This window comes from Heterodontus francisci, chromosome 6 (assembly GCF_036365525.1).
Source record: "Heterodontus francisci isolate sHetFra1 chromosome 6, sHetFra1.hap1, whole genome shotgun sequence".
Classification (NCBI taxonomy): domain Eukaryota; kingdom Metazoa; phylum Chordata; class Chondrichthyes; order Heterodontiformes; family Heterodontidae; genus Heterodontus; species Heterodontus francisci.
This window is the reverse complement of record NC_090376.1, coordinates 59,555,197-59,627,285: the sequence shown is the minus strand read 5'-3', so window position 1 is coordinate 59,627,285 and position 72,089 is coordinate 59,555,197.

The following is a 72,089-nucleotide window of genomic DNA, read 5'->3' as shown; positions in this document are numbered from 1 at the left end:
GTGGAAAATTGCCCAGGTATGTCCTGTCCACATAAAGCTGGACAAATCCAATCTGGCATATTAACGCCCCATCAGTCTATTCTTGATCATCAGCAAAGTGATGGAAGATGTAGTTGATAAGCAGCAATTACACAGCAATAACCTGCTCACTGATGCTCAGTTTAGGTTCCGCCAGGACCACTCAGTTCCAGACCTCATTACAGCCTCAGTCCAAACATGGATAAAAGAGCTGAATTCCAGAGTTGAGATGAGAATGACTGCCCTTGACATCAAGGCAGCATTTGACTGAGTGTGGCATCAAGGAGCTCTAGCAAAATTGAAATCAATGGGAATTGGGGGAAAACTCTCCGCTGGTTGGAGTCATACCTAGCACAAAGGAAGATGGTTGTGGTTGTTGGAGGCCAATCATCACAGCCCCAGAACATCACTGCAAGTGTTCCTCTTACTATCCACTATCCTAGGATAGTGTCCTAGGTCCAACCATCTTCAGCTGTTTCATCAATGATCTTTCCTTCATCATAAGTTCAGATGTGGGGATGTTCGCTGATGATTGCAAAGTGTTCAGTACCATTCGCAACTCCTCAGATCCTGAAGCAGTCCGTGCCTACATCAGCAAGACCTGGACAACATTCAGATTTGGGCTGATAGGTGGCAAGTCACATTCATGCCACATAAGTGCCAGGCAATGACCATCTCCAACAAATGAGAATCTAACCATCACCCCTTGGCATTACCATCGCTGAATCCCCCACTACCAACATCCTAGGGGCTACCATTGACCAGAAACTTAACTGGACCAGCCATATAGATACTTTGGCTACAAGAGCAGGTCAGAGGCTGGGAATTTTGCAGCGAGTAACTCATCTCTTGGGTCCCTAAAGCCTGTCCACCATCTACAAGGCACAGGTCAGGAGTTTGATGGAATACTCTCCACTTGTCTGGATGAGTGCAGTTCCAACAACACTCAAGATGCTTGACACCATCCAGGACAAAGCAGCCCACTTGACTGGCACCCCATCCACCACCTTCAACATTCACTCCCTCCACCACCAACGCACAATGGCCGCTGTGTGTAGCATCTACAAGATGCACAGCAGCAACTCACCAAGTCTCCTTCAACAGCACCTTCCAAACCCGTGACCTCTACCAGTTAGAAGGACAAGGGTAGCTGATGCATTGGAACACCACCACCTGCAAGTTCCCATCCAAGTCTCACACAATCCTGACTTAGAACTATATTGTCGTTCCTTCAAAGTCACCGGGTCAAGATCCTGGAACTCAGCTAACAGCACTGAAAGTGTTCCTACACCAGATGGACTGCAGTGGTTCAAGAAGGTGGCTCACCTCCACTTTCTCAAGGGCAATTAGGGATGGGCAATAAATGCTGGCCTTGTCAGCGATGCTCACATCCAATGAATTAATAAAAATAAATTGTGCATTAGATGGTAAAATGGATTGGTGACTTGCTCCTATAACTGCAGCATTTCAATGCTGTTCTCAAATCAACACAAATGGCACAAGGAACACCTGACATCTAATTGTCTCTTTCTCTGAGAATGCTGCTTAACTTTACCAACAGTTTTTTGAAGACTGAGAACTCACTGGGCTGGATTTTGTAGTCCTGCCACCAGGAGCAGCATCGGGTGTGAAACATGGTGGCCATCCTGCAGGTGACCCACGTGGCTGCGCCGCCGCAATTACACGGTGGGTGATTACTTAACATATTGACGGCAGCCGCCCACCCCCACTCCCCAGTCACGTGGTGGGGGCAGCACTTGCAGTGCCGTGAACAGTGTCACCTGATGCAGGACCAGGTGCTGGCGCCATCTTTAAAAGGTTGCCAGCCCTTTATTCAATTTCTCCCTGCAGTGAAGCTTTTTGGAGCAACATTTCCGGAGTGTTCCGGAAATCTAACAGTCAGCAAGCGGCACCACTGGACATCTCTGGTCATGGCAGAGATCCAAGCAAGGGTGGACCCATGGGTCAGTGATGCCTCCCTGATTATTATTCTCCAGGCTACAAGAGAAGGACAGGAGGTCCTTTTCCCCAGAGATGGCAAGAAGAGGTCCTCCCGCCTGATGAAACAAGCCTGGACAGAGATCGCAGATGAGGATAGCAGCTGTGGGGTCACCCAAAGAGGCTGGATCCAGTGTCAGAAGAGGGTCAATGACCTCCTGAGCTCAGCAAAGATAAGTGGCACGTTTCAAAATTGCTTGGTATGATCTGGTTGTCTCTGCACACTATGCCACATGGAGGGGGACATGGAAGCTCAATGTTACACTGCTAACCCCAGAGAACGTTGAGGAACTCAAAAGGGATTACAAAGATTGGAGAACCGTGAAACCCCTCTTTGAGTCTCCAGTTCAATGGTGGGAAATGATCAAGGAGAACAGCAAGAGGTTCTTTATCTTCAAAGGTGTTCAAAGGGCGAGAGAGAGACAGAAGGAAATGTCCCGACTCCAGAAAAGTATGCAAAATCTGCTCTGGCTGCAGTCGATAGGCGTCAATTTCAAGGAGGATCTCCAAGAGGTGAAGAGCCAGCAGGTCTCGTTCTTTGCCACGGAGGCCTCCAAGATCATCTTCCGGTCCAGAGTCCACTCCGTTGAGCAGGATAAGATGTGCTCACGTTTCTTCTTCCTAAGGGTACACAGAGAGAGCTTTGTGATCAGCAGCCTGAAGGAAGCGAATGGCTCGGTAACGTCTTCGCAGTCCAACATACCAAGGATCAGCAAACCTTTTTATGCTGGGCTGTACGACGTGAAGCCCATGGACAGCACGGCCTCCCAGTCCTTCCGGGCATCTATCATGGAGGTCTTAGATGACAGCATGCGGGAGAAACTGAACAAACTGCTAAAGCTCCCGGAAACGATGACTGGATCGACCCAGACTTGCTGGAAGTATACAAGAGTATGATTCTGGCCGGCAGCATGTCAGAATCCATGAGGAAAGGCACCATCACCTTCATCTACAAGCAGAAGGGGGAGAGGGCAGAAATCTGAAATTGGCGGCCCATCTCACTGCTTAATGGTGACTACAAGATTCTGTCCTAAGTCATCGCCAGTCGGGTCAAGTCTGCTCTGGAGGTGGTGATTTACCCTGACCAGATCTGTACTGTACCCAGAAGGAAGATCTCTGATAGTCTCGCGCTACTCAGGGGTACGATCGCCAATGTACGGGACAGGAGGGTGGACACCTGCCTCATCAGCTTGGACCAGGAGAAGGCTTTTGACAGGATATTGCACACCTACATGATGGATGTGCTCTTCAAAATGGGGTTTGGGGAGGGAATCTGCAATTGGATCAAACTGCTCTACACAAACATCAGTAGCGCAGTCTCAATCAATGGGTGGGAATCAGAAAGTTTCCCGATCCAATCTGGAGTCAGACAGGGCTGTCCTCTCTCCCCTGTCTTGTTTGTTTGCTGTATCGAACCTTTTTCGGAGTCCATTTTAAGGATGCGGGCATAAGAGGGGTGACAATCGCAGGTAGATGAGGCACTCAGGTTAAAACCTCCCTGTACATGGATGACGTCGCCGTCTTCTGCTCGGATCCGCTGTCCGTTCGCAGACTGATGAGCATCTGTGACCAGTTCGAAATGGCCTCGGGATCCAAAGTTAACCACAGCAAGAGTGAGACCATGTTCTTTGGGAACTGGGCTGACCGATCCTTTGTCCCCTTCACCGTCAGGTCAGACTACCTGAAGGTGCTGGGGATATGGTTCCGAAGGGCCAGGGCGTGCGCCAAAACCTGGAAGGAGCGAGTAGCCAGGGTACACCATAAACTGAGCGTGTGGGAGCAGCGATCTCTCTCTATTGTGGGTAGGAATCTGGTCATCAGGTGCGAGGCACTCACGTTGTTGCTGTATGTGGTGCAGGTCTGACCCATACCCCACTCCTGCGCCGTGATAGTCACCCGAGCCATTTTCCGCTTTATCTAGAGATCCAATAGACCGGGTCTGGAGGGACACGATGTTCAAACCTTTGGATTATGGTGGGAAAAATGTGCCCAACGTCACCCTCATCCTGATAACCACTTTCGTGTGCGGCTGCCTCAAGCTGTGCGTAGAGCCCCAGTACGCAAACAGCAAGTGTCACTACGTGCTGAGGTTCTATCTGTCCCCGATGTTGCGAAGGATGGGTCTGGTCACATTGCTGCGGAATGCTCCATCCAGTTGGACTATGCCGCACCGCCTACCTTTTGTGGAAAAGTTTCTGCGAAAAAACACCTTTGACCACCAATCCATCAGGCAGTGGCCTGCACGGAATATCCTCAAGGCCCTACGGGAAAAGGAGATGGTGGATCCTGTCGGATGATTCCCTGAGCAGACTGCCAATGTCATTTGGCAGAATGCCTCATCACCAGAACTTTCAAACAAGCACCAAGACATAGCTTGGCTGGTGGTTAGAAGCGCCCTCCCCGTCAGATCCTTCCTGCACGCCCAGAGTCTCACCCCCTCCGCACGCTGCCCTCGAAGTGGCTGTGCTGGGGAAGAGACTGTTGCCCACCTCCTTCTGGAATGTGTCTTTGCAAAGCAGGTGTGGAAAGAGATGCAGTGGTTTTTGTCGAGGTTCATCTCAAGCAGCTCTGTAACACAGGAGTCTGTGCTCTACGGGCTGTTCCCAGGGACGCACACCAAGATAAACATCAACTGCTGTTGGAGGACCATCAATTCGGTGAAAGACACTCTTTGGTCTGCCCGAAACTTGCTGGTCTTCCAGCGCAAAGAGTTGTGCATGACCGAGTGTTGCAGACTGGCTCATTTCAAGGTCCAGGGCTAAATGCTGAGGCACATGCTAAAGCTTGGGGCAGCTGTTGAAAAGGCTCAATGGGGAAAGACCACTGTGTAAGGTCCTCCTGCCATAGTGGACTGAGGGGCTGGACCCATGGGAAACCCCTCGGGCTGTATACACCAAATATGGGTTTGCTGTAAAATGTACATGGCATGTAAATTTGAATAAAAGGGTTGTGAGGCAACTCACTTCCTGTATTGAAGAAAACTGATTTCCTTTGCACTTTTTGGAATGTCAACTTGATGCTGGTCTGAACTGAGTTGTAATGTATTTTTTACAGATTTTTATGAATAAAATATATTTTTGGGAAAAAAAGTGCCAGCTTTTCAAGGACAGGAAAGTGAAGGCACCTGAGTGCTGCATATCATGCTCAAGATTGGAAACTGCTGGTAGGATCGCGACAAATTACATTCAAATGGATGCAAAGAGGTACTTACCATATTTAAAGTAGGGTCCCGTTGCAGAGAGGCAGAGGTGACGCCATGGAGCTTTGACCCCCCCCCCCCCCCCCGCCCCACCCCGTGCAGATTGGAACCAGCAATCCCAGTGTCAGGTTCCGTGGCGGCTGCTGCCGCTCTAATTCTTCGGTTCCCCACCCCCCCCACCCCCCCCCCCCCCGCCGTCACGAAACCCGCTGTCGGGAGGAGAACAATATCCAGCCCACTGTGTGGAGAAAGTAGATGAAGGTTATTTTTATGAAATTATGATGCATAATGGTCAATAGATAAAAATTTTGTTATAATTGTTATTCTTAATTTTAATGACAATGTAATCATATTGGCCGTAACATGTCAATGAATACTTAAGCAATAACTTTCATCTGATGAGTGTGTGAAATATCTTCCTCCTTCGATTGGGTAGGTGCTGTGGATATAGGCTGAAACTTTTAATCAAAGCTCAGCTTCTGGCTTTTATCAAAGAGATTCTTTATGAGTAAAATGTTAACTTTATAGTGTTTGAAAGAATATCTTTTAAATTAAAGTCTACTTGCTATTACAATGTGACAATGTAATAAGATAATTTGCCACGGCTCACTCATTGTAATTGAACAATGTTGAGCCAATGGTTGTTCCCAGGTACATCACAAATTAACGATTGATCCAGTCATTCATTCTGTGTTGCGATTGACTACCTGTGATCACATCCTGAAGTGAAATGGATTATAAGTATATAGAAGAAGGGGTGTTTTTACTGATTGTGATGTATGCTAAAACCTTTATAAAGCTGTATTATGAGATCTTTTGTCGTCTCTCCAGAGATTTTGGTACATAATCTAAGCTGGCACTTCAGTGTATTACTGTGACATGGCACTATTCAAAGAAGAGCAGTGGGTTTTCCCAGTGTCCTGGCCAATATTTATCCTTCCACCAACATCAGTAAGACAAAATATTTGGTCATTTACCTCATAGCTGATTGTGAGACAATGACCCGGATATTGCATTGAGAATAATCATGAGGTTAACACCGCCTCCTGTTATTATAGAGTAAATTGGACAGCAACTTCCGGAGTCTGCACATGTACAGTTAAATCCGAAAGTTACTGTCCAATTTGCTCTGCTGCTCCACAGGCTGTGCTCCACTGGTACCTTGCCGATGAATTTGGCATTAAAATATATCAAGGGCATGTAGTTGAGATACTTACCCACTAGTTATCTACCAAACATGCCAAAAAAAAGTTAGGGCTGGTGCATTGAGGTGTAAGTGAATTTTTAACTGTGTGTTAACTCTTAATTACTGCTAAGCAACTTCTCTGGCACTGAAAATTTAATTTTACAAGTTTGGGATTACATTCCTTCAGAATTTAGTTATTGTTGGAGATTTGAAAAAATGTATTTTTTTCTTTCTGTCTCCTTTAACTCACTTAATCCTATCTATTTTCCTCACTTTGCTTCATTTTCTGTATCTGATTTTGCAATGAATTGTATATTCTGATTCATTTCCTGTTTAGACTCTACCTGCCTCTTCAAGGATTCTTCAATCTGATTGGTTGAATTGGTTTCCCTGATCACGCATGCCACAGATCCCCTGTTCTGTAAATTGCTATGGAGAAACACGCTGGAATTTTCCGGGTCCTTTGGGGATGATCTGGGAGGTAGGCAGGCTGCAGGGGGTGCCTGATGTCTTCCCACCATGCCATTTTGCCAGTGATGGGAAAGTTGACAGATCGGCTGCCCACCGGGAGGCCAATTGAGCCACTTACGTGGTCAATTAAAGACCACTTCCTGCCTCTGTGGGAATTTTGCCCATGTCAGGGGGTTTGCCACCACATGGGGAGACCACCCAGAGAAACCTGGCTGCTACCCAGTGGGCTCTAGGGTGGGGGAAGCCCTCCTGTTCCTTATGAGTGAAATATTAACTTTACAGTGTTTGAAAGAGTATCTTTGAAATTAAAGTTTGCTGGCTATTACGATGTGACAATGTAATAAGATAATTTGTCATAACTCACTCCATGGCCCACGGGCAGGGGGGTGGGGAGCTGGTGAGCGAGGGGAGCCCTGCGACAATGACAACCCCCTCAGTAACAGCACTGCCAGTACTTAACGACTTCTACCCCCTCCCCCCAATCGCCGTGTCCTACGTACCTGGTCCCAATGTTCCCTCACCTCACTTACCCCTCTTCGAGGGTGCCCGGTCATTGAGATACCCTCTTCCTGTAGTTGCAGCCTCAACAATGGCCACTGCTAGTAGTGGCACTGCTGAGGCTGTTGGGTTGCTAGCCCTCTGATTGGACTTGGAGCTCTTGGGGGCGGGGCACCATCCTTAATTGGACAGCAACCCAAGCGGTGGCCACTTAACCGGTCACTGCTGGCAATAGATGTCCAGGGTCCTGCCACCGGCCAAAATGGGGTCACCTCCCACTTTCGGCCCTGGCAGCGGGACTTCTGCCGTCTCAATAAAATTCAGCCAAAAAACTCTGTGGGTAGCAATCAACATAGTAAAGAGTGAACGCCATTCCTTCACCACTGACCGCAAACCCTATGTAAATATGTGCAAATTGGCTGCTGTCTTTCCCGACACTACAACAGATACTACAGTTCAAAATACTTAATTGGCTGTGAAATGATTTGGGACATTCAAAGATTGTGATAGGTACTATGTAAAGGCAACTTCTTTCTTAAAACGATATGATAGAATAGTTGCTCAGTGAGCAGGGTTGCTGGTTCTGTCGTAGCTGATTGCATGACTGTATCATCCAAGGACAAAGAGCAACAACAGATTCAATGAAACCTCATATACTACATATCATTGTTGAAAAGATGATTGGTATTCTGCTTTAACTCCCTGGAAAAATTAGGGGAAACCTGGTCATACAGTCCAACAACAGTATCAGGGATTATAGCGGCATGCTACATCCTGTATAATTTTGCAGTTAGGAAGGGATTGGATCTTCTTTAAGCTATATTATATATATTATATATATATCTCAACAATGATTTAACTGTTAGTTCATCTTTAGTTTATGTTGATTTTGGTTTGAGTGTCAGTAAAATTTATAAAAGTGAAATCTTGTCTGTTTGTTTGTTCTATATTGGGATTGGTCGGTGGATTAGATTTTTTTGGTTTGTGATCTCCACGAGATCATAACATTACTCACATTGTAATATATTGCACATGATTTCAGTAAAGGACACTTACAAACCTACATAACCAAATAAAAGAAGAACCGAATGCCACAAACATACTACCTTGCAAATGATTTGTGCATTTGTTGATTCCTTCTTCATGATGTCCTAATATTATTTCTTATCATTGATCCTATCCCTTGTGCCTATAGGTTTTATTACATTTGAACCTGGGCGGCACAGTGGCGCAGTGGTTATCACCGCAGCCTCACAGCTCCAGCGACCCGGGTTCAATTCTGGGTACTGCCTGTGTGGAGTTTGCAAGTTCTCCCTGTGTCTGCGTGGGTTTCCTCCAGGTGCTCCGGTTTCCTCCCACATGCCAAAGACTTGCTGGTTGATAGGTTAATTGGCCATTATAAATTGCCCCTAGTATAGGTAGGTGGTAGGGAAATATAGGGACAGGTGGGGATGTGGTAGGAATATGGAATTAGTGTAGGATTAGTATAAATGGGTGGTTGTTGGTCGGCACAGACTCGGTGGGCCGAAGGGCCTGTTTCAGTGCTGTACCTCTAAACTAAACTAAACTAAACCTAACCTCTTACTCCTATGTGGTGCTACTGCAGAGTCAGGTGGTTGTGAGGTTCTGGCTAGGACTGGACCCTTGAGGACTGAATTGACACTCGGTTCAGCGATGCTGAAGTCTTTGCAGAACCAGCTTGCTGTGTCACGCTGTAAGCACATCCAATGCCTAGTGGGCCCAGGATAGATACATGTTCTTGTGCTGGTACTGGAACAGGCTGGAATGATAAAGTTGCACTGCCTCTGTCATGAGAACAGCAACATCTGCCTCACTGCCTATGGGCTTTGTTGGTCTAATGGTCTGTGTGAGAACAGGGCAAATAATCCCAATTAAGGCATGAAAACACTACCTTTATGAGTCTTAGACAGATAATTACTGAGCTCAGAAGTGTGAGGAAGCTAAGTAAATGTACATTTAATGGGGTACAGAGATCTGACTGGCAGAGCTTGGTTATTCCAACATATCCTGAAGACCAGCAACATAATCCTGCTGGAGATTTCACATCCTTTTCCTAATCAGCACTAGTCTAACAGTTCCATTCAAAACATACCACTTTTAAAATATAGTACTTGCACTTATATAGCACTTTATCACGTCAAAATATCTCCAAGGACTTCACATTATAATGAACTACTTTGAAAGTGCACTATCATGTGTGCAGTTTTGGCAGCCATTCTGCATGAGTTATGTCCCACAAACGGATGGATTCACAGTTAAGCTGTTTTTGGTGGTGCTACTTGTGGGAGGAATGTCAGCTGGGACAGGAGGAAAACCTCCTGCTCTTTTTGCAATCTTTTAATAACCACCTGGACCATCAAACTGGCAGATAGGACCATCTAATTGAAGGATGCACCTCAGTCAAATAAACACCCCATTCAGTATAGCACTGGAACGCCAGTCTAAATATTGTGCTCAAACTCTTCAACTGGGGCCTGAGTGCATGTTCTTCAGATCCAGAGATGAAAATGGTGCCAAATGAATTGAGAGGAAGGAAACTTTAAACCATAAAGAATCTCAGCTTCAGTTTGGATTTAAACTTGTTTATTAAACTCTTAGATCCGCACTTATGAAACCCAGAGCCCATTCAAACCACCAGGTACAGCATTCTTCTAATAAAATATGCCAGATGGAATGTTCCAGTACACAGTCATGTTTATTTAATTTTTTTTTAGAGAGATGAAAAATTTCTGAGCTGGGTGTTTGCCCCCTTTTTGGCACCCAGTGGCAGCAGGGCACACATTTCTTTTTATTTATTCATGGGATGTGAGTTTCACTGTCAAGGACAGCATTTATTGTCCATCCCTAATTGCTCTTGAGAAGGTAGTAGTGAGCTGCCTTCTTGAATTGTTGCAGTCCGTGTGGTGAAGTTGCTCCCACAGTGCTGTTAGGTAGTGCGTTCCAGAATTTTGATCCACTAATGATGAAGGAATAGTGATATATTTCCAATTCAGAATGGTGTGTGAATTGCAGGGGAACTTGGAGATGGTGATGTTCCATGCTTCTGCTGCCCTTGTCCTTCTAGACGATACAGGTTGTCGATTTGGGAGGTGCTGTCAAAGAAGCCTCGGTGTATTGCTGTAGTGCATCTTATAGATGGTATACATTGCGCCAGTGGTGGAGGGAGTGAATTGTTTTTGAGGTTGTGAATGGGGTGTCGATCAGACAGGCAACTTTCTCCTGGATGGTATGGAGCTCTTCAGTGTTGTTGGAACTGCACCCATCCTAGCAAGTGGAGAATATTCCATCATACTCCTGACTTGTGCCTTGAGGTGGTGGAAGGGATTTGGAAGTCAGGAGGTGAGTCACTCACTGCAGTATACCCAGCCTCTAACCTGCTCTTGTAGTGACAGTGTTCATGTTGCTGGCCCAGTTAATTTTCTGGTCAATGGTGACACTCAGAATGTTGATGGTGGGGTATTCAACAATGGTAATGCCATTGAATGTCCAGGGGAGGTGGTTAGATACTCTCTTGTTGGAGATGGTCATTGCATGGCACTTGTGTGGCATAAATGTTACTTGCCATTTGACAGCCCAAGCTGGGATGTTGTCCAGGTCTTGCTTCATGTGGACATGGACTGCTTCAGTATCCGGGGAGTCTTGAATGGTGCTGAACACTGTGTAATCTTCAGAGAACATTCCCACTTCTGACCTTATAATGGAGGGAAGATCATTGATGAAGCAGCTGAAGATAGTTGGGCCGAGGACACTACCCTGAGGAACTCCTGTAGCAATGTCCTGGGGCTGAGATGTTTGACCTCCAACAACCACAACCATCTTCCTTTCTGCCAGGTATGACTCCAACAAGTGGAGTGTTTTCCCCCGATTCCCATTGACATCAGTTTTGCCAGGGCTTCTTGATGCCACACTCGGTCAAATGCTGCCTTGATGCCAAGGGCAGTCACTCTCACCCCACCTCATGAATTCAGCGATTTTGTCCATGTTTGGACCAAGGCTATAATGCGGTCTGGAGCTGAGTGGTCCTGGTGAAATCCAAACTGAACATCGGTGAGTAGGTTGTTGCTGAGCAAATGCCACTTGATAGCACTGTCAATGACTCCTTCCATCACCTTGCTGATGATTGAGTGTAGACTGATAGGGTGGTAATCAGCCAAATTGGATTTGTCCTGTCTTTTTTTGGATGAGACATACCTGGACAATTTTCCTCATTGTTAGGTAGATGCCAGTGTTGTAGTTGTACTGGAACAGCTTGTCTAGGGGCGCGGCTAGTTCTGGAGCACAAGTCTTCAGTACTACTGCCAGGATGTTGACAGGGCCTAAAGCCTTTTCTGTGTCCAGTGTCTTCAGCTGTTTCTTGATATCACGTGGAGTGAATTGAATTGTCTGAAGACTGACATCTGTGATGCTGGGGACCTAAGGAGGAGGCTGAGATAGATCATCGACTCGGCACTTCTGGCTGCAGATGGTTGCAAATGCTTCAGCCTTGTCTTTTGCATTGATGCGCTGGTCTCCCCCATCATTGAAGATGGGGATATTGTGGAGATTCCTCCTCCTGTTAGTTGTTTAATTGTCCACCACCATTCATGACTGGATGTGGCAAAACTGCAGAGCTTTGATCTGATCCATTGGCTTCGGGATAGAAAAGCTCTGTCTATCACTTGCTGCTTCCACTGTTTAGCATGCATGTAGACCTGTGTTGTAGCTTCACCAGGTTGGCACCTCATTTTTCAGTATGCCTGATGCTGCTCCTGGCATGCTCTCTTGCATTCTTCATTGACCCAGTGTTGCTTCCCTGGCTTGATGATAATGGTGAAGTGAGGGATATGCTGGGCCATGAGGTTACAGATCAATACACTCCCTTTATTGTGTTGTTGATACAGGCAGTGATCTCTGTCAATAAAGCATCACCTGCACAGAGCTTCTGTGAATCTAGGGCTTTCGTCACAGCAGACACATCCAATACTGCTCCTCTTCCTGTCATTTGAATCCTCTTGGATTTTCCTTCTCTATCTATCTATCGACCAATTTTCTGTATGTCTGGGCCTGTAAACTGCAGCAGCCTTTTAACTGCTGCAGCTAAACTGCATTTCGCTTCATCCTACCATTGGAACAGGAATCCTGCTTTAAATTCACACTGTATTTAAAATTAAGATCCTTGCAGGAAGGTGCCAACCAGCTCATTGTGAGCAAACAGAAGTCCCAATCTGCCACGTTTCAAGTTGGCCAAGGAAAATACAAGCCATAATGTTGGTTTCAGCACTTGACTTTATGTGCAAGCACACGCTGGATTGTTAAGATCAATGTTGACTGCACACCTATTCATTTCTTATCAACTCTATAAATGTCATGTCAGTAGCCATTTTCTCGTGTTTTCCAATAAATTGATACCAAAATTACATGGAACTATCTTTATGCAATTGCTGCTTTACCACTTGTGGAAGCAATAGATTGAATTGCAGTGTTTACAGGGCAGAGGATTCAATACAATTGACATTTTTCAATTAGTGCACTTGGCAAGTTGTTTCAGGGGTTTACTTGCTCGTTCATATATTCATATTAATTTGTTGCAAGCCTCTGCCTTGAGTGAGCTATATCTGCTTTCAAAGGGCAGCACTTTGAAGAGAATCTTTTTAATGATGATGAGGGACAGGCCAAGAGTTATACGAACAGCCCTTTCATTATAATGTGCATGAAAACTAGAAACGGTTCTATTATGTCAACAGCAAAGAGATACAATCAGTGATTGAACTTAACTACTTCAATCCCTTCACCATTGCCAATTAAAGTAATTTGGACATGACATTGAAATGCTAACACAATTCCCAATGAGGCTAAGAGACAACAAATAGAAAGACTGTAGCAAAGAATAAGAACAATTAGGTGTTTCATTTAGATGAAAAGATGACTTGTTTACTTTTAGTCTTGAGAGGCAGATTCCAACTGTTTTTTTTAAATACTTTATTTTGTGCATGTAAAGCCATAAAAAAGCCCAATAACATTTTGGATTTTTTAAATAGAGATAATAGGATGGATTTGCAACTTGGTGCCCAAGTTTAAAACTGATGCTGTGGATTGACTGCCTGTTATAGAAATCATTCCTGATTTTCATATTTATTAGTTTCACAATCAAGCGGTTTCTAAAAGGGGCGGCCAATTCATAACGCCAATTTTACATCTGAGTGGCAAACTGCAGATCTACCCCAATGATATAGTTGTATAAATCAATGGTTAGATCACAGTTCAAATACTGTGTGTAGTTTTGGACAGCCCATTACGGAAATGGGATTCAAGCAATGGAAACTGTACAGTGTGGATTCACCAGGATGATCACAGAGATGAGAAACTATAGATATCAGAAGTGCTTTGAGTTACAAGGACTTATTTCCACTGATGTAAAGAAAACTAAATACAGACTCAATAGAGGTTTTTAAAATTATGAAAGGTTTTGATAGGGAGAATAAGGAAAAACTGTTTCCTCCAGTAGGTGAGTCGATGATCAATATGTGTTCAATTTAAATTTGTCGTTACGAGAATAAGCATCTTCTATCCCTAAACTGAGAAAGGACAAAGAGATGGAACTGAAGGGACTGAATGTTAAACCCCAAACAGAATTTTTTTTTTAACTTTGGATAACTACCTCTTTACATATCTTCAGTGAGTCTCTACCGACAAAGCCTTTACCTCTTATTGCTTGAATGAAAAGCTGATGACTGGAGAGTTTAGGTAGGTACTGAATCAATTACAGAATGTAATTTAATCAGAGCACCCTTGTGGACTGCAGAGACTGCAATTACTTTTAAACTGGCTGAAAATAAAAGGCTTCCTGTAAACTTTTACAAAGTGTTCCATTTATGGATAAGAAAATCATGGGCTAAAAATTGGATTGGACTGTTTTTCAGGCATGCTGATTCCGGTGGAGCTGGGCAGCATGCAAACTTGGTGCTGTCCCTACATCTACATGCTCATACTGTTGATGTGAGTGGCTCCCGCGCTGCTGGCTGCCTCTGTGCTTTGGCCTGTTGCCTTTGCGCTCAACAGGGAAGCTAGCAGTGTTGTGCTGATAGCATGTGGTACAGCCAGTCTTCTATTTGGAAAGGCAGTCTGTCCCTCTTATAGGGAGGCTGCAGTGAATGACAAGAAGGTGTTGCTGAATGCTATTGCTGCAATTCTAAACAAGGAAAATGAAACACCAGGGCAAAGAGGGATCTCCAGGCTTGTGAATGTAGCACTGGGAGGCCTTAGTGGTGGAGGCGGACAGGAGGAGAGCCTGAATTTTTGTTCTGGGAACATTTCCTGGTCTATACTATTTAAATGCAAACATCCTAATTGGCCAGGGGGCGAGTGTGATGCCCCATTTGTAGCGTAGGACCTGCATGGAGGTGGTACTTGGAAAACGAGGGCGATTTGAAAAGATGAACAGCAGCCATGGCTGGGCTTGCCATTTGCTGAAGAGATGGATCCGCAAGGCACTGAAAGGGCCCGTGCTGTCATGGGCAGCTATCCATGGGCGGCCCCACGCTTCTTTCATTTCTCCCTTGAGGCATTAATCGAGGCAGCTGGGAACAGGTGACATATTTTATTCCCAGCATCTGGGAAAAGGAACCCTCCAAGAGACACAAAGAGTGCCTGGAAGGGGGTGGCAATGGAGGTCACCAGCCGAGCACTGACATGAAGGATGTGGGTTCAGTGTCGCAAGAGATTCAAAGAACTTATAAGGTCTGGAAAGGTGAGTAGCAAGCGGCACCCAGGCGACAGATCACCAACTTTGAAAACAGCAGCATGCAGACGAGCTGAATTCACGGAATATCTATAGTTCTCCCCAACATTATCAGATCAAGTGTCCAGTTGCATCACTGAGATGGCAGCCACCCTCTCATATGGGGCGCTATTCAGAAGGGGGCATCACTGAGGGGTGTAACAGTTCATGTGAATGTCATGCTGAAAGAGGTGAGGGAAAGCACCCTAATCATAATCAATCTATCCTCATGCTGGAGGAAAAGAGAGCTCAAAACTCATGGGAAATGGCTCAAATGGGTGTTGGTGTGGCCAACCTCCATACTCTGACCCCAATGGAGGAGACAGCACTGGATATTGCCAGGGTGCCAACACGTCAGTCTGAGGGTGATGGTGAGGTGGGAGGCCATGAGCAGCAGGGTCATTTGATAGCTCTATTCTGAGGTGAAGGGCATAGAAGAGACTCCTGCCCAATGTGTGCTGTGGCTCTTTGACCACTGTTATCTAAAGGGATGGTTGTGCTGAGGCACTTGCTGAGTACCAAGTTCTCATTAGCTTAGAATGGGGAGCACTGAATGAACCTCACATCACACGTGAACAGGAGGAGGAGCGTGAGGCCGAGTCAGTTGTGGGCAGTCCCCTTTGGAGTATAGGGGCAGCCACAGCCTACCTGGAGTGGCTGAAGATTCAGGCAGAGAGCATAGACGGGACATTGGGAGGTGTTGAAACTCTATGAGTACGGTAGTCAATTTTCCAGGCTATCGGAGCTTTCAACTAATCTGGCAGTGGGTCAAAACATTTGAAAAGCAGTATCTGAAACCACTACTATTTTACTTTTCCCATTTTTTTTGCTTTGTGGGAAGGGTCTAAGCTGAAAAGAGAGGCATAAACTCAACAGTGCCACTGGAGGCCCACAGCATAGTGAGAAAGGCTCTGTGGCAGCTGCTGGTAATGCAAGGTGCAACTGACTGCAGAGAGCAAAGCTGTCTCACAGTTTAAAAAACAAGAACTGAGCAAATAGAAAGCCACTGTGGTGTCTCACTCTTAAAGGGGCAGCCCTGCAGAAAACAAATCTGTCTAAACAAGAAAAAAGTGTGTCTATGAAAAAGAAAACCTGCAAAAAGTCCTATATTTTATTTAAAAAGTGGGATCATTAAGACAATGGCTTTCAGATATCCAGTTATAGATTGGAAGGCATCAGACATAGTGTCTGAATTTAAACTGTTTTGACAACAAATGGAACTGTGTTTCTTGGATTAAGAAGTGAGCAAACCAGAGAAACAAGCTATTAAGATTAAGATGGCACTGGGCAATGAGGGCCTGCAATGGATCAATATATCAGGATTGTCAACTGAGGATCAGAAGGACCCGATGGACATTTCTGGAGCAACAACTCAAGGTAAAGGTCAATTTCCACATACATAGGCTTGAGCTTATGACCTACCGGCAAAGGCAAGGTGAGTCCATTAACCAGTTTGTTTGCCAAGACAAAGCTCAAGAATGTGACTTCACAGATATTGAATTGTTGGAATGGGTTATAGAGCTAGTAATCATGTCTACCCCAATAGAGGCCTTTCAAAAACATCTGCTAGAAAAGAAGAAAGGGCACACCATAGATACACTACTCAATTATGGAAGGAAATTTGGCTGTGCGCCAACAGTTACAAGCATTGGGGTCAGCTATGACAATTGATATGGTAACCAAGGGTTAGAAGTCTGCAAAGCCTTGTGGCAAATGTGGTCTGACTCATTCAATTCACAGTTGTCTGGCGTACCAGGACCAGTACAAAGATTGTGGCATACAAGGACATTGAGCAAGGCAGTGAATAAGGCCAAGCTCAGATACTGCACCCAGGAATGGTGGCAGATCACATACAGAGAGGACGTCAATAAGTCAGGATGGCAAATGCAACAAAAGTATGCAAATACACAAAAATAGCCCAAGCAGGTACATCAGGTCAGCAGAGAGACAGATTGTTAGGAGGACACAAGTGAAGAATGCACTCATGTGAACAGCGAGCAAGCATTTCACATAGTTAATTTGGATCAACATGTCAATGCTATGACACAATCTGAGGCATTTGCCATCATCAGGATTATATGTCCATAGAAGAGTGGCAAGCATAGATCAGAGTAAAAATCAACACCAGATCAAGTGCAAATATTCTACCCATCCGTATACTGAAGGACATTTATTTAAAGAAATGGCAATATATGGTACAACCCACTATGGCTAGACTGACTGCCTACAATGGCTCTCCAATCAAATGCATTGGAACGATAACCTTACAGTGCAGTTATGGGAGCTCCGAATGGCTACCACAATTGGTTTACACTGTAGATACAACCTCACCAGCTATCATAGGACTTCTAGAATGCCGAGAATTATGTTTTGTCACGAAAGATGAATTCAGTAACCCACCGAAGGTGGTAGGAAATACCCAGGTCGAGCGTATTAGGTCAGTCCATATAAAGGATGACGCGACGCAAAGGCTGGGAGTCTTGACAGGAAGAGGTGATATGACCAAGAGTCTCTCCTCGGACTTCAGTTCATTGCAGCAAGTACCCGGAGGCCAGAGGGATTGCCGATGATTGGCGATATTGCTAGGCATAATTTTTCTAAGCTTTCTAAACAAGGGAAGATGAAGGCATCGTATGACAGGCAAGCAGGACCAGAGTTAGCTTGATTGCAAGTAGAACAGAAGGTCAGAGTCCTCAATGATGCATTGGGAACTTGGTATGCTGCAGAGGTTGCTAGAATATGTGACCAGCCCAGATCGTACGAGGTCCAGACACACAATGGTGCAATTCTCAGATGAAACCAAAGTCAAGAATGAGAGTTGTATGACAACATTACACGTGACAACCCTGTGGCAGTGCGGATACGTTCAAAGATAAAGTCTGAACATGAACGTGCAAAGGTTACGAGCGCAGAGGAAGAACATGCTAACTAGAGTTCTAAGTCACCAGAGTGTCAGAGGAGTCGTTAAGACGAGCTCAGCTATGGGAAGATGTTTACAATAACAAGATCGAGGTGGATAAGCAAACTTCCTCCACGTTTTATAGAGTGTTAAACTTGTAAATAATGTTTTATTTTAATCATGGATGGTTAGTCTGAACCACAACATCATTATATATTGTACATATGGTTTTTATCTTTGAAAAAAAGGGGACCACCTTAAGAAGCTGTAAATGAAGATCACCAGAGGAAGTGATGTTGCATCACAAATGACAAGAGAGTTGTGGGTGTAGCCCGACAGAAAGAGCTGTGTTTAGATATGGCTCATGCAGTAGCTGTATGTATATATATTCTAGTTAACTTATAATAAAAACCCACATTTTCTTTGGATATTACTTATAATCCTATGAATCTTACAATAGTTCACACACCAAAGGAACAAGTAATATTACATTCGATGCCTTGATGGCTACATGGGTGCAATCGACGACCCCCTGGACCTGAGGGAATCCATTGATGGTGGCAAACCTGAATGCCCTTTGTGCCTGGGCAGGCCCATCTGTGTCAAACTAGATGTAGGCCCCTGCCCCTCCGAATATAGCATCCATGACCTGCCTGATGGCGTGATGAGCTATGAACTGCAGGATTCCACCTAGCCCTGCAGCTGATCCCTGGAAAGACACAGTTGCATAAAAATTCAATGCTACAGTGACCTTGATGGCTGCAGGTAAGGGACTGCCATGGGGCCGTGAGGCTTCAGGTCATTGTGGATCATAGTACAAATGTCTGAGACCATCTGCCTGGATAGGCACAGCCTCCTATGGCACTGGTGCTCTGTCATTTGAAGGTATCTGACTCTTGGGCAGTAGATCCAATGACTTGGGTAGCACCTTGTTCCCCTTGCAGACCCCTGCTGTTCTCCTCTGGACTCCTCCTGTCCAGGAGTTTGCATCTGCTGAGTCTTATCCTGGCTGCTCTGTCCAACATCAGAGTAGCCTGTTCCCATCTGAGCTCCCTCAGCTGGCACTCATTTGTTCAACAGGCATTCCCCTGCCAACCCCAGCTGCTCAAGTGATGCCAGCAGCCTCGCGTCCCTCACCACTGACAAATACAAGTCTTTCAGCTCCAGCAATAGTGAGACTGTACCACTGTTTGAGCAGCTGAGCTTTAGTCTGTGCTTCTACAATACTTTTAACAGCTCTTCCAATAGTCTTCATGGACCCCTGCAGTGTTCACAACGTCTACACCCTGCCGTATTCCAGACCATGGCATTTTCCCCGTGCCCTCCTATTGAAACTAACAAACGGCACAGTGGCACAGTGGTTAGCACTGCAGCCTCACAGCTCCAGCGACCCGGGTTCAATCCCGGGTACTGCCTGTGTGGAGTTTGCAAGTTCTCCCTGTGTCTGTGTGGGTTTCCTCCGGGTGCTCCGGTTTCCTCCCACATGCCAAAGACTTGCAGGTTGATTGGTAAATTGGCCATTATAAATTGCCCCTGGTATAGGTAGGTGGTAGGGAAATATAGGGACAGGTGGGGATGTGGTAGGAATATGGAATTAGTGTAGGATTAGTATAAATGGGTGGTTGATGGTCGGCACAGACTTGGTGGGCCGAAGGGCCTGTTTCAGTGCTGTATCTCTAAACTAAACTAAACTAAACTCCTGACAAGCCTTTCAATGAGCTCCTCAATGAGCTTAACAGTCTATTTATTGGAGGCATTCGGATTTCCCATTTCCTCCCCCCTCCACCCCCTCTCCTCACACTTGGTGTTCTGGAGGCGGCAGGACCCAGTGCCGCCCTCCAGGAATGTAATTTTCAAATCACGCATGCACCCACTTCAGCATCTACTGGCATTTGAAAATTCAGCCCCATGGTTCTGCTGGGGTCAAGAGGCCCTAAAGGACAACCCTCAGAAGGAATTGGGAGCAGGTGGCCAGGAAGGTCAATGCCCAGTGTCTGGACCTGAGGACCTGGTAGCAGTGCTACTAGAAGTCTAATGACCTCATGTGGGTGGTTAACGTCAGCAAATGCATCTTCACATGATATCTCCTACCCACTGCTCCACCAGCCTCTCATGCTTCTCAATACACCCCCCACCACACTTCCATCACTCACTCATCAGCAGTCCCTAGCACTTAGGACTCACACATTACTTCTGAACGCTCCACCTGATCCTCAGACACCTCTCAATGCTGCCAGCCTCACACTCATTTCTTGCTGCTTCCACATACCTCCCGCTACCCAGCCACTCAGTTATGGCAGGCATATCACCCAAACACGGTGCTACACAATCACTAGCACTTTCCCCTCTCTCTTGCAGGACAAGGTGGCATACAAGAGAAGGGAGCAGAGAAAATTGGCAGGAAACAAGGATGCCTGCATCCCCAGAGCCCTACTGAGGGGATGAGTGTCCACAACATGGGGCTGGCTGGGAGAGAGTCAGTGGCATCAGGTGTTGTTGAGACCAGTCAGGAGGGTGGTCAGTACATTTCTTATGCCTTTTGCCCCTTCTCAACTCCCACCTCATTCCCATCCTGCTATCTGGCATTATGTTCAATTTGCCGATGGTGTAACCGTGGGCCTCTTCCTTTCTATCTCGGCACAGTGGCGCAGTGGTTAGCACCGCAGCCTCACAGCTCCAGCGACCCGGGTTCAATTCTGGGTACTGCCTGTGTGGAGTTTGCAAGTTCTCCCTGTGTCTGCGTGGGTTTCCTCCGGGTGCTCCGGTTTCCTCCCACAGCCAAAAGACTTGCAGGTTGATAGGTGAATTGGCCATTATAAATTTCCACTAGTATAGGTAGGTGGTAGGGGAATATAGGGACAGGTGAGGATGTGGTAGGAATATGGGATTAGTGTAGGATTAGTATAAATGGGTGGTTAATGGTCGGCACAGACTCGGTGGGCCGAAGGGCCTGTTTCAGTGCTGTATCTCTAAATCTAAAATCCCTGTCCCTCACCCCAACCTTTCCCTTCTAATTTTCTGATTTCAGACACCTAAAACCTGCTGCCTGCCCTGCCACAGCAACCCCAGGATGAGAAGCGACAGCAAAAGCATAGCACTAATGAAGAAGCACTTAATTGACACTTGCAGCCGTCAGCTCAGATACTGGCATTGCACACACTTTAAAGGCTAGTATAGAGTTGGAATCAGCATGTGTTGAATTACCAGGCATGAGTAAGCTGCAGCCAGACCACAGGGAAATGATGGTTCTTAGATAAGGACCTTGATGGGAAAGCATACAGGAGAGTGCTGATAAAGATGCACACCGACATGCTGGGTGCATTAACTGGCCTGCCAGGCAGCCTCCTGTCACTCTCTTCTCAGCCTCTGCTCCATCTCCCTGTCATACTGCAGACCCAGAGGCACTGCAATTGCAACTCCCGTACCTGCCGTAGCCTTTCAGTGACAGTCATCTACTCCTCTGCCCGCCCTGTGAGGATGCAGCAACATTCACAGCCAAATCCAGGAATTCACCACAACACCTCCAAAAACACTCCCGAGTACTTTCAGACACTTTGAAATCACAGAAGTTCTTCCAAGTTGCAAGTTGGGTGCCTGGTCTTTTAAGTAACACTAGTGCATAGTGCAGCTGAATGCTTGATCTTTTGTGAGTGATGTGTGAATTTGTTGAATGGATCTGCATGGTCCAAGTTCGGCAAATGGGCATTAGATCAGCCAGTGAGGCTGTGCGATGTCATGATAGGATGCATTAATTTGCTTCCAACGCTCATAGGGGATGCCTGCGCAAGTGCCCTTCTCAATGTGCTGTGCCACGCAGGCTGTGTCGGGGAGCAAGTGGTGGTACCGTGGGTTCCCCAGGTAGGTGATGTAATCCAAATTTCGGCCCCTTGTTTGATATCATTGCCAGGCAATTATTAAGAAATAACATATTTCCAAACATTCAATAAAATTAAACAATAAATAATCAACCAGTACCAGGTAAAATCAAGCATTTGGCTCAGGTTCTTTCTGTAACAGTGTTTGCAGGTTAGTTATTTAGCTGTTGCCTAGTAAATGCAAATGAACGTTGTTAATCTGATGTGGAATCACTTATTTTCCGGCATCTCAGGTACCTTCAATGAACTGTGAGTTGATTATTTCTATCCCAGATTAATTCTAACCTATTAAATATTGAATAATTCCTATATTAGTTGGTGCTGCAGAGTTGCAGATTTGCAGAAGTGTTCATAATAAACAGGTTGTTCCTTCACAAAAAGGTAACTACTTCTAGTCTTGGAATTTTTCTGTTTTTGATAGGAATCATGACTGGTGTCATCAGTATTTAGACATGCAATGTCTGGTAATGCTGAATGTGCACCTCCAAGTCACCCATTCCTTATACTAAAAGTTTGTTCTCTTTGTTCAATATGGTTGGCTTTCGATTTACTATCACTTTTGGGTCTAAAATATTGACTTACAAAAAGTGGTGACATACTGTAACCATTTTTACCCCTTGTCGCTTCATAAATGTTTACCTTCACCCATGCAAATTAACAAGATGCTCCTGAGCAGAAGAGAACTGATGCTTTGAGCCAACTTTCTCTGATAAGATGAGCTTTAACGAACAGATTTCACTAGGCATAGTTTAAAACTATAGTGATGCTGATTCATCGACTCATCGACAGGATTGCGGCTGCTTGCAACGAATTTGGCCTAATCATCAGCTACAAGAAAACGAACATCATGAGACAGGACTTCAGAAATGCTCCATCCATCAATATCGGTGACCACACTCTGGAAGTCGTTCAAGAGTTCACCTACCTAGGCTCAACTATCACCAGTAACCTGTCTCTCGATGCAGAAATCAACAAACTCATGGGAAAGGCGTCTGCTGCTATGTCCAGACTGGCCAAAAGGGTGTGGGAAAATGGCACACTGACACGGAACACAAAAGTCCGAGTATTTCAAGCTTGTGCCCTCAGTACCTTGCTCTACGGCAGCGAGGCCTGAACAACGTATGTCAGCCAAGAGCGACATCTCAACTCATTCCATCTTCGCTGCCTCCGGAGAATCCTTGACATCAGGTGGCAGGACCGTATCTCCAATGCAGAAGTCCTCGAGGAGGCCAACATCCCCAGCATATACACCCTACTGAGCCAGCGGCGCTTGAGATGGCTTGGCCATGTGAGCTGCATGGAAGATGGCAGGATCCTCAAGGACACATTGTACAGCGAGCTCGTCACTGGTATCAGGCCCACTGGCCGTCCATGTCTCCACTTTAAAGACGTCTGCAAATGCAACAGAAGTGCTGTGACATTGACCACAAGTCGTGGGAATCAGTTGCCAGTGATCGCCAGAGCTGTCGGGCAGCCATAAAGGCGGGCTAAAGTGTGGCGAGTCGAAGAGACTCAGCAGTTGGCAGGAAAAAAGACAGAAGTGCAAGGAGAGATCCAACTGTGTAACAACCCCGACAACCAATTTTATCTGCAGCGCCCGTGGATGAGCCTGTCACTCAAGGATTGGCCTTTATAGGTGCTGCTCCACAAACCACAGACCACCTCTAGGCGCTTACCCATTGTCTCTCGAGACAAGGAAGCCAAAGAAAGAAAGAAAGAAAGATGCTGATTAGCAGAAGAGATTGTAATACACAAATTGCTCCTTCAGCAGTGAATTACCTGTAGCCTTGGTGTCTTTCTGTACTGTTTCTTTGGTGCAAAGCATGGCTACTGTCGTTGCTTATACAGCCCTTTCCCAGTTCTTTGTTTCTTCTACTTTTCTGATTTCTACACTAAATTTAATTTCTAACTCATCTAACCTAATCTATCTTTTCATTTCATTTTCTATCTTTCAAAGTAATTTTGCATTCTTTCCTAATCTGCTTTTTTCTCCTGAGGCTGTACAGAACAGAGGGCAGCATTACTGCTTCTCCCTTCTCCGTCTCCCCCTCTAAGTGTTAAAAGTGAGGGGAAATTGACCACTCAATCAGGTGAAATGCTATTTCAATAAACCTGCTTGCTCAGAAGCTGAAATTTAACTCATTTTATGATTCCATTAGATTTAAATGCAAGGTTATTTGAAGTACTGAATTACACCGTCAGTTTTCAATGACCCATACAAGTTGATTACTGTATCAGCTATCTAAATTCATTTAATAGTTAGAGTTATAAACATTAGAATGTTATTTCATATTTAGCCTCAGTTTTTTTTTGAATTATCAGCAGCTCCAGGGAAATGACCAACTCCTTTGGTCAGAGGTTTCTTTACAATTAAATTCTCTCATTTCGGAAGCAGCTTTATTATGCCATGTTAAAATTAATTCCTGAAACACAACTTAATTAAATAAAACACTTAATTTCTGCTCATGCTCTCTCTCTTTTTTTCCTAATCTCTGTTTCGCCTATTTTAATTTTAAATTTCATTTCTTTTATCTAATCCAATCTAATCCTTTTATAGTTTAAAATCCCTTTTCCTTTTTTTTCTTTTTCCTTATTTCTGCTGTCCATTTTGGGCTTTCATTGACTGAAAATCAGCTGTAAAGGCTGGCCAATCAATGTAAAAAATATTCAGAACAGGAACAAAGCAGAATTTATCATGGCTCCTAGATCTTGCTAGTGTCTGTTGGGTAAACTCAACCATTGTGCACATAAGGGTTAAAGTTGTTTCATGCAATGCATTACATATATTTGTAATAAGCTATGAGGAGATGCCTTTATTCCTGAAGCAACCAACTTATTTTGTGGAACATAAAATGAATAACTTGGAAAATTTATTGACAAACCTGGCTCCATAGTTACATTATAGAAATGACAACCCACTAAGGACTTCAGTATAGATTTGTATAAGAATAAAGCTTTTATTTCATATTTTAAGCTTTTTGCCAATAAGTTCAATAACCTTCCTCTGGGGTTTTTAAATGCTGACAGTGCTCAGCAACCTGCAACTTAACATGGTCATATATCCAATTCTTCTCAATGATCTATAAATCTTATGGTTAAAGCCAGAACTATATATATCTCTATATATATATACACACACATGCATAATATCTTTGTTTCATTTTTGATATATATTTTCATTGAAATATGTTTTAATATATATTTTAGTATATTTATCTCTTTTGAAAGACAGAAAAAAACTAGATCACAAATCACTAAATTAGGGTAGTACATTTACTACTGGTTTGCCAATTGCTTTGTACTGGTGAAAAGCAATATAAGCTGAATAAATACTATTTACAAGAATGGTTTGACGATTGGGGAATTCGTGGCTGTATTTTAATTTTCAGATGCGCTTGGAATGGGAATAGGGGGCGGGCTGATACTGAGTGGGAAACCGGAAGTAAATGCAACCTGTCTGTCAATGGCTTTGAAACTCAACCAACTCTTTATCATTTTACTTCTGGGTTTCCTGTCCAATCAGTGACAGGGGGCATGATGTGGACCTGTATGATGGGATCGTACTCCAGTATTTAAAGGGGGCACTCCGTACAAGCAAGTTGAATCAGTTAGCATTTCCATGGAGAGATCAATGGCGTAATTTTCAATTCAGGGTTGGGAACATTCAATGGCATTACCATCACTGAATCCCCCACTATCAACATCCTAGGGGCTACCATTGACCAGAAACTGAACTGGAGTAGCCATATAAATACCGTGGCTACAAGAGCAGGTCAGAGGCTAGGAATCCTAAGGTGAATAACTCACCTCCTGACTCCCCAAAGCCTGTCCACCATCCACAAGGCACAAGTCAGGAGTGTGATGGAATACTCTGCACTTGCCTGGATGGGTGCAGCTCCAACACCACTCAAGAAGCTCGACACCATCCAGGACAAAGCAGCCCGCTTGATTGGCACCCCAGCTACAAACATTCATCCCTCCACCACCAACGCACAGTGGCAGCAGTGTGTACCATCTACAAGATGCACTGCAGCAACGCACCAAGGCTCCTTAGCCAGCACCTTCCAAACCCGCGACCTCTACCAACTAGAAGGACAAGGGCAGCAAATGCATGGGAACCCCACCACCTACAAGTTCCCCTCCAAGTCACACACCATCCTGACTTGGAACTATATCGCTGTTCCTTCACTGTCGCTGGGTCAAAATCCTGGAGCTCCCTTCCTAACAGCACTGTGGGTGTACCCACCCCAAATGGACTGCAGCGGTTCATAAAATGCAGCTCACCACCACCTTCTCAAGGGCAATTAGGGATGAGCAATAAATGCTGGCCTGGCCAGTGACGCCCACATCCCATGAATGAATAAACAAAAATGAAACCTGGATAATATCCGGGTCCCGTCCCCATGCCAGATCTGCATCGCTCAAACGATGTAATCATCAAATGTAAATGTCCTAATTGGGCCAGAGGCAAGCTCTGTGCCCAATTAGTGGTGGCGATCATTACCAGGAGGCAGGAGCTGTCTGCAGAGCACAAGCGGCAAAGGCAGATGGCAGCCATGATGGGACCTGCCGCTGCCTTGCAGAAGACAGGAGGCCTCACAACGGAAGGCCAGCAGCTTCACCACGCACAAAGGGGTACTGCACCTGATCCTCCAGGTCCCCCAAATTTTCAGTATAAAAAAAGCCCCTTCACTTCTGCCCACATTGAACCCGACAGCAGTCTGGTCAGGTTCAGTGATTTCCAAATTGAAAATCGCCTTCTTGACGTCCCCAGCCTGTTAACAAGCTCCTTAAAGAGCTTAACAGGCATTTAATTGGAGGTAAATGGGTTCCTGACTTACCCTGCCATTCCCTCACTCTGAAAATTCGAATGCATCCCAGAGGCATTGGGACGCTGACACGCCATCCGGGAGCGCTGTTTTCAAAGCGCGCCCACTCCTTTTCTGGCCTCCGCGTGGCAATTGACAATGGCAGCCCAAGTTCTAGTGCAATGGAGTAAAGATGGTTGAAGGTTGCAATATGCTTCAGCGATGCTTCCCTGGAGGTGCGGTTGGGGGCTGTAAGGACCTAGAGGAAGACACTGGCCGCAAAATATGGCTCCATAGCGCCAGTCTTTTTGGCGCAATGGGTGTTGGTTTAGAAGCAAAATGGTGTCCATGCTGCTTCCTCCCACTTCCAACATGGTCGTGCTAAATGCTATCTGGGCGATGGCATTATTGCAGGCATTACAAGCGTGAGCCAGAACTGTATAGAGTATGCAGACTGTGACGTCAATCAGTGTCTAAAGCTGATTTGATACCAGCGCTGTCATTTTGGCCTTCGTCACCCTAGTTAACACCCTCTGTTAAACATATAAAGCAGAACATGTGTTCAGCAGCACGAAGACCACCCCCATTCCACAACCAGCACTAATTAAAGGCTTCATATAACCAACTTGCAGGTTAGTGACATATTACTTCCTACTGCTTGAGTTTGTGGAAGTATTGGGTGTTTACAGGCAAAATGTTAGAAGCTATTATTAAAAACATTATAACAGGGCACTTAGAAAAATTCAAGGTAATCAGGCAGAGTCAACATGGTTTTGTGAAAGGGAAATCATGTTGAACCAATTTATTGGAGTTTTTTGAAGCAGCAACGTGCTGCGGATAAAGGGGAACTGGTGGATGTTCTGTACTTAGATTTCCAAAAGGCATTTGATAAGGTGCCACATAAAAAGTTATTGTGGAAAATAAAAGCTCATGGTGTAGGGAGTAACATATTGACATGGATAGAAGATTGGCTAGCTAACAGGAAACAGAGTAGGCATAAATCAGTCATTTTCTGGTTGGCAAGATGTAACGAGTGGTGTGCCACAGGGATCTGTGCTGGGGCCTCAACTTATTACAATTTATATAAATGACTTGAATGAAGAGGCTGAAGGTATGGTTGCTAAATTTGCTGATGACACAAAGATAGGTAGGAAAGTAAGTTGTGGAGAGGACATAAGGAAGCTACAAAGGGATATAGATAGGTTAAGTGAGTGGGCAAAGATCTGGCAAATGGAGTATAATGTGGAAAAATGTGAAATTGTCCATTTTGGCAGGAAGAATAAAAAGGAAGCATATTATCTAAATGATGAGAGATTGCAGAGCTCTGTGATGCAGAGGGATCTGGGTGTCCTAGTGCTTGACTCACAAAAGGTTAGTATGCAGGTTCAGCAAGTAATTAGAAAAGCTAATAGAATGTTATCAATTAATGTGAAGGGAATTGAATACAAAAGTAGGGAGGTTATGCTTCAGTTATCCAGGGCATTGGTGAGACCACATCTGGAGTACTGTGTACAGTATTGGTCTCCTTATTTACAGAAGGATGGGAATGTGTTGGAAGCAGTTCAGAGAAGGTTTACCAGACTAATACTTGGAATGGGTGGATTGTCGTATGTGGAAAGGTTGGACAGGCTAGGCTTGTATCCGCTGGAGTGTAGAAGAGTAAGAGGCGACTTGATTGAAACATATAAAATTCTGAGGGGTCATGACAGAGCGGATGTGGAAAGGATGGTTTCTCTTGTGGGAGAATCTCGAACTAGGGGTCACTGTTTAAAAATTAGGGGTTGCTCATTTAAGACAGAGATGAGGAGAATTTTTTTTCTCTCAGAGGGCCATGAGTCTTTAGAACTCTCTTCCTCAAAAGGCAGTGGAAGCATAGTCTTTGAATATTTTAAGGCAAAGTTAGGTAGATTCTTGATAAACAAGTGGGTGAAAGATTTTTGGGGGTAGGCGGGAATGTGGAGTTGAGGTTACAACCAGATCAGGTCTTGTTGAATGGCAGAGCAGGCTTGAGGGGCCAATAGCCTACTCCTGCTCCTAATTTGTATGCTTGTATGTTCGTATGTACAGGAGTTGCTTAAAGTTGGTGAAGACTACAGGGAGTGGTGCTGCATGTGAGGAAGGCATTGGTTGCCACTGCAATAGCTCTAGGCATGCCAGTTGCTACTAATCATGGGCACTGTAGTAGCAGTCCCAGTTCGGCTGCAGCATAAGAGGGAGAGGTGCAGAGGCAGCAAAAAAGATGAGAAACTCCTCACCAAATGAGGAGGAGGGAAAAGGAATCTCAACAGGCAACCTTATTCATCTAGGGTCTTCAGGGAACACTTCTCTTATCTCCACATAGCCAGCAGTGTGTTTGCCAGCTGTAGTTCACAGAATTCTGCCACCTATTGCAACCAGACCTGCAGCCTCAGAGTCATGCAAAGATGACTATGGTCCTCAACTTCTATGCGTTAGGATTCTTCCAGGCTGGAACAGGCAACATAGCTAGTTCACCATCCATTGCTGCATCTGTGAGGTGACAGAGACACTGTATACCAGGAGAGGTGACTTCATTGTCTTCTGTCTGAATAGAGAGAAGCAGGCAGAGCAAACACATGGCTTTACCAGGATAGCAGGGTTTCCCAATGTGCAGGGTGCACACCCTGCACACACGTGACTTTGTGGGCACTGAATCTCAATGCTGAGCTGCACCATAACCGCTGAGGTTACCATTTGCTCAATGTGCAGTTGGTTTGCAACCATGACCAGCACATCATGCTGGTGAATGCCTGCTATCCTGTCAGTGGTCATGATGCATTCATTCCTCATCAGTCCGCTGTTACATCAATCTTTCAACTGCCACCTCAAACCAGAGGGTGGTTGCTGGGTGACAAGGGCTATTTGCTCTACCTGTGGCTGATTTTTAAACAGTGACCCCTAGTTCTGGATTCTCCCACAAGAGGAAACATCCTTTCCACATCCACCCTGTCATGTCCCCTCAGAATCTTATACATTTCAATCAAGTCGCCTCTTACTCTTCTAAACCCCTCCGCAACCCAATCATTTGTGACCAGCACTTGTATAATGGAAGCCATGTTGCCATGAGAAACATCATCGAGCACGCAATTGGGGTGTTGTGCCAAAGGCTGTGCTGCCTTGACCAGTCTGGAGGAACCCTGCCATACTCGCCGGAGCGTGTGTCCAGATTTTTCGTGGCTTGCTGCATTCTACACAATTTGGTCATCGTGAGGGCTCAGTCCTTGCCACCATGGATTCAGCAAGGATAACTTCAGGAGGAGAAGGGGGAAGAGACAGAGGAGGAGGAGGAAGAGAGGAGGCAGCTGGCCCATCCATATTCCGATGGGCTGTCCATGTGTGCCTAATTTAACTGTTAATAAACCCTCCAGAGATCTTCAAGGAAATGGAATCCACATACCTCATTGTGTTGCTTAAGATAATACAAAGAAACTCATGACACTGGTTCCCCTGGATACAACTCAGATTCACATTGGCCAACAGTCCCACACCTGAACATCCCTCAGTTATGGACCATCATAGCATCCTCTTGGCCAAATTCCTGAAATAAAATTTACCACAAACAACCATTCTATAACAACTTTATGCAATAACACTTTGAATAATACATACAGACCTGAACTAATCACCCTTGTGCATTCCCTTAGTTCCTGTCCTGTGGGCGCCTTTGCCTGGCCAATGCAGTGCTACCCTAGGGCTGCAGCGTAGCTGGTGGAAGGCGACTAACTTTCAGTGGTGGAGACTGCAATGTCCTTGAAGGATGACTTTGAGCAGCTTTGGCCCAAGAGGGCCCAGCTTTGGACTGTACCACATTGGCATGGGCAGCAGCAGTCTGGGATGGCTGGCTGACAGGCAACAGCAAGGTTAATGATGGAACAGCAGTGGTGGGAGTACTAATTCCATTATCCTGACAGAGGACAGCAGGTTTGTGCTCCATAGAGCCACTGCTACTCCACGTGGTGGTGCCTCAGCAGTTTTTGTAACCTGTTGGAGGGCAGACTGCTGGACTGCTGTGAGACCCTGGAAGTCTCGTTGAACACTGGTATCTGCAGCCATGATGGCACCAGTTTGAGCCTGCATGGCAACAAACTGAGATTTCATGACCTCAGTCTGAGCTTCCACTGCAGCACTGAGATGTTGGGTGGCTTCTGCTTGGGCTGCAATGGCAGCTGAAACATCGACCATCAGACATATCATGGTCAGGTTTGCAAGTATTCTCATGGAGTTTGATGTCACTTCCACACTGGAAAAGGTGGCTTTCAAGCTCTGTGTAAAGCCCAGTGATGGGCTCTGCAATTATTTCTAGCACTGTTTCCTCCGTAAGGGTGAGGACATGCAATCATACCTACCCCCCGCTGGTTAGCTGCTGCTGCCACCTATTATGTGCCACCTTGTCCTGCAAGAGAGAGAGAGGGAAGTTTGTTAGTTAGTGTGGTGCTTTGTGTTTGGCTTTGAGAGTTGGACAAGCTGAGTTGCTCTTGGAGGGAGCCAGCCAGACACAACAGGCCAAATGGCCTCCTTCTGTGTTGTAACCTTTCTTTTATTCTATGATTCCTGTGGACTTTCAGGTTTGTGAACAGCAGCCTCCTGTTACAGGTGTTGTTGCTGCTGCTGCTATTACTGATCATCTTCGTTTACTTCTGAGGTCCAAAACAAGACAGTGTAAGTGGCATCCTTGCTGCTCTGATAGAGCAGAGCTCCAAAATGATGAAGGACCTCCAAAGTGTGAGGTCCAGGACCAGCAAAAGTGCTGTGACAAAATCTTTCCTACAAGCAGTTAAGAAAGTTATGAGCACTGAGCACTTAATGGTTGATGAGGAACAAGTCTAAAGGATTTAAGCATAAGTGCAGATAGAGAAGATCAAATGCTGCATGGAATATGAGGCTCTGGAACTGCTGGGGGACCAAAACATAGGTACAACCACTGGGCAATGAGGTAGGTATGTTTTTTGGCATGGGTTATGACTTAACTTCCCTTCCCTGTACCCTCCCCCCTCCCACCCCATCTAAGATCTTGTTATTGCCCTGATGGCTCCTCCAACTCTTTATATGTGATTGTATCTCTCCGCGATGACATGTCAACCCAAACAACCCAAAAATCTGTTGCCATCCATTTTCAGGCACGAGGGTTGTGATTTGTGATTTGCCCATGCTCGTTCCCATTGAGGCATGCAGTTGCTTCCTCACTGGTATGACTTCAGCATGCAGCCCTGCACGACACAGGCTGCTGGCTGGCTGCATGCTGGACAGGGGGCCTAATAGAATGCAAGGCAAGCGTGTGTTCCAGCTATCCTCCAGCTCTTAAAAGCAGTCTGTCCTTCTTAAAGGGAAGCTGCACTGAATGAAAGGAGGCTGCTGCTGACTGCCGTTGCTGCAATTGGACAGAAGGAAAATGGAGCATCAGGGCAGACAGAAGGTTCTGCGGTTCACAGATGGGGCGCTGGACGCATTAGTCATAGAGGTAAACAGGCAGGGAGATGCAGGTTTCCACAGGGGTGTGTTTGGGGGGTGGGTGTTGGGGGCAGGAACCCTCATGGAATGCCCTCTGAAGGAATTGGGAGCAGGCGACCAGAAAGGTCAACTGCTGGAGCCTGGCCCTGAGCATCTGGCAGCAGTACTGGAAGAGATATTATGATCTTACATCTGTGGTCAAGGTAGTGAATGCAGCATACCTCACACCTACTGCAACACCAACCTCTCACACTGTTCAATGCCCCACACCTCCATCACTCATCCGTTAGCAGTCCCTGGCACTCAGGACTCATACCTAACATCCAGATACTCCAGCTCACCCTCACACACATTCCAATAATTCCAGCCTTGCACCCATCTCTCACTGCCTCCAAATACCTCCAGCTATTCAGCTATGGCAGGCACATTGCCCAAACAAAGTGTAACACAGTCACTGACATTCTGTCCTCCCTCTTGCAGGACAAGGTAGCCCACAATAGAAGGGAGCAAAGCCAAAACGACAAGGGACAGGCGCATATTCATCCCCTGAGCCCAATGGAGGAGATGTTGCTCCATATCATGGGACCAGCTACATTGGAGCCTATAGCATCTGGTATTGCTGACAGCATCAGGGTCACAGTATATTACTGCTTTATGGCCCTTCTCAACTCCAACCTCACCGTCATCCTGCTTTATGGCATTGGGTTGAATTTTGTGAGCTCGTCGCGGGTCCTGGTGGCAGACCCGGAAGTGGGCGCTGTCACCGCTCGGCATGTGTGCAGCAGGCTCACCGTGATGACGCTGCGGGTGGCTAATTATAATAATGGAAGCACGGGACGCGGCCAATTACATGATAAGGGCAGGATTCAAGACGCCGAATATGGTGTCAGATGACTCCAGAGCAGGTGCTGCTGCCATATTGAAAGTCCTATCAACCCTTCATTCTCTCCTGCCTGGTTTAAAAGAGTGCCTGCCTGAGTGCCGTTTGCTGCCCCAGAACCCCTTCTGCTGCCTCTGTCTTCACAACGGAGAGGGATAATTCAGACATTGTCGTTAAAGAGGAGGAGTGTGAAATATTAAATACGATAAGCATAATGAGAGAGGAAGTACTTGAGGGTCTGACATCCTTGAAAGTGGATAAATCGCCAGGGCCGGATGGATTGCATCCCAGGTTATCAAAGGAAGCCAGGGAGGAAATAGTGGATGCGCTGAGGATCATCTTCAAATCCTCACTGGATATGAGCGAGGTGCCGGAGGATTGGAGATCTGCAAACATTGTACCATTGTTTAAAAATGGTGAGAAGGATAAGCCAAATAATTATAGGTCGGTCAGTCTGACCTCGCTGGTGGACAAATTATTAGAATCAATTCTGAGAGATAGGATAGTCAGCATGGATTTGTTAAGGGAAGGTCATGTCTTACTAACTTAATTAAATTTTTTGAGGAAGTAACAAGGAGGATTGATGAGGGTAGTGCAGTGGATGCTGTCTACACGGATTTTAGTAAGGCAGTTGACAAAATGGCAGACTGGTAAGAAAAGTAAAAGCCCATGGGATGCAGGAGAATGTGGCGAGTTGGATCCAAAATTGGCTCAGTGACAGGAAATATAGGAACATAGGGGCAGGAGTAAGCCATTCAGCCCATCGAGCCTGCCCTGCTATTCAATATGATCATGGCTGATCTTCCATTTCAATGCCTTTTTCCCACACTATCCCCTATGTCATTTGTAATTAGAAATGTGTCAATCTGTGCTTTAAACATATTCAATGACTGAGCTTCCACAGCCTTCTGGGGTAGAGAACCCTCTGAGTAAAGAAATTTCTCCTCATCTCTGTCCTAAGTGGCTTCCCCCTTATTTTGAAATTGTGTCCACTGGTTCTAGACTCCTCAACCAGGGGAACATCTTAGCTGCATCTACCCTGTCCATCCCTTGAAGTATTTTGTAGGTTTCAATGAGATCACCTCTCATTCTTCGAAAATCTAGAGAATACAGGCCCAGTTTCCCAATCTCTCTTCATAGGACAGTCCCACCATCTAGAAACAAAGGGTAATTATTGATGGATGTTTTTGCAAATGGGAAGTGGTTTCCAGTGGCGTTCCATAGAGCTCAGTGTTGGGTCCCTTGCTGTTTGTGGTATACATTCATGATTTGGACTTAAATGTGGGAGGCATGATTGGGAAATTTGCAGATGACACAAAAATTGGCCGTGTAGTTGATAGTGAAGAGGATAGCTGTAGACTCCAGAATGATATCAATGGTTTGGGTGAGTGGGCGGAAAAGTGGCAAATGGAAAATAAATCTGGAGAAGTGTGAGTGAATGCATTTGGGGAGGGCAAACAAAACAAGGGAATACACAATAAATGGGAGGATGTTGAGAGGGGTAGAGGAAGTGACAGACCTTGGAGTGCATGTCCACAGGTTCCTGAAGGTGGCAGGAAAGGTAGATAAAATGATTAAGAAGGCTTATGGAATACGAGGCATAGAATATAAAAGCAGGGATGTAATGCTGGAATTGTATAAAATCCCAGTTGGGCCACAGCTGGAGTATTGCGTGCAGTTCTGGTCACCACATTACAGGAAGGACATAATTGCTCTGGAGAGAGTACAGAGGAGATTTACAAGAATGTTGCCAGGGCTTGAAAATTGCGGCCATGAGGAAAGATTGAATAGGCTAGGGTTGTTTTCCTTAGAACAGAGAAGGCTGAGGGGTGACTTAATTGAGTTGTACAAAATTATGAGGGGCCTAGATAGAGTAGACAGGAAGGATCTGTTTCCCCTAACAGAGAGGTCAATTAACAGGGGACACAGATTTAAGGTGATTGGTAGAAGGATTAGAGGGAACATGAAAAATAACTTTTTCTGGTGAGTGTCTGGAATTCGCTGCCCAGGTCGGTGGTGGAGGCAGAAACCCTCAACTCTTTTAAAAGCTCCCTGGCCCTGCACCTGAAGTGCTGCAACCTGCAAGGCTGCGGACCAACTGCTGGAAAGTGGGATTGAATTGGCGGCTAGTTTTTTCAGCCGGTGCAGAGATGATGGGCTGAATGGTCTCTTTATGTAACTTTTCTATGACTCTATGGTGGTCCCAGGACACCTTCTGCTGCCTTTGTTACATCAGGATCCCTTCTGTTTCCTCTGCTGCCTGATTGGCAAGGAACTGAAAGTGAGTCTGCAGCAACCATGGCTGAAGGAAGACACTGAATTGGCAGGGACCCAGGGCTGCCGTTCAATAGCAGATGGTGAGACTGGAGTCTCCACACAAGAGAGTGAGGATTGTCTTCATTCGACATCCAACACACTTCTGGAGATCCACATCACGCATAGCTGGCATGGCAAGATCTGCACTGCCTAATCCACACAGGTTTGTGTTCTCTCATGCAGGTCTGCGTCCGCAGGAGGCCCCAACTGAAGGGGAACAGCCGTCAACCTCTGAGGGGGAGCACTCAGAGGATGCACCGTCACATGACTCTTCTGCACCTTCCACCAGCGCAGATACATTTACCTCAGTAGGTTTGCACTCATCTTTAGAAGCAAGGTCATAAGCTGGTGAGAGCACTGCACACGCATCTGAGCAGCTGGCTGAGGCTGAGACAACCGAGGCCTCTGACAGTTGGAGGACTACGGGTGGCCAGGCCTATGCTGAGCCCCAGGCTGATGATGGGCCTCTGTTGTCGACAGCACAAGGCACGCTGGAGTTGCAGAGAGAGGTATGGCAACAACTGCCGGAGGTGCCAGAGGCCAAGCGCAGCTATGAGCAGACGATAGAGGAATCCATCCATGCCATGAGTGCTGCCATGTCTCAGGCGTGTGAGTGCATGGCTTCCTCCATCGAGAGGTTGGCGACCCTCATGAAGAGCCAGATCCCACAGATGCACCAGGACCTGCTCACCATCGCCTTGGCTATGAGCCCAACGCAGCAATGGCTAGGCGAGAGAAGGAACAGGAACTTGGAGTCTTCTCCTGCTCCTCGTCCTTCTCTGGTCAGTAAGGAGGCTCATATGAGCCTTGAAGGAGAGGAGGAGAAGTTCACCTCCACAGCTGAGTGCTCCCGTCAGGGCGCTCTGAGTATGGACAGTGATTCCTCAGCCCCTCTACCAGTGAGCCCAGCTCCAGTAGCCGTGGCACCTGAGGAGCATCCTGCACCTGTGAAGGAAATGCTCAGGCAGTCGAGGCCCTCCAGGTCTCAGGCAGCCAGAGGATGGCTGCTGAAGTCATCACAGGCCAAGGGGCAACTTAATCAGCAGCCTGCCTCAGCCCAGCTGCTAGAGCAGGGGTTACACCTCATAGAAGCACTCGAAAATGTATTAAAAAAACACCTAGACACACTTGGGGTTTCACAGGTGTTTGACATTTGCCATTTGGTTTGTCTTATAAATTCTTTCCTGTTTTAAATTAACTTTTATTGTGGAAAATATTTATTCTATCATGCCTTAATTGTGAGATGTTGACTTCACCCTTTCCCCTTAGTGGGCTGCCAGTGCTTTCCAACCCATCCTCCTTCCGTCACCACAATTTTCCCCTTTCTGATTTTAATTATGCTTTCAGATACCTAAGTACTACTTCCTGTGCAACCACAGCAGCCCCAGAAGGAAGTGAGAATGCAACACCACACCACTGAGGAAGAAGTAACGCCACTTGATCTAACATTTGCATCTCCCAGTTCAGATACTGGATCTGTGTGAACTTTAGAAGCTAGGATGGAGTTAGGATCTGCACAAGGAGAGTCACTATGCATGAGTGTTCTGCAGCAAAACCAGGGAGAAAGGATAACGCATGTGCCAGTTTCCTGAAGAGCAAGGTCCCTGACGGGTTCTGCTACAGTGGACTCAGATGAGGACTTTGATGGGATGGCCTAGAGGAGAAGGCTGATGAACATGCATATTGAGATCTTTAGTGTGTTGGGTGGCTTGCCAGAGAGCCTCCTGTCATTGTCAAGGAGCATGGAGGTGTCCAGCTCGAATGTTGCATAGGGTATCATGCAGAGCTTGGAGCCCATCCTTCTCAGAGTGGAAGTGATAGCCAAGTCCATGGCAACACTTATGGACCCGGCTGTGATACAGAGTCTGGTGGTCGCTCTCTCAACTTCTACTATGGCACAGGCAGAAGCCAACCAATGTCTCAGTGCTGCAGTAGTCAATGAGATCCATGCTTGCTGCTATGCAGGCCATGCTGCCATGCCACCATCAAAGCTGCAGATCTCAGTGCCCAAAGTGCCTTACAGGTTCTCACAGAGGTCCAGCAATCTCTCCTCCAGCAGATTACTCGGATTACTGAGGTGCCGCCCTGAGGGAGTGGCAGTGGCATCGTGGAGCATAAAGCTGCTGTCTTCTCTCAGGATGAAAGCATTTTTATGCTCCCACCACTGCCACTCCACCAGTGCCCGTGCTGTTGTCTCTCAGCCAGCCAGTCCAGACTGCTGCTGCCCATACCGAGATGGTGTAGACTGAAGCCGGGCCTTCTTGGCCCATAGCTGCTTCAGGTTGTCCTGCAAGTCTCCCCTACTGAGGGCCAGCAGCCTTCTGCCAACCATCTGTAGCCACTGTGTAGGAGCACTAGGCCAGGCAAAAGCACCCACAAGACAGGGACTAAGGCACAAGGGTAAATAGTTTATTTTTGTCATGTTATAAGTGGATGTGTGCTTAGATTAAGATGTAATGAATAGGTTATTGTTGGTGGCTTTTCTCATAGGATCTTGGCTAAGAGGACACTGTAATGGGACAAATGTAGATGGCTGGTGAGGTGGGAAATAGTGGGCCCATGGTGGTAAAGTTGTCATATGGAAAAGAGAGTCTGAGCAGGTACTCTTGGACAACCCATCCAGAGTGAAGATGTTCTGAATGCCTCCTCTCTGTCTCCTCTTTCTCTTCCTCCTGCTCCTCCCAAGGTGGCCTCCAGATTTCTGATGGTAATGGCTGCACCCTCATGATGACAATATTACAGAGGGCACAGCAGACCACGTTGTATTTGGAGATCTGCTCTGGCGTGTACTGGAGGGCGCCCCCAAGCAGTCCAGGCATCAGGAGTGTTGCTTCAGCACATTGATGATCCTGGTGGTTCTGTGGCTCGCATTCTATGCCCGCTGTCGTCGTATGGTCAGGTGGCAGAGGGGGTCATCAGCCATGTGTACCTGGGGTAGCCTTTGTTCCCGAGCAGCCACACTCTGGTTCTTAGAGATGCAAAGATGGCGGGGAAGGCCTCAGAATGAAGGCATCGTGGCTGCTGCCAGGATAGCGGGATTTCACCAACATGACTGTGCATGGCCACACACCAATTGTACATTGATGGAATGGTTACCCTTGTGGTTCCTATACCTCTCCTTGTTGACAGGTGGGGCCTGTGGAGCAATACTCTTGCTGTGGTTGGTGGTTGGTGGTTCCCCACACCATCAGGAATCCCGCTATCCTGGCAAACCCATGTGCCCACTCATTCTACTTCTCCCTCCTTACAGGGAACATGATGTACTCACCTGTCCTGGTGTATAGGGCCTCTGTTACCTCCCAAATGCATCAATGGATGGCATTCTGGGAGATGTTCGATATGCTGCCAGCTCTCACCTGGATAGATCTGATCGCATGGAAGTTTAATGCCATCGCGACCTTTATGGCCACTGACAGCACTGTCCTCACCCTGTTGTGAGGTCCCAAGTCATGTTGAAGGAGGTGACACAGTTCTGTAACCACCTCCATGGTGAACCTGAGTTGTCTCAGGCATTGCTCCTGGTTCAAATGGATGATAAAAGAGCTCAGAAATCCCATGCTGGGTAGGGCCTTCAATGCAGAGACATTCCCCTCCTTTTTTGCAGGGCTTCCCCTCTCTGTAGCCTCTGTTCCATGTGTTGGTCATGTTGCAGACCCAGAGACACTACTACGACAGCCCCCATACCTCTTGGCTGAGTACAGGTGACAAATTCCTCTGCCCTCCCTGAGTGGATGTACAAGATCACCAACAGACCACGAAAAACAACTCACAATATTTCCACCAACTTCTCCCCAGCGAAACAAGTCAAAAGCAGTTCACCTGCAAGGTGGATGCTTTTGCCTTTAAATAGTGCTAATGGGAGCTTCCTCATGCTGCTGAACACATGTACAGCTGAGACTGGTTAGCACAGGCATTCAGTGGACCTGGATAAAGTAAGTTTTAAAGACGTGTGTCAAATCAGCCAGAATTGATGTCACTTTCCAACCTCTCCTCACACTACTGCCACATGCATGATATACCGGTGCTAACATCCTGCCCTGCATGAGATACATTGCAAATGGCAGGCAGCACTGCCCATGCCATTTTGTTCCTTCAACACCAACTGAGACTAGCTATCAACTCCAGATTTGTATGAATTAATTGAACTTAAATTGCAGCAGTTGTCATGGTGGGATTTGAATCTGAGTCCCAGGGTATTCGCCTAAGCCTCAGGATTACTAACTCCAGACCACCGCCTCCCCTCAGAAATGTATATTTGACCAGTAGCTGGCTAGAATCTATTAGTTCATAGCAGGAGAAGAGTGGTTTCCAAATAAGATATGTTAGAGCAATAATAAATTAATTTTGCATATATATATATATATATATAAAAGATTTGTTTGCCACGATCATTCAGAAGACTTGAGGTACACCATGCATGCTAAAATGGACTAAAACTAAAAACAGAAAGTGCTAGAAACACTCAACTGGTCAGCAGCATCTGTGGAGAGAGAATAAGAGTTAATGTTTCATCAATAACATTTATTCAAAACTGGAAGATGTCACACACCTTTCCCTTCGTTCTTTCCCTATCCCAACATCACCCCACCCCGCCCCACTCCCCATGCATTTGCCCCTTCCCCTAGCTCTGTACTTGCTTAAAAACTGTTAATTTCTAATATCTTCTAGTTCTGATAAATGGTGAATGAAATCTGGGAGCCGTGTATAATGAGTGGTTGATCCGATATTGGTCATTTTACACTATTGCCCAAAGTTAAAATGATCCCAATGAGTTTTATTCAGTTCTGCAATGCCCATGATGTATGTATTTAATGTATTTTGCTACTGCATTAACCTATTTGTCTTTTTGTGGATGTGCCCTGTAATTACCTGCATCCCTACTTGAGAAAGTAACACTACTGGATGTTTCATAGCAAACTGGTGCGTTACAAGGGAACCAACGGAAGGCATGCTTTTTGTGTGGCTGACCAACCTACCTTTATGGAACTGCACCAATGGAAATAACCTTGATTGTTTGCCCCTGTGAGCTTGGTTCTTTTAGAGGAGGCACCTACTGTGTTTGTGCAGGACTATATGGTGGCATAGAACTGCTTGTGATATGAGTGCCAACCAGTTGTTCTTGTACTTCTCTACACGTGACACTGGTGGACAAAATCTCACCATGATGCCCTTCGGTATATGTGACTCTAGATCAGTCAGCATCTATTCGGTTTAGTAATCCCTCCATGCAAATTGATTTTGGCTATGATTTATTCTTGGGGTTTGTACTGCAAAGCTCTTACTAGTGAGAGCATTCATGACAGATGTTTCTGTTATGCCTATGATATGGTAATTGTGATCTCCACTGCAGATGCTACATGCTCAGCAACAAACTGCAGTTAACATAAGAACGTAAGAAGTGTTCCAAGAAATAACTTATGTGGGAGTTGGCAGTGCCTATCTTAATGTTGGACTCTGTCACTCTACTTGTTTTCTTGGAGAGAGAGTGGAGGCCTCAATTTTGATGTGCAGCTTACATACAGATCAGTTAGCATCTGGAAGAGAAAGATAGGTTTATTGTTTTTGAGTGAGAGCATGAGCGTGAGAGTACTGATGAAGAACCTAACCCAAAATATGAATCTTGCTCGTTTAGATGCCGGGAGGCACATTGTGTATTCCTAATATTTTCTTTTTTATTTCAGATTTGTGGTTTATCTTTTGATCTTACACTAGGTGATCTGCCTTTTGAAGATTCACAATAAAAAATTGCAATGTTTAAATCCTTCAAAAATAACATGATAGGAATGTCACTATTTTAGGCCATGTGTCAGGTTAGGTTGGAAAAAAACAGCTGCTACTTTTCAACTCTGTACTGTGGCTAAACTTGATAAATAAATTGACATTCTTTTGAATGTTCATTATATGAATGGACTTTGAGGATAAGAGTTTTTTAAATGTTTTTCAATATGGCATTTATTGAGAAGCAAATTGGAATGTTTTAACAATTATTACCTTCCTAAGTAAAATAATTTTATGAATATTATTTATTAGCTCTTTATTTGCTTACTTTCATCAGCGCAATAATTCTTTGCCAGTCTGCCAATTAACAGATTTACTACACTTATTTCTGTTTTCAGAAAAGGTGAAAGAAAACTATACAAACACAGAAATAACTCACTCTGAAGAAAATATAAATGGTGAACCAGGGAATATGAAATATATTCCACTCTTTCTGGGTGACAGCCTAATTTCTTTTTATAATACACCCTACCTCAGTAACGTCTGAATCTCTCATTCCATGCATAAAATAATTTAAAATTACCGTAAAGGAAGCAGGTAATTGTAGAACACTGAATTAGCCCCTTGAGTGAAGAAATAAGTTGATGAAGGCCTTCCTCAGAATATACTAAGCAGTTTTAGATTGTTTCCATTTGTCAGTGAAACAGTAATGAGAAAGTGCAAATTTAAGATATTCATAAAAAGAGTTAAAAGGGGAGATTAGATAAAAATTATCACACAGGAGGTGGCTAGAATGTATAATTTTCTGCTACAAACAGAGCCCATAAATTGTTTTAAAAGAGAATTACAAAGCTACTTGAAAAAGAGGAAAGTTAAAAGATATGTGGAATAAGCAGGGAAATTCGATTAAGTTTGGTAGCTCATGGAGAAAGACCCCAGCAGACATTTGATGACCATGCATAGAAAGAGACTTAAACAACATCGACTGGGCAAATGGCTTGGCAGCGTGGTAGCACTCTTGCCTTTGAGTGCAAAGTCATAAGTTTAAGACGCAGTCCAGAGACTTATGCATTTAATCTAGATGGGTATTTAAGCAGTAATGCTATCTTTCAGGTGAGATGATAAACTGAGGCTATACCTCTTCACCACCTCTCTCAACCCCTCCACTGTCTCTAAATCATGGCAACTTCTTCATAAACATCCCACTATGAAAAGATCTCATGGTCCTTATCTTACATTTGATTCTTTCTTCTGTTCCCAATTAGATCTTACTTCTTTGCAGTTCTATTGAAGGAATTTTTACTTTCTGTTACCAGTCCTGGACAAACTTTCTCTTCTTCCTTCCTCTTAACACTATCAACTCCTTGCAGGAATACTTTTCCTTGGTGCCATTTGCTAATCAGTACTTAGTCCAAGTTCTCACTATTTCTGTTTGAGCCATGTTGGTGAATATCGCCAGGGTCTTTGAGTGAAGGAGGGAGGCAGGTTGAATACCCTGCCAGTACTTACTGACAAACAGAGCCTGATTCTGTCCTCGCCAAACATCTTCACATGTGCACTTCCAGCAGAGGTGAGGGTGGGGAGGTGGGAGGGGGGGAATGGTCACTGCATTGCAATCAGGTGAGAATCATGGCTTTTCCATCCTTGACTCAGAAGCACATGGCCAATTGTAGTTTCTTTATTGCTGCAGATGATATCAGCTAACTCAGCACAAACCAGGGATGGAAAATGGAAGCAAAATTCTGCGGATGCTGGAAATCTGAAATAAAAACAAGAAATGCTGGAAATACTCAGCAAGTCTGGCAGCATCTGTGGAGAGGGAAGCAGAATTATTTTTCGGGTCAGTGACCCTTCTTTGGAACTGGAAAATGGAAAATGGAACCTTCCTCAATCGGTGCCAGAACTTTCAGCCTACTAGGTCCCACACTCTGGCATCTCCTCTCTAAACCCATTAACCTTGCTGATTCTATTGATCCTCTTCTCCTGCGACCAATTGGTCTGTTTTCTCCCCAATGCAAAGTATCTTTGGTATTTTGTTATGTTAATAGTATTAAACAAGTGCAGGTTGTCTGAGAAAAGCTTTTGGAGTTTAACTACGAAGGTGGCTTTTTGTTTAGCTTGCGGCCTGTCCTTTTAAAATTACTGTTCAGGTACTCCGTGTGAAGGAAGTAGTTGAAATAGGAACATCCTGAGATCAGTTACAGGTTGGTTCCTGACGGACATTTTGATTATCTGCTGCTTGTAATTCTCTGGCTTCTGCTTTTGGGGATGTTTTATCAAGGTCAGAAAAGCTAACAGGAACTGACTGGCTTTCCATTTGTTTTTAAACTTTGAAGTCTGACATCTGAAGTGTGATTCTTGTACTTCGTAATGCATAATGTATTATTTTTCTGCTAAAGTAAAGCTTGCACCTTTAAGGCCACAAAGTCTAAATGCCATTAGATAACTTTAGATCCATCAGAGTTTAATTGTTTGGTGAGAGAGCTATATAGGGTTAGCTTAGTTATAACTATAGTTGGTTCCAGGTTGATGGCTGGGAAATTAGTTTATAAATATCATCTGCCGGTCATTGTCAAGGTGCTGGCTGTTGCAAGGTATTCCTATGTTATGAGCATGCCCAGTGTGTGATGATGTCATTAAACATGTGATCTGACCATCTTGGTGTCTGCCTTTCTTTACTAGTTCCTCCCAATATCTCAGATTTTGGTGATGAAATGGGATTAAAGTACAAAAGTGTGTGCAGCAAATGGCAGTAGAGACTGTGATGAACAAAGTAAGCGTATTTGTTTTTGTAAGCGTATTTCTTCACTCAAGGGGCTAATTCAGTGTTCTACCTGCTAGGATGGTGAAGAGTTTTGACTCGATTGTGTTGAGCCTCATTGTTTCTGTAAAGGTGTGGCAGCACTCAGTTGAATGGATTCTGCCAGTCCTAGAGTCCATCTGTTTCAATGACCGACTACAATTACACTGGCTTTGGTGAGTTTGTTCTGATTAGGCTGACTTAGCTTCTGTATCACTGTTACAGACAGCCACAGTAAAGTGTCTACTGGGTCACTTACATTTGTAAATGGGACAAAATGGCTGCGCCTATGGATACATCGGAAAGCTAGGACTGTCTGATAGAGCTCGCGAAGCATTCAGTTCATACATTTAAAGAATGGACATGTTCATCAGAGCTAATAATATTTTTGAACTCGAAGATGAAAGTGAAGAGGCCCAGACTCAGAATAAGGGAATTCTTGAGCACAAGAAAGCAATTTTGCTAACAGAGATTGGCCTGAAAGTGTATGACACACTAACAGACTTTCCTGCTCCCAACAAGGCAAAAGATGTGGCATTCAAAATAATTATTACCAAGTTGGAGGAACATTTTAATCTTAAACCACTAGCGACTGCGGAAAGCTACAAATTTGGAATGAGAAACGAAAGAAGTAGCGAAACAATTGGCGAGTACATTGTGGCACTGAAGAATTTATCACTACATTGCAACTTTGGTACATTCTTAGACTGTGCATTTTGAGACAGATTCATATGTGGATTGGTGGATGGAAGAATCCAGTCGAAGTTATTAAACACACAAAATCTTACTTTTGAGCTCGTGTGTAAGTTTACTTCTACCAAGGAGGTAGCATCCAAGAATGCTTGGGAATTTCGTCCTATGCAAGTGACTCGTGCAGCTTCTGTCCGCTGTCAGAAGGCTTCTGCCAAGTCTAAAGAAGGGAGATAAAAACAAGAAATTCTGGATATACTCAGCAGGTCTGGCAGCATCTGTGGAGCAGAGTTAACGTTTCAGGTCAGTGACCCTTCAGAACTGACAAATATTAGAGATGTAAAAGGTTTTAAGCAAGTAAAGCGGGGGGTGGGACAAGAGATAACAAACAAGAAGGTGTTGATAGGACAAGGTCACAGAAAATAATTGACCAGAAGGTCATGGAACAAAGGCAAATGGTATGTTAATGGTGTGCTAAAAGACAAAGCGTTAGTACAGAGAGGGTGTGAATTGATTGTAAAGCACAAAGCACTCCAAGCACAACATTAAAATTTTTTTTTAAAAACAGTAACAGTGGGTAGGCACAGTAGAAACAAACTAACCTAACTAAAAAAAACTAAAATAAAATAAAAAAGAAAAAAGATAAAAAAGTAAACATAATAAGGGGAGGCCCATCATGCTCTGAAATTATTGATTTCAATGTTCACTCACTTCCTTCAAGTAAAAGGTGTTGTTATGGGTACCTGCATGGGTCCTAGTTATGCCTGTCTTTTTGTGGGATATATTGAGCATTCCTTATTCCAGTCCTACTCAGGCCCCCTCCCCCAACTCTTTTTCTGGTTTATTGATGACTGTATCGGTGCTGTTTCCTGCTCCCGCCCGGAACGAGAAAACATTATCAACTTTGCTTCTAATTTCCATCCATCTCTCACCTTCACGTGGCTAATTAAGGGCCTCTTCCCGCCACTGCTGGGATATTACCAGTGTGGAGGGGGGGGGGTTGCCTCCGCCATGCGGGGATGATGCCTTGCAACAAGAGGCACCCTCCCTGTGTGCTTGAGGTAGGGGGTCTCTCCTTCATGGGCAATTTGTGACCCATAGAGGGCCCCCACCAGGGCCAACTTTACCCCTGGGAATCCCCTCCCCCTGGACTGCACGACAACTCACCCCCCATTAACAGGGCCTTCCAGACTAGCCCTGGTGACCCTGCCTCACCTACCTCTGGTCCGGGGCTACAGCCCTGGGCCTGGGGTCCGAGGCCTCAGCAGTACTGGAGGTGGCCACCACTCCTGGTGGTGCTGCCGATACTGCTGAGCTACTGGTCCTCTGTTTGGTAAGCAGCTCTTGGAGGCGGGATCCCCTTCTTTAAAGATCCCCGTCTTTAAACGGACGGGGATTCCGACTCCCAAAACTTTGATTTAAAAAGACCAAATGATAGCTCAGGGGGCTGGGGGGCACAAAAAGGGAGAGGCGGGTACCCTTGCCTTTCCAACCCGGTGCTGGGAGCACTGCCCACAGAACAAAATCCAGCCCAAGATCTTCTGTAGGTCCTGAACTGAAACCAGGTGGTCCAAAACCTGACTCTACACCAAAGCCTGAGAGAAGATCAGGAAGGCTTCGTAAACCAGTTGTTAGACTTGATTTATAGATACCCTTTAAAGAAAAAAAAGTCAGTTGTTATTTTGCCATTGATCCATATTCTCAAAGATTTGTTTGTTTTTGAAGTTGTATAGTTAGTGTACCTGAAGATAGATTTTTGTTTAAAAGGGGAAAACAGTGTAACGTATTCCTATATTATGAGCATGCCCAGTGTGTGATGACATCATTAAACGTGCCATCTTGTGTCTGCCTTTCTTTACAAGTTTCTCCCAATAATCCTGAGTTGCTGGTCAACATCAGCCTCCCACTCCCATTGACCTCATATCTTTGGGCTGTTGAAATTATAGCATTTCCCCCTCCTGCCTTACCAGCTTCTATTTTCCTGCTAAGTCTCATGAAGCTGGCTGGAAATAAATTCAAGCGATTAGTGATATTTTACTGCCTCTGCCAACTGTATGTAGTTGGTGGGGGTGAGAAGCCCAGAGGTACATCAAGAACTTTAATGACAGATGGAAGTGAAACACCCAGCGGTGACCAACAGGAAGTTGTAAGCAGGTGGAAAAGCTGCATGGCTGCAGGGAGGAATGGAGGTTGAACAGAAGGAAGAAGGTGATGGCAGAATGAGGCTGGGCAGGAAGTGAGAGTGGTGTGGCATAAAGCAAAATAGGCCTGCGGCTGGAGAGAGCAAGTGAGAGATAGTATGTAGCAGCCGAGCAGTGCAGGGAAACAGACTAGGAAAGAGCAGCTGCAGCACGGAACTAGGAGATGAAGCACGGAGAAGCACCCTTGGTAACTCAAATGCAAAAATTGAACCAATCATTTTTTGACTAGCTGGAAGAAATTGAGCTAAAACTAGTAGATTTAAACATATTAGAAAAGTGAGATAGAAAGGAATGACCAAAAAAAGTGACAGTGAAGTGTTGTAGGAAGCAGATATTACAGTTACAGAAAATAAGCAATGTTCAGAAGATCTCATCTATTACTAATAGACAGCCCATTGTGCTGCTACTGATAAATTGAAGCAACTGAGCTATCTACATGAAAACGTATAAATTAAATAAAAACAGTGGTCACTTAATAATAATTGGGTTGTCTATTTCATCTAATGCATTTACATAAATGTATTTGTTAAATAAATGATTTTTTAGAAAAGGTAAAAGGCTTACTAGAAAATCCACGAATTAAATAAAAGTAGCAAGTGTTGTGCATTATTGTTGTAGCGTAGCTAGGGCATGTTGATTGGGGGCAGAGCACAGAAATCGCAGGAGGTGTAGAGCATACAGGGAGCCATCATGAGCCAGGAAGCATAGAAAGAGTCAAGCTTAGAGCAGCTGAAACTTAATGGGCTTGGATACATAAAAGTCAGACTGGGGCTGAAGTTTTTTAATACTAGCAGGGCAGCTGGAAACCATATGGTGAAGGTAGGGAGGCAGACTGCAGCCAAATGATCGTAGCCTGGAGGACAGTGGGTGATGAGGCAAATTGGAGCCAGGCCATTTTTTTATTTATAGGAGCAGGTGGCAGAGAGCCATATATTCCTTGAGCCAAGATACAATGCAGGCAGAAGATTTGGTTTAAAAATCAGCTGGGGAGCCATAAGAATGTGACTGAGACAGACCCAAAGATTGAATTTTGTTTAATGTTTTCCTCAGGATGAAATTGTTGATCAAGAGGTTGCTGGTGGCCAGGCAGGAAAAGTGCACATATAAAGTAAATTGAATATCAGAGGATAACCAAAATACACATCAACTAGGCTGGAGGGGGACCTGGAAAATGAAATGTTAAAAATAGAGAAACTTCCAATACACTTTTGAAGCAGAAGTTACAGCATTTGCAGCAAAAAATATGAATAACACTTTGTAGTTAATACAGAGTGAGGAACTGGACAGGAAGATGGAGGTGCTGCAGTGTCCCCTGGTAACCAGAACCTTGCAAATACATTGTGATAATCAACTGTTTACATAGCAAACTCCAGTGGTACCATGTTTAAAACAGGAATTCCATTATACATGTATACATAGGCAGTTTAAATTGTAAATGTTGGCAATAAAAGTGTTGTAGGAAATCAAGTTCTGTGGGCAGGAGGTGCAGGCCATATAGAAGATTTTAAATGATAGGTGTAGAGAGAGTAGAAAGTTATAAATAGACAGCTATTGGAAGCAGTTCAAAGAATGGGACCAGGCTGTGAACCACGAATTGTGAAAAGGAATTAAGCAAGCTAAAGTTTGTTAAATTGAAGCAAAGACTAAGGACATGGTCCATACTTTTAAAAGTGTGAAAGCAATCCTTGGAATGGATGTGAATGAATTCCTTGTACTGAACCCAGATTCTGACATAACTATGGGAGTAATTACATCACAGGGTGGTGGTTGCAAAGGGTGGGGGTGGGGGTTGGGGGCAGTGTGTGGTGTGTAGTTCCTTTCGGAAAGAAAAACTTTCAGTTTACATAGCTCTTTCTCAAAATTCACAGTCAATAAAGTACTTTTGAAGTATAATCACTGTTGTAATGTAGGAAAACATGAAAGGCAATTTGCACAAGATCAGATAATCCATTTGAATGATACTCGTTACATATGATCCTACGAACATACGAACCAGGAGCAGGAATAGGTCCTTAGCCCCTCGAATCTGCTCCGCCATTCAACAAGATCATGGTTGATCTGATTGTAACTTCAACTCCACATTCCCACCTACCCGCAATAACCTTTCACCCCCTTGCTTATCAAGAATCTATCTACCTCTGCCTTAAAATTATTCAAAGACTCTGCTTCCACTGCCTTTTGGGGAAGAGAGTTCCAAACACTTACAACCTTCTGAGAGAAAAAAATTTCTCCTCATATCTGTCTTAAATGGGTGACCCCTTATTTTTAAACAATGACCCCTAGTTAAAGGGTTAATATTGGTTAGGACATTGAGAGAACTACCCTGCTCTACTTTGAATAGTGCCATGGGATCTTTTATGTCCATCTGGGACAGCAGATGGGACCTTGGTTTAATGTTTCATCTGAAAGATGGTGTTGTATGATTGCCTTCAAGAGCGATATCCCTTTAAGATCTTAGTCTCCCAATGAGCTAAGTACCAGGATGCAGTAATCTGACTACAAGCCAGAGTCGCTCTGCAACTGTAACACCTAGAGGGAGGTTCTGTAAATAGTTTGTTCTGTACTGTATATAATAGTTTAGCTGTTAATAAACCAGTTTAAGATCTTAAACCATCTTGACTCCATGCATCTCATTTATGTTACATCAGACAACATAAAAAATACATTACATGGTGACAACTGTGGTGAGAAGAAAAAGCCGAAGTTGAAGGCCACAATTAAAACAGCTCTGAAAATGACCACTCATACAGCCACTAGAGAGAAGGTTCAAGAGAAATACTGGCCCAAACAATGGACAGAAAAAAGGAGCTTACTTCCAGCAGTAGAAGACAGAGCACAAAACAACAGGCTGCAAATAAATCGGGTGAATCATTGTGCCGGCAGTCGAGGGATACTGTTTTAAAAAAAAATCTTTGAAGTGCTTAGAAGATTGATTTTTTCTAAAGACTCCATGAAAAAAAACAGGCAAGACCCGATTCCTCTCCCAGGTCGGTGCCATTACAGGAGCCGTCCGATTGCAAAAATGTGGGAAAACCTCGATCACTGCAGAGTCTCCTATTGTGCAGCCAAAGTAAAAAAAATTAAACCACTCGAGCATGAAGAAGAGTTCCTATTCACGCAGCCACAGCTATTAAAAAACATGAAACCATTCAAGTGTGAAGAATATAAACTCTAAAAAAAGAAGCTATTGAACTGCCTATTGAGCAGCTGTGTAAATGGGCAGGCTTGTGCAACAGCAAGATAAACAGATAACACTGTCAAATACCTTTTCCTCTCAATCCAAGCAGCTAATCTAAATAACAGAGAGTCTCTTAAAGGGGAGACAGTGCAGAGGCAGGGAACAAGTCTTAAAACAAGTTTTAAGCGAAAGAACAGCAGAAAGATGGATATCAAATTTCCCAGCATGAACTGGAAGGCCATAGATATCATTTCCGAGTTCAAATTTTACAAACAGAGAATTCAGTAATGCTTTACAGACCAAGTGATTGTTGAAGCAGAGAAACAGGCTGTGAAAATACTAATAGCAGTTGGAAATGAGGGATTATACAGAATCAACACCTCTGGCATATCCAAAGAGGTCCAGAAAGATCCCACAAAGATATGGAAAGTGCTGGAAGATCAGCTCTGATTACGAGTGAATTTTAGAATTCACCACCTGGAATTGATGTCCTACAAGCAACAGCCACAGGAATCAATAGATACATTCATCTGTAGATATCTTAGTAAGGGCAACGAATGTGATTTTTCAGAAACTGAGCTGTCAGACCGAATAATGGAGCTGGTGATTTTATCAAAACCCATTGAAGCATTTCAGGAAGACCTCTTGGGGGAAAAAAAAGGTCACAGCATTGATGCAGGAAATATGAAGTCATTATAGCTGGACAACAGCATCTGCAAGCACTTGGTGCTGCCAATGGTATCAGCATGATAACCAGGTCAAAAAGAGCAAGCAAGCTGTATGGTAAATGTGGTTTGCCCCACTTACTGTGAAGATGTCCTGCATTTCAAGATCTGTGCAAGGCATGCAGTGCAAAAGGACACAGGCCTGCCTATGCAAAAAATTTAGCTCTAAAGATGTGGTCAGAAGTCACAGCAGGACACAGACAAACAGCCGACAGGTGCGGCAACAGCAGCAAGGAGAGCGCTAGAGACCTGCATAAATGTAAGCTGATACACGAAGTCCACAGTGAAACAGACCTGAGACAAGACTCAGTCAGAAGGTGAGCAGGCATTTCAAAGAACAAAGAACAGTACAGCACAGAAACAGGCCATTCGGCCCTCCAAGCTTGCGCCGATCTTGATGCCTGCCTAAACTAAAACCTTCTGCAATCTCCGGGGACCGTATCCCTCTATTCCCATCCTATTCATGTATTTGTCAAGATGCCTCTTAAACGTCGCTATCGTACCTGCTTCCACCACCTCCCCCGGCAGCAAGTTCCAGGCACTCACCAAACTCTGTGTAAAGAACTTGCCTCGCACATCCCCTCCAAACTGACTCTTCCACCCTGGGAAAAAGCTTCTAACTATCCACTCTGTTCATGCTGCTCATAACTTTGTAAACCTCTATCATGTTACCCTTCCTCCTCCGTCGTTCCAGTGAAAACAATCCGAGTTTTTCCAACCTCTCCTCATAGTGAATGCCCTCCAGACCAGGCAACATCCTGGTAAACCTCTTCTGTACCCTCTCCAAAGCCTCCACGTCCTTCTGGTAGTGCGGCGACTAGAATTGCACGCAATATTCTAAGTGTGGCCTAACTAAAGTTCTGTACAGCTGCAACATGACTTGCCAATTTTTATACTCTATGCCCCGACCGATGAAGGCAAGCATGCCGTATGCCTTCTTGACTAACTTATCCATCTGCGTTGCCACTTTCAGTGACCTGTGGACCTGTACGTCCAGATCTCTCTGCCTGTCAATACTCCTAAGGGTTTTGCCAATTACTGTATACTTCCCACACGCATTAGACCTTCCAAAATGCATTACCTCACATTTGTCCGGATTAAAATCCATCTGCCATTTCTCCGCCCAAGTCTCCAACCGATCTATATCCTGCTGTATCCTCTGACAATCCTCATCACTATCCGCAACTCCACCAACCTTCGTGTCGTCCGCAAACTTACTAATCAGACCAGCTACATTTTCCTCCAAATCATTTATATATACTACAAACAGCAAAGGTCCCAGCACTGATCCCTGTGGAACACCACTAGTCACATCCCACCATTCAGAAAAGCATCCTTCCACTGCTACCCTCTGTCTTCTATGACTGAGCCAGTTCTGTATCCATCTTGCCAACTCACCTCTGATCCCGTGTGACTTCACCTTTTGTACCAGTCTGCCATGAGGGACCTTGTCAAAGGCTTTACTGAAATCCATATAGATAACATCCACTGCCCTTCCTTCATCAATCATCTTTGTCACTTCCTCAAAAAACTCAATCAAATTAGTGAGACACGACCTCCCCTTCACAAAACCATGCTGCCTCTCGCTCGTAGGTTTGTTTGTTTCCAAATGGGAGTAAATCCTGCCCCGAAGAATCCTCTCTAATAATTTCCCTACCACTGACATAAGGATCACCGGCCTATAATTTCCTGGATTATCCTTGCTACCCTTCTTAAACAAAGGAATAACATTGGCTATTCTCCAGTCCTCTGGGATCTCACCTGCAGCCAATGAGGATGCAAAGATTTCTGTCAAGGCCCCAGCAATTTCTTCCCTTGCCTCCCTCAGTGTTCTAGGGTAGATCCCATCAGGCTCTGGGGACCTATCTACCTTAATGCTTTGCAAGTCACCCAACACCTCCTCCTTTTTGATAATGAGATGACTGAGACTATCTACACTCCCTTCCCTAGGCTCATCATCCACCAAGTCCTTCTCTTTGGTGAATACTGAAGCAAAGTACTCATTTAGTACCTCGCCCATTTCCTCTGGCTCCACACTTAGATTCCCTTCTCTGTCCTTGAGTGGGCCAACCCTTTCCCTAGTTACCCTCTTGCTCTTTATATACGTATAAAAAGCCTTGTGATTTTCCTTAATCCTGCTGGCCAATTACTTTTCATGACCCCTTTTAGCCCTCCTGACTCCTTGCTTAAGTTCCTTCCTACTGTCTTTATATTCCTCAAGGGATTCGTCTGTTGCTAGCCTTCCAGCCCTTACGAATGCTTCCTTTTTCTTTTTGACTAGGCTCACAATATCCCGCAATATCCAAGGTTCCCGAAACTTGCCAAACTTATCCTTCTTCCTCACCGGAACATGCTGGTCCTGGATTCTAATCAACTGACGTTTGAAAGACTCTCACATGTCAGATGTTGATTTACCCTCAAATAGCCGCCCCCAATCTAAATTCTTCAGTTCCTGCCTAATATTGTTATAATTAGTCTTCCCCCAATTTAGCCCCTTCACCCAAGGACTACTCTTATCCTTATCCACAAGTACCTTAAAACTTATGGAATTATGGTAACTGCTCCCGAAATGCTCCCCTACTGAAACTTCGACCACCTGGCCGGGCTCATTCCCCAATAACAGGTCCAGTACGGCCCCATCCCTAGTTGGACTATCTACATATTGTTTCAAGAAGCCCTCCTGGATGCTCCTTACAAATTCTGCCACATCCAAGCCCCTAGCACTAAATGAGCCCCAGTCAATGTAGGGGAAGTTAAAATCACCCACCACTACAACCCTGTTACCTTTACATCTTTCCAAAATCTGTCTACATATCTGCTCCTCTCCCCCCTGCTGGCTGTTGGGTGGCCTGTAGAAAACCCCCAACATCGTGACTGCACCCTTCCTCTTCCTGAGCTCCACCCATATTGCCTTGCTGCACGACCCCTCTGAGGTGTCCTCCCGCAGTACAGCTGTGATATTCTCCTTAACAAGTAATGCAACTCCCCCACCCCTTTTACATCCCCCTCTATCCCGCCTGAAGCTTCTAAATCCTGGAACATTTAGCTGCCAATCTTGTCCTTCCCTCAACCAAGTCTCTGTAATAGCAACAACATCATAGTTCCAAGTACTAATCCAAGCCCTAAGTTCATCTGCCTTACCTGTTATACTTCTTGCATTGAAACAAGTGCACTTCAGACCACCTGTCCCGCTGTGCTCCGCAACATCTCCCTGCCTGCTCTTCCTCTTAGTCTTACTGGCCTTATTTACTAGTTCCCCCTCATTTATTTCACTTGCTGTCCTACTGCTCTGGTTCCCACCCCCCTGCCACACTAGTTTAAACCCTCCCGAGTGTCGCTAGTAAACCTCTCAGCCAATTTAGATGCAACCCGTCCTTCTTGTACAGGTCCCATCTGTCCCTGAAGAGATCCCAATGGTTCAGATATCTGAAGCCCTCCCATCTACACCAGCTGTTCAGCCACGTGTTTAGCTGCACTATCTTCCTATTTCTGGCCTCACTCGCACGTGGCCCAGGGAGTAATCCCGAGATTACAACCCTGGAGGCCCTGTCTTTTAACTTTCCACCTAACTCCCTAAACTCCCCCTGCAGGACCTCGTCACTCTTCCTGCCTATGTCATTGGTACCAATGTGTACCACAACCTCTGGCTGTTCACCCTCCCCCTTCAGAATGCCCCCTGTCCATTCAGAGACATCCTTGACCCTGGCACCAGGGAGGCAACATACCATCCTGGAGTCTCTTTCACGTCCACAGAAGCGCCTATTTGTGCCCCTGACTATAGAGTCCCCTATAACTATTGCTCTTCTGCGCTTTGTCCCTCCCTGCTGAACAACAGTGCCAGCCGTGGTGCCACTGCTCTGGCTGCTGCTGTTTTCCCCTGATAGGCCATCCTCCCCAACAGTATCCAAAACGGTATCCATGTTAGAGAGGGGGATAGCCACAGGGGATTCCTGCACTGACTGCCTGCCCCTTCTAGCGGTCACCCATCTATCTGTCGGCACCTTGGGTGTAACCACTTCTCTAAGTAATCACTTCACATTGTGAATCTGACACATTGTGTTGACTAAGTCAAACAGCTGGAAGCCTTCGCCACTATTAACATCATGTGCCCAAAGAAAGCTGGCAAACTGACATTCATGGTTAAGATTGACATCAGTGCTAATGCAAGTATCCTACCAGTCCAAATCCTGAAGGATATGTTCCAGAGTTGTTGGAAATTAATGATACAACTGAAAACTGCGAAGTTATTTGCATATAATGGGTCACCCATTCCTTGCACTAACAATTCAATGTAGCTATTGGAAGTCAGCTTGGAAACTGCAAGTATTTTACTTGGTAGACATGAGCAGACTAGCAGTGGCAGGGCTACCAGCATGTAAGGACCTCAACATCATAACTATCCACGAGGTCACCAAGGCACCCCGTACAGCAGAAGAGACCAAAGGTACCTGCATTGAATCACAGTTCCTTCAGGATCTCAGTGTTTCTGGTTTGGAATGTAATCAGCCCCTTCTCAGAGATGCCACATCAAGAGAATGAAGATCCAAACTCAGATGGTGAAATTTCTTTGTCAACAGGCAGTGTTTCCTCGTGCTCCAGTGACACAGAAGAAGAGACCAACGTTGTCACTATTGAGTAGCAAAGGCTGGCAGTGGGGAGCATTGCCAAGGGGAAATCTCCAAGGACCGGAACCCACTCGCAGACTCTGGCCAGCATCAAATGGTGCAGTCTGGAAGCCCAGCAACAGCATAACTATGCCGCACCTTCACTTCTACTGTCTAGACAACCGTCAACACCATAGTGAGCCAGAATGGACAGGCACCTCCATGGTGCCAAGTATTCCTTTCCCAACAAGTCATCGACTTTGAGCCCAAGACCTTCAGATGCGGAGGATCAGGAGAGGTGAAGGACACGCAATATACTGAAGAGGCAGAAAAGGAATGGAGTTGAAGCAGTGTTGTCTGTTGGCTCTTCGAGATAAGGTGCCAGAGCTTTCCAAGAATGACATGGCTTCAAAGGTTGTCATCTTGAGAAAAGCAAAAGAGCATATTAGCAAGCTGAAGGCAGAGCAACAGAATCTAAATACAGAAAGGGAGAAACCTCACAAAAAACAGCAATAGCTGAGACGCAGATTCTCGGAGCAAGAATTGTCAAACCACCGAAACAATAAGTGGACTCTTAGGCTTCTGCACGTGTAAAGTTCATAATCTCTATACCTCTGTAAATAATTTTGATATCTAATTTTAGGTTTTTTTACTTGTAGCATATGAGACCTATCTTTGGAAAGAAAGGAGATGTTGTATGATTGCCTTCAAGAGTGATATCCCTTTAAGATTTTAGTATGCTAATGAGCTAAGTATCAGGATGCAGTCATGTGACTACAAGCCAGAGTCACTCTGCAACTGTAACACCTAGAGGAAGGTTCTGTAAATAGTTTGCTCGGTACTGTATATAATAGTTTAGCTGTTAATAAACCTCATGCGATCTTAACCAATTGGACTCCACACATCTCATTTATTTTGCATCGAACAACATAAAGAACTCATGACAGATGACACCTCTGACACTGTAATACTCCTTCAGTACTGCACTGCAGTGTTAGCCTAGATCATGTGTTCAAGTTTCTTAGCGCATGAAATGGGGATGAAATATTATTCACTTTCTGGAAGCTTAGATGTTTAAGAATGTGGAAATGAATGTACAACTGAATGTCAATCTGAAAACACCTGCAAGAATGTTGCTTAACCAGTGGAGGTAGTGTGAAATAATTCATCTGTGTAGTTTACAATTTCCGGATGCACTTTAGAGGAATCATGACACTACAAAACCAGGTTTATAGATAAGGATACACAGCTCATAGTAGATGACGTGAAGGCATGGAGCAGTTCTCTGTGCTGCAGGGAGGGAATCCATAGATAGAGGATAAAGTGGATATAGAAGGTCATGAATGGCATGTCCCATACACGAAGATGTTGCAGTGAGAGCAGTAAAAATATATCTGACCTCAAGAACAGTGCTGCAAACCAATGAAGATGACTGTAACTAAACATAGAGCCTGCAAAATTGGGCTATGTAGCGCCTGCAGTTTTGATGCTATGGTACCAAAATGGCATCCACACCACTTGTGATTGCTTCAGGCATGGCTTGCGCCATTTTGGTGAGAGCATTAATGCTGATGTTAGGAGCAGGTGCTGAAAGTATGCAGATCAGGCTGGTCATGATATTAGTCAGCATGTAACACTGATTTGACAACAGTGCTGCCATTTTGGACATCGCTGCTCTAGCTAATGCCCTGTCTTTACCTTGTACAGCTGAACAGGCATTCAGCAGCAGGAATGACATCCCCAATTAGAGGCCTGCTACCCAACCCGAACCCAAGGGGACCCGATGGCATGTGTCGGGTTTGGCTTGGGTCGGGCCCATCTTCTGGGGCCAGCTTTCAGGCTCGGGTCGGGTGGGGCCGAGTCCAGGTCGAGTCAGATCGGGTCAGGCCGGACACACACGGTAAGTGCTCTGCTGGTTAAGTATCAAAAATTTAAAAACTTACCTGAGCTGGGAGTCCGGGACGAAGCTGAGTCTGCGCAGCGAGCGAGTGAGTCATCATGCACGCACTGCAGCTTCTTGCAGATTCGGTGTCAGGACGGTAAGTAAAGGGATGGTCGGGTCGGGCCGAGTAGTGGCGGGTTCGGGTTGGGTTGGGCTTGGGGCAAAATCGGAGGGACAAGGGCTGGGTTGGACTCGGGTCCACTGTGGTTCGGTCGGGTTCGGGTCGGGTTCTTTTTCCCGACCTAAAGCAGCCCTCTATCCCCAATGCCCCCTGCCACCAGCGCTATTTACAGTGATCATTCACAACTTGCAAGTTAGTTGCTTATTATTTTCCACTGGCTCTGTTTGAGATTGTGGAGCTGTTAATGTTTTGAGGAATTACTTACAGTTGGTGAAGTCTTTAGGGAATGGTGCTGCATGAGGAAAAGGCATTGGTTGTGACTGTAAGGGCACTGGATACACCACTTGCTCCTGGTCATGGGTGCTCTGGTAGCAGGCTCCCTTGGGCTGCAGCATGAGAGAGAGATGGGGCAGAGCTGGCAAGTAAGAAGACAAGCTGCTTGCAGAGGGAAGAGGGAGAAGGGCTGTCAGCAGGAGACCTTATCAACCTAGGGTCTTCCGGAAGCACTTCCAATACCTCCACCTAAGCCAGGAACTGTGGGCTGAATTTAATGAGCCCAGCACTGGAACCGGCAGCAGGCCCAGAAAAGGGCGCTTCCTGTCCATCACATGGGCGACCATCCCACTGTGATTATGCGGCAGGCAGCCGTTCTGCATAGTTGAGGTACGAGTCCCCCTCAATCACGTGGCGTCGCGGGATGTGAGTCAGTGATTATGGCATCAGATGACTCTGGAGCAGGTGCTGGCGCCAGATTTAAAGGCCTGCAAGCCCTGTGTTAACTCCTGCCTTAGAGTCAGTTGCAATTTTATGCAGCTTAAAACATTGCTTGAGAGGTTCCGGTAAACCTTACCCCCGTGTCCCCACAAGGAGGGCAGAAGGTGATGATCGAGGCAAGGCACAGGATGACCTTATGATTTAGTGATGGCTCCCTGCATATTCTCCTCCAGGCTGCAAGGGAAAGGGAGAAGGTTCTCTTCCCCGGTGATGGCAAAAAGAGGTCCACCCACCTGACCAGCGTGACAAGGCTGGGTGGAGATCGCAGAGGAGGTCAGCAGCTGTGGGGTCACCCAGCGCAATTGGGTCCAGTGCAGGAAGAGGGTCAATGACCTCCTGCGTTCTGCCAAGGTGAGTCCTCCACACCACTCACCCTTTTGAGGATTGCATGTGACTACGGTGGAGGGTGCACAACTTGGGGAGGGTAGTACTGCAACAGCAATGGTAGAGGGGTTAGGGTTTCATCTCATCCTGACCGATGCTTGGCTGCATCTCGGCCACAGGCCACTTTCCTTCATAGCTCACCCCCTTAACCCTCTTGACAGCCTGTGTCAGTATGAGATACAGCAGATCCCCCAGGAGGGGAAAAAGGGCTGACATGAGCAGAACTGTCATGTTGATCTCTCTGCCATTCTTTACTATTTCCATCCTTCCTTTTGCAGGACAACAGGGCCCCAATAGAAGGAAGACAGCTCAAACTGGTGGTGGACTCCCAGACCTGTGCCCACTCACCTCCGCCGAGGATGAGGCATTGGAGCTGGTGGGCACCCAGGGGGGTCCCGCTGTATTGGGCGCGGAGACTGAGTCACTGCGCAAGAGAATGAGGATTGGCTCCCGTCGCATGCGCATGTTGGAGACCCACATCATGCATGGTTGGGATCAGGAGATCTACAGCCTATCCCACACATGTTTGTGATCTCCAATGTAAGTTGCTGTGCACAGGGGCTATCAGCCACAGGGGGACAGTTGTTCATTTCTGTAGAGGTAGACCACTCAGAGGAAGCATTGTACCATGACTCTCCACCCTCCACCAGCGCAGATACTTTCTCCACAGTGGGTAACTGTTCAACATTAGAATCAGGGTCACAAGCTGGTGAGAGCACCTCACATGTGCCCGAGCAGCTGGCTGAGGCTGAGACGCCGAGGTCTCTGATAGTCGGAGGACTGTGGGAGGCCAGGCCCATGCTGAGCCCCAGGCTGATGACAAGTCTCTGGTGTCAATAGCACAGGGCATTCTGGAGTTGCAGAGAGAGGTAAGGCAACATCTGGCGGAGATGCCAGAGGCCATGCGCAGCCGTGGGTGGATAATGGAGGAGTCTATCCATGCCATGGCTGCTGTCATGCTGTCATGTGAGCGCAAGGCTTCCTCCATCGAATGGTTGGTGATCCCATAGATGCGCGCAGGCCTACACAGCATCGCCTTGACAATGAGCACTCACTGCAGCAGTGGCAAAGCAAGGGACGGAACAGGAGCCTGGAGGCTTCTCCTGCACCTAGTACTTCTCTGGTGAGCATTGAAGCTCAAGAGAGCCTTCAAAGGGAGGAGCAGAGGTTCCACATGGTGTGGGAGTGTGGGGGGGGGGGGGTTTGCTCCCCTCAAGGCGCTCCAAGTGTGGACAGTAACTCCTCAGCCCCTCCACCAGTGAGCCCAGATCCAGCATCTGCGACGCATGAGGAGAGCCCTGCACTAGTCCAGGCCACCCCCAGGCAGCCGGGTCCTTCCAGGCCTCAGGCAGCCAAAGGACGCCTGCCAAAGTCATCACAGGCTGAGGGGCAGCCTTATCAGCAGCCTGCCTCCACCCAGCTGCTAGCGCAGGGATTCACATTATGTAGGAGCACCTTCAAACGTATTAAGAACACCTAGCCACACTTTGGGGCCCACGGGTGTACCAAATGTGTTTCATAGTAGCTAATTAAAATGTCTTTGTTCAAATCATTAGCCATCATTGCCTGAAAGCCATGTTCAATTATGCCTGAATTATGCGCTGCTGACTTCTCCCTTAGAGCAATGCAATGTGACCATAACCCTCATTAACATGCCAATATAATGACACCCTGATTAACATATTGTCCCCCATGGTCACAAACATGCATTGCAGCTGCTTGAAAGACAGGGACCACAAATGGAAAGGAGGCAACAGTGTTCAGGCATTACGGTGAGCCTTTATTTGACTGTGTGAACGGACATCAGGTTGGCTGGAAACAGGACATGATGAGACTGTCTCTTGCATCATTTGCATGTCACTCAACCCCTCTGGCCTCCTGCACAGGGTCTTCATCATCAATTGCTGCTTGTCCCTCTCCCTCCTCTGTGTCTTCCTCATCGGTGGATGAGTGTCACTCAAGCATGTCATCCTCATGTAAGGCCTCCCACTGATCAGTTGAACACTGATTGAATGGAAGCCTTTCCTGTTGATGAAGGCAGCTGACTGGTCCACTGGGGTCTTGATGACCACATGCGTGCAATCTATCACACCTTACACCTGGGGAAATCCAGCTATGGATCTGAAGCTGATGGGTCTCTCTGCCTGACTGTCAGGGTCGGTCCAGCAGCCCACATAGTTGCCAGTCAACTTGAACAGGGAATTGCTGACCTCCTTGATGCAGCGGTGGTCTGCTGCCTGGGAGACCCCGTACATGTCCCCTGGAAAGATCCAGATGTGTAGACATTTAATGCAACGGTGAGTTCCAGGGCCACTGGCATGGAGTGACCCCCAAATCCCATGGGTCACACCTCGTCCTGCAGCAGGGTGCATAAGTCAGTGATGGCCTCCCTGGAGAGCCATATTCTTACCTGCTGCTTAGCAACAACCTGCTCAGTGATGCTTAGTTTGGGTTTCGCCAGGGCCACTCAGCTCCTGACCTCATCACAGCCTTGGTTCAAACATGGACAAAAGAGCAGAGCTCAAGAGGTGAGGGGAGAGTGACTGCCCTTGACATCAAGGCAGCATTTGGCTGAGTATGGCATCAAGGAGCAAAACTGAAGTCAATGGTAATCAGGGGGAAATTCTTCGCTGGTTGGAGTCATACCTAGCGCAAAGGAAGATGGTTGTAGTTGTTGGAGGTTAATCATCTCAGCTCCCGGACTGCAGGAGTTCCTCAGGGTAGTGTCCTAGGTCCAACCATCTTCATCAATGACCTTCCTTCAATCATAAGGTCAGAAATGGGGATGTTCGCTGATGATTGCACAATGTTCAGCACCATTCGTGACTCTTCAGATACTGAAGCAGTCCATGTAGAAATGCAGCAAGACCTGAACAATATCCAGGTTTGGGCTGATAAGTAGAAAGTAACATTCACACCACCCAAGTGCCAGGCAATGACTATCTCAAACAAGAGAGAATCTAATCATCTCCCCTTGACATTCGATGGCATTACGATCACTGAATCCCCCACTATCAACATCGTAGGGGCCACCATTGACCAGAAACTGAACTGGAGTAGCCATATAAATACCGTGGCTGCAAGAACAGGCCAGAGACTCGTAAACCTGCAGCGAGTAACTCACCTCTTGATTCCCCAAAGCCTGTCCACCATCTACAAGGCACAAGTCAGGAGTGTAATGGAATACTCTCCACTTGCCTGGATGGGTGCAGCTCCAACAACATTCAAGAAGCTCGACACCATCCAGGACAAAGCAGACCACTTGATTGGCACCCCATCCACAAATGTTCACTCCCTCCACCACCGACGCACAGTGGCAGCAGTGTGTATCATCTACTAGATGCACTGCAGCAACACACCAAGGCTTCTTAGACAGCACCTTCCAAACCCACGACCTCTACCATCTAGAAGGACAAGGACAGCAAATGCAAGGGAACACCATCACCTGCAAGTGCCCCTCCAAGTCACACACCATCTAACTTGGAACTATATCACCGTTCCTTCACTGTCACTGGGTCAAAATCCTGGAACTCCCTTCCTATCAGCACTGTGGGTGTACCTACCTCACATGGACTGCAGCAGTCACCACCACCTTCTCAAGGGCAATTAGGGATGGGCAATAAATGCTGGCCCAGCCAGCGACACCCACATCCCATGAATAAATAATAAAAAAAACGAGATTTCATGAACTCAGTCTGAGCTTCCACTGCAGCTCTTAGATGTTGGGTGGCTGCTGCTTGTGCTGCAGTGGAAGCTGATGTGATTGAATATAGGTATAATAGGCTTAATTAGGTAGAATTTAGATATAGTTAATATATTATACCTTTCAGAATTAGAGATTGAATAAGTGGTCAGTTTTCAAGACTCACTGAAGTTCCCCTTTAAAAAGGTAGAGTTAGAAATTTCAAGGTCTTTCAAGGTCCCTGTTACAATAGAATGTGAACCAGAAACAAGATGGAAAGTCCATTTCAGTGTTTCTGTTGCCAGGGAATTGAAGGTTAAACACACATTGAAATGCCATAAATTTAATTAATTGATAGTGTTGGTAATGTAGATAGATCGGCTCAGATGGTTGTTACAAGGTACCATAAAAACACAATTATGGATAATAAAGCAATAAATGGAATAGTACTTACAGGAACAAGAAGTCAAGTAAACACAATTATAAACATTTTGACCAGATAAAAACTCAACTTCAAGAGCAGGGGAATTCCAGAAAAACATTAAGTGGAGGTGTTAGTTAATGATGCTACCAAATATGTATTTCAAAAGCAGGAAAAACACACACAGAAAGGTAACACCTATATGCTGAAAGGTCAGATGATATCTTAGAAACAGTGCAAACATGAAGGGTTCTGAAGCAAAAATTAGAAGTGTTGAATTCCGCAACAATACTTCTTACCCTATGGCTTACTCGGGGAATTTAAGGTAAAAGTTTACTTTAAATTTTGCTGGATATTCTAATATTTTTTGCTGTAACATTAGCAGGGTTAAACGTTTGGATTCTGTTAGAAATAAGATTATGTGTTACATCTTTTAGTAATATTTGATATTGTGATATACTTATCCACTTAAAAATGTATTACATGTTCAATTCTTTAATAAATATATAAAAGTTAATAAATCATCTCATGTAGAATTCTGTATACAACTACAAGAACCCCCACTCTGTGTCTGTCTAAGTGGAGAAATACATATTGAAGAGAGTTTCCCAGACCCTTCCAATATCTGGGATATTTATGACTTAGTCAGAATTATTTTTTAAAAAAGCTATCCGAAAGATGGTAATATTCTCTGTTAGTTTTCTTTCTTTGAGGGAAAACTCGTTCAATTCTTTGAATCCAAACAAGCATCTTTAAGAATTTGTCTGGTTTGAACTTAATTAAAGGAGATTCATAGGGATGTACTCCTGATTTGGCTTAGTCCCTATAAGAGGTTAAGTTCATAAATCACTTCACTGAGACATCGGTCATCAGACGCTGCATCATGGTTGAATCTGCAAGTGCTCTCAGGCATTTGGCCCCACTTCCACACTGGAAAGGAGATATTCCAAGAATCTGCATTAAGTCCTGTGCTGGGATGGAGCTGGACTCCTCCATGCTCCTTGATACTGCAAGCAGGCTTTTGTATGGCCAAGCATTTCAAGCTACATGCCTATCAGCTTTTTTCTGTATGCTGCCCCCATCAAAGTCCTTATCTGAGTCCTCTGTGTGACCTCACCCTCTGGGGAGTTGGCTATCCTGCAGTATTCTTTCTCCCTGGCTTGGCTGCAGCCCACTCATGCCCAGTGACTCACCACATGCAAACCCAGCTACTATACTACCTTCCAAAGTATGCAAAGTGCCAGAATCTGAGTTGGTGGCTGCGAGTGTGAGACCGAGTGACGAAGTTGCTTCATCATCAGTGCCCTGCTCCTTGTGGCCTTCCTGCTCCCACACCACTGCCTGGCCAGATGTCAGTTCCTAGGAATCTGATAGGGGAAAGGCACAGGGTAGGGATGTGGTGAAGGAAGGGTTGAGGGAAAGCAAGAGATACATGCTTACACCATCAGCAGTTTGCATCTCAGAAAAGTTTGTGGGATAAGGGAGAATTAGTCTGGGAGAGGTGGATTAGTAGGAACAGACCAACTTCTGTGATGTCAGCCCCGCTACTGGCCATTTCCTCAGCAGTAGTTGCCAACACTGGAGAGGCCACCGTCTCCTTCATGGGGGTGAGGACATGTGACCATGCATGCCCCTGCTGGTTAAGTGCCGTGAGTCACCTTGTCCTTCATGAGAGAGAGAAGTGTGCCAGTGAGTGTGGTGCTATGACTTTAAGTGATGTGGCTGTCATGTTTCAGTGTGTGTAAACTGTGAGATGTGGGTGTGAGGCTTGCAGCAGTACTAAGTGTGTGAAGGTGAGGTGAACCAATGAATGTGAAAAATGAGTCGTGCTTGAGAGAGAATTTTGGCAGATGAGTTATGGGGGTGTGGTACATTGAACAGTGTGTGAGGCTAGTGGTTTTTGTGTAAGGGTATGGCATTTGAAGATGAATTCACTGACCTGGACCACTCGTGTGAGGTCATTAAACTTCTTACAGCACTGCATCCAAGTCCTTGAAGTGACACTGTTCACTTTGATCTCCATGGCTATCTGCTCCCATTCTCTTCTAAGTGCTTGTCTGGAGGGCCTCCTTGCCCCCAGTAGGAAGAGGGCCTCTCTCCTCCTGTCCACATCCTGCACCAGGGCCTCGAGTGCTGCATCAGAAAATCTGGAAGCCCACTCTCTGCCATGCCGTACCATCGTTATTCTTCTGTGCGTCATAGAGGCTTCCCCAGCCACTTTCAGTATCTGCTGCAACCAGAGTGCACCTCCCTTTCAGAGGTGTGGTCTGACTTTAAGTAGTGCCAGCTAGCTTTAAGTGGTGCCAGCCATGTATGAACTTGAGCCTTGAGCTGAGGTGTGCAGCCGCTCAGTAGCGTATTTAGTGCTGGGCTGCATGCTACGATAATTTAAATGAGGAGACAGCACGAGTTTGCATGCTCCTTGCATTACTTTGAACGGGTGCTGGTTAATGGCAAATTGCAATGCCCCGCATCCATTTCACGGCAATCAAATTATTAATTCAGGCTGTCATCTATTGAGACTTTCACATGAAACCCCCTATGACAATCAAAGCAAGATACACGTACCAGATAAATTGGCTTGAGTGCCTTAGCATTCTTAATCTGAATTGATCCAGTAACTCAATAGAATTGCAATTGCAAGGAAAGTAATGAAAATTGTTCAGAGCTAGTAGAACTGGCAAACAAAAGATGACATAAGTAGTTAGAAGTGGAAAAGATTACACATTGATCCTCATTGCTTACAGCTGACAATTCCTATATTGTGTCAACTCACGAACATTCTTTAGCCAATGTACTTTACATTCAGATAGGTTGCACATAAATCAATAGAATTGTGTTCTTGTCTTAACTAGACAATGCAATCTACTCTTTCAATGCATATTGTGCTTCTTACATCTTCAATGTCTGAAGATGTTACATTGTGTGAAGCAATAGAGAAGGCACAAGGATTCTGTAAGTCAACTTGTCTTTGCATTTACTGTCCCTTTCAGAAGACTAGTGCCTTCCTTGGATCAGTTCCTACCTTATTTCAGTATCTCCCCTTGGTTCAATACCATTCCCGGGTTCGATGTCTCCCCCCGGGGTTCAATGTCTCCCCATTGGGTTCAGTGTCTCCCCCCGGGTTCAGTGTCTCTCCCCCTGGGTTCAGTGTCTGCCCCCCGGGTTCAGTGTCTTCCCCTCGGTTCAGTGTCTCTCCCCCCAGGTTCAGTGTCTCTCCCCCTGGGTTCCGTGTTTCCCCTCCAGGGTTCAGTCTCTCTCCCCCCTGGTTCAGTAACTTCCCCCCTCCCCACCTCCCCACCACCCCCCCCCGCCCCAGGTTCAGTGTCTCCATAGATCCATAGAAAATTATGGCACAGAAGGAGACCATTCAGCCCATCGTGTCTGTGATGGCCGAAAAAACTAGCCACCCAATCTAATCCTGGTCTGCAGCCTTGCAGGATGCAACACTTCGGGTGCATGTCCAGGTACCTTTTAAATAAGTTGAGGTTTTTTGACTCCACCACCGTTCCTGGCAGTGAATTCCAGACACTCACACCCTCTGGGTGAAAAGGTTTTTCCTCATATCCCTTCTAATCCTTCTACCAATCATCTTAAATCTATGCCCCCTGGTAATTGACCTCTCTGCTAGGGGAAACAGGTCCTTCCTGTTCACCCTATCTAGGCCCCTCATAGTTTTGTACACCTCAATTAAGTCACCTCTCAGCCTCCTCTGTTCTAAGGAAACAACCCTAGCCTATCCAATCTTTCCTCATAGCTGCAACTTTCAAGCCCTGGCAACATTCTTGTAAATCTCTTCTGTACTCCCTCCAGAGCAATTATGTCCTTCCTGTAATGTGGTGACCAGAATTGTACGCAATACTCCAGCTGTGGCCTGACCAGCGTTTTATACAGTTCCAGCATTATATCCCTGCTTTTATACTCTATACCTTGGCCAATAAAGGAAAGCATTCAATATGCCTTCTAAACCACTCTATCTACCTGTCCTGCCACCTTCAGGGACCTGTGGACAAGCACTCCAAGGTCTCTCACTTCTTCTAACTTTCTCAATATCCTCCCGTTTATTGTGTATTCCTTTGCTTTGTTTGCCCTCCCCAAATGCATTACCTCACACTTCTCCTGACTGAATTCCATTTGCCACTTTTCCGCCCACTCAACCAAACCATTGATATCTTTCTGGAGTCTACAGCTATCCTCTTCACTATCAGCTGCATGGCCAATTTTTGTGTCATCAGCAAATTTCCCAATCATGCCTCCCACATTTAAGTCCAAATCATTAATATATACTACAAACAGCAAGGGACCCAACACTGAGCCCTGTGGAATGCCACTGGAAACGGCTGTCCATTCGCAAAAACGCCTGTCGACTACTACTCTTTGTTTCCTGCCACTAAGCCAATTTTGGATCCAACCTGTCACATTCCCCTGTATCCTATGGCCTTTCATTTTTCTAACCAGTCTGCCATGTGGGACATTGTCAAATGCTTTACTAAAGTCCATGTAGACCACATCCACTGCACTACCCTCATCCATCCTTCTTGTTACTTCCCAAAAAACTCAATCAAGTTAGTGAGACATGACCTTCCCTTAACAAATCCATGCTGACTATCCCTGATTAATCTGTGCCTTTCTAGGTGGCAGTTTATCCTGTCCCTCAGATTTGATTCTAACAATTTACCCACCACCGAGGTCAGACTGACCGACCTATAATTATTTGGCCTATCCCTCACACCCTTTTTAAACAATGGTACAACATTCGCAGACCTCCAATCCTCTGGCACCTCACCCATATCCAGTGAGGATTTGAAGATGATCCTCAGTGCATTCGCTATTTCCTCCCTGGCTTCCTTTAACAACCAGGGATACAATCCACCCAGCTCTGGCAATTTATCCACTTCCAGGGTTTTCAGACCCTCTAATACATCCTCTCTCATTATGCTTATCGTACTTAAAATTTCACACTCCTCCTCTTTTACTATAATATCTGCATCATTCCTCTCCTTTGTGAAGACAGACAAAAAACTCATTATGAACCCTGCCCTCATCTTCTGCATCCACGCACAAGTTCCCTTGTACATCTCTGATAGGCCCTACCCTTTCCTTTGTTATCCTCTTGCTCTTAATGTACTGATAAAACATCTTTGGGTTTTCCTTAATTTTACCTGTCAATTTTTCATGTCCTCTCTTTGCTTTTCAAATTTCCTTTCTAACTTCACCCCTGCACTTTCTATACTCCTTTAGGTTTTCCAAAGTATTAAGATTTTTGTGACTGTCATAAGCTTTCTTTTTCTGCTTTAACTTACTCTATATGCTTCTAGATAACCAGAGGGCTCTAGATTTGGCCGTACCACCCTTTATCTTTGTGGGTACATGCCTACACTGTGCCTGTAGAATCTCGCTCCTCCCGTGTTCAGTGTCTCCTCCTGGGTTCTGTTTCTCTCCCCCTGGGTTCAGTGTCTCCTCCCAGGTTCTTTCTCTCCACCGGATGCCGTGCCTCTCCCCACCACCACCCCACCACCTCCACCCACCCACCCCACCCCGCCTCCCAGCCAGGTTCAGTCTCTCCTCATGGGTTCAGTCTCTACCCCCTGAGTACAGTGTCTCCACCCCCGAGTTCAGTGTCTGCCCCAACCCTGGATTCAGTGTCTCCACCCCCTGGGTTCAGCGTTTCCCCCCACCACTCCCCCGGGTTCAGTGTCTCCACCCTCCCGGGTTCAGTGTCTCTCCCCCGCCCCCCACCCGCCGGGTTCTGTGTCTGCCCCCACCGGTTCAGTGTCTTCACCCCCCAGGTTCAGTGTCTCTACCCAGCCCCCCCCCACCCACCCCCCCCCCAGGTTCAGTGTCTCCCCCTGGGTTCAGTGCATTCCCAACATACTTTGATTAACAGTTTGCTGTATGGAAAATCATGCAATTCTAATTCCGAATGTGCTGCTGTGTGGTACGGTGTGTTAGGGCACAAGTCCTAATATCCACTAAGTTGATTGCAGTGTTCTTGCAGAAGCATGAAACAAAATATATTTGGTAATATATAGCTGGCCCAAAGATCAAAACTCCAGTTCATTTTCTTAAGATCAAAATCCTGTCTGGACTGTTAGAAATATTTAATTTGTGGTGGGAATTTGTAGAATAAAAATTTCCATGTACATCATGTGAATGCCATATGCAGTGAGCAGCTGCCAGCTGTGATCTTTGATAAAAAATGCAGGCCACAAAAGTAAAAGAGCTTAATGAGCAGATGCTCAGAACCACTGGGATCTCTTCGAACCTGAGCCTTCAATGACACTGAATTCAAGTTATAAACCTTCGTCAATCATTTCCCTCACTTCAATATTGTTTAGATGATGTGGCACTGACAGAGACAAGAAATATGCTTTCAGAGTCCTGTTTTAACCTGGCAATAGTACATTTTATGGGATTCAGATATCAAAGGAATTTTGGTCTGTGATTTCATATTCTGTGTGTATTAGAAAAGAGCTTGGCACTGACTGTGTCACATCTGGCTTCAAAATACCATATTTATTGTTGCCAGGATGCTGAGTGATTTTTTTTTAACCAAAGCTTTCATTTTATCTGCTGCATTCCTACATTATAACAGTAACTAAACTTCAAAAATACATCACCATTGGCTGTAAAGTGCTATGGGCGCTAAATGAAAATATTTCTCATTGGGATGTTAAAAGGCCATTTTCCAGCATTAATCTTGGTTTTTCCATCCTGATACTCCATTCTGACTTGGGTATATAGTGCCATTTTCTTCATCGTCGCTAGCTGAAAATCCTGGAACTCCCTACCCAAAAGCATTGTGGAAGCAGCTTCATTACACAGACTACACAGTTCAAGATTTAGGCCTATCATTATCACCTTTACAGGGCAACTAGGGCTGGACAATAAATGCCAGCCTTGCCAGTGACGCCCAAATCCTGCAAGTGAGCAAAAATGTAAAACAATTTTGAGAGAACTAATATAAATAAATTAGTACTGTACTGATAATAAAGTAGCTGTTGAATGAGATAGATAATACATATATATCTAGGTATTGATATGGGATTGCATTCAGAGTAAAGCATTCACAAAAATAGCATGTTTATGAAAGGACCATTTTCAGGTGCTGAAATGCGAATGGTTAGAGGACAATGTCAACCACACTGTCACCTGTCTACCTTGGTTGAACCAATCAATCAATAAAGTCAATTTCAAAATATTGTGTTAGACAATAAAAGCCACTTACACTGGATTTATTCCAAGGCCACAGGCTGACAGCATTTGTAGTAAATTGGGAGGCTGTTTTGATGAATATATGGTATTTGTTAAAATATTTCTTGACCCATAGGATTATAAAAATGCTCTTTGCTAAACAAATAAACTTGATGATTCTAATTGAAGTGAACTGAAGTAACTTTCAGTGTATTCCATCACACACAGTCCTGTCACCAGTCCGTTTCCATTCTTGAAACTACTGCAGTTTCCTTTTCTAATCTGCTGAGTATTGTACACAGTACTCCAGATGTGGTCTCACCAATGTCCTGTAAAGATGAAGCATAACCTCCCTACTTTTGTATTCAATTCCCCTTATGATAAATGATAACATTCTATTAGCTTTCCTAATTATGTGCTGTACATGCATACTAACCTTTTGTGATTCAAGCACTAGGACACCAGATCCCTCTGCATCTCAGAGCTCTGCAATCTCTCACCATTTAGATAATATGCTTCATTTTTATTCTTCCTGCCAAAGTGGACAATTTCACATTTTCCCACATTATACTCCATTTGTCAGATCTTTGCCCACTCAGTTAACATATCTATATGCCTTTGTAGCCCCCTTATGTCCTCTTCACAAGTTACTTTCCTACCTATCTTTGTGTCATCAGAAAAGTTGGCAACCATACCTTCGGTCCCTTCATCTAAGTCATTTATATAAATTGTAAAAAGTTGAGGCCCCAGCACAGATCCCTGCGGCACATCACTCATTACATCTTGCCAACCAGAAAATGACTGATTTATGCCTACTCTCTGTTTCCTGTTAGCAAGCCAATCTTCTATCCATGCCAATATGTTACCCCCTACACCATGAGCTTTTATTTTCTGCAATAACCTTTGATGTGGCATCTTATCAAATGCCTTCTGGAAATCTAAGTACAATACATCCACCGGTTCCCCTTTATCCACAGCACAAGTAACTCCCTCAAAGAACTCCAATAAATTGGTTAAACATGATTTCACTTTCACAAAACCATGTTGACTCTGCCTGACTACCTTGATTTTTTCTAAATGCCCTGCTATAACGTCTTTAATAATAGCTTCTAACATTTTCCCTAAGACAGATGTTAAGCTAACTGACCTGTAGTTTCCTGCTTTCTATCTCTCTCCCTTTTTGAATAAAGGAGTTAAATTCATTATTTTCTAATCTAACGAACCTTCCCCGAATCTAGGGAATTTTGGAAAATTAAAACTAACGCATCAACTATCTCACTAGCCACTTCTTTTAGGATCCTGGGATGTAGTCCATCAGGACCCAAGGACTTGTCAGCCTACAGCTCCAATAATTTGTTCAGTACCACTTCCCTGGTGACTGTAATTTTCTTGAGTTCCTCCTTCCCTTCCATTTCCTTACTTACAGCTAATACTGGGATGTTACTTGTATCCTCAATAGTGAAGACTGATGCAAAATACCTGTTCAATTCATCTGCCATCTCCTTATTATCCATAATTTCCAGCATCCGCAGTATTTTACTTTTATCCTTATTATCCATTATTAATGCCCCAGATTCACTTTCTAAAGGACCAACGCTCACTTTGTTAACTGTTTACTTTTTAAAATATCCATAGAAACTCTTACTGTCTGTCTTTATATTTCTAGCTAGCTTTCTCTTGTACTCTAATTTTACCTTCCTTATCAATCTTTTAGCCACTTTTGCTGTTTTTTATATTCTGTCCATTCTTCTGACCTGCCCCCCATCTTTGCACAAATATAAGCTTTTTCTTTAAGTTTGATACTATTTTTCATTGTTTTAGTTAACCACGGATGGCGGGTCCCACCATTGGAATTTTTCTTCCTCGTTGAAATGTATCTATTTTGTGTATTCTGAAAATCCTCTTAAATGTCTGCCACTGCATCTCTATTGGCCTACCCCTTAACCTAATTTGCCAGTTCACTTCACTGCTTTCTTTCCCTCATAATTGCCCTTATTTAAGTTTAAAATACTAGTCTTGGACCCACTCTTCTCTCCTTCAAACTGAATGTAAAATTCAATCATATTATAATCGCTGCTACCCAGGGGCGCCTTAACTATGAGGTGATTAATTAATCCTATCTCATGCTCAATACAAGGTCTAGTGTAGCCTGCTCTCTGGTTGGCTCCAGAATGTATTGCTGCAATAAATTATCCTGAAATTATTCTATGTACTCCTCATCTAGGCTACTTCTGCCCATCTGATTTTTCCAGTCTATATATAGG